The sequence below is a fragment of the Pseudorasbora parva genome, chromosome 3 (genome assembly GCF_024679245.1).
Source record: "Pseudorasbora parva isolate DD20220531a chromosome 3, ASM2467924v1, whole genome shotgun sequence".
Lineage (NCBI taxonomy): Eukaryota > Metazoa > Chordata > Actinopteri > Cypriniformes > Gobionidae > Pseudorasbora > Pseudorasbora parva.
In genome coordinates this window covers 31,823,456-31,884,403 of record NC_090174.1, presented here as the reverse complement: position 1 = coordinate 31,884,403, position 60,948 = coordinate 31,823,456, and the positions used below count along the sequence as shown (strand labels likewise).

The following is a 60,948-nucleotide window of genomic DNA, read 5'->3' as shown; positions in this document are numbered from 1 at the left end:
ATTAGATTAGTATTCGTGAAATGTGCCAGTTTCACTAGGCTATTTGAGCACCTCACACTCCCAAACAATCCATTCACATCTTTCAACTGACTATTGTGTTAAGATCTTTATCAAGCAAACTGACTTAAAAATAAAATAAAAAAAATAAACGCAGGCAGAGACAGTCATCCGCGCCATCCCATCAGAGAAGAGCATCTACAGGACGCGTCACGCTCACACCAATCATGACAATAGGAAAAAATCAGACAAAACAAAGTTAGGTTGTCAGACAGTCGGATTGGGTAATAACAAACCTCCCACTAATTCTCCGGCGAGTCACGAGAGTTCGAACTTTATCAGTGTGACGGGGGACTTCCAGAGCACGAGGGACCGCTCTGTCGTTAAAAAAATAACAGACGCTGCTCACGACACCAAAACCGTTCGGCCGCTAGGAGGATTTCAGGATTATTTTGTGTTAGTACTTTTTACTATGATAACACGGTGTCCTCTTCAAGCAGATAGACAGAGGAAGCCAATCAGCTAGCGAGCTGGCTAACTAAACTACCCAAAGGGGAAGTGGCAGCAGTCATCGTTTAAGAGTTTCGCTAGCGTAGCTTCCGCCCAACACACCCACTTTCTGCCTATATGTTGTTCACGTTGGTTTCAAATAACCTGGACTTCAACCAACTTCAGCTTTCGGCTGAAAACAAAAGCATGCTTTGGCTAAACAGAGCGTATCGCCGTTGTTAGCCAGCTAGCGAGGCGAATGGTCTCTTCAGCTCCCGCACAGGCTCGCTAGCCAGTCGAAACTGGAGTCGGCCTGAAAATACAGCAGCGTGGACGTTATCACTCGTGCAGTTGTTACTCATTAACGACGAAACGCTTGCACTGACGGGTTTCTTCTATGCAGTTTCTTCATCGGGCTTTGGGGGAAATAAGGAAGCATTCAGCTACGCCTTTCTGCGTCCCTCGGGCACTGAAGTGCCTGGCGCATCTCGGGAGAGCAGATCTCTCAGCATGCTGGACAAAAGAGCGGAGATGAGCAGATTGGCGTTTTAATCGTCTTTGGTTTGTTTGGAACTGTCCGTTTGGGGAAGACGGGAACACAAGAGGCAAGAATGAAGAAGTTTTCGCGTATGCCGAAGTCAGAGAGCGGAGGTCTCGGGGGTGGGTCTGGATCTGGTACTGGAAGCAGCAACTACATCGGGAAGGTGTTTGCTGTCGGTCGATACCAAGTGACGGTGGAGGAGCTGATCGCTGAAGGTAATGGATGCATTCGTTTAGGCCAATAAAAATGAAATGGCAAAACCTACTGTTGGAATGTATAAGAGCCCTCCCAAACCCCACATACATCTGTTTTATAGAGCAATAGGCAGTTCAGAAAGGATGAACTGGCTGTTTAACTGCAGGTTGCAGCTCGCCATATCAACGCTTTAGAACAGCAATGTAGCTCCTTGTCATGAAAAGGGGAACTTGCTTGGTGCTTGTCCTTCCCATAAATTGACCGTGTGATGATGATTCCATATAATCTAATGTCATTTCTTGGCTGTGCCACTGTTACTGATCACATGGTTTTGGATCAGGAGGTCTGGGCTGACCCAAATCTCGACCTAATGTTTGTTACTGCAAACCAAACAAAAAAGAAGAAATAGCTGGTGTCTTTCATCACGTCCTTGTTAAACTTTAAGCACAAGAGTTTAGTGAAAGCACAGTCACAAACGTTCAATTGTTTTATTGCCAAAACATTACTACACTTAGCCATGGCACAAAAAGATATTGAGCATGAGATAGTAAAACTAATTTGATCACGGCTGTCATTTTACTCTCCCTCTACAGAGCACGGCTGTTTAGAGTTAATTTTTTCTCACCTCAGAGATTTAAGTAGTTTGGTGTCTTGATAATCTCTTTATGGACAGTTATAAACATTGTATGAAGGCTCTCTTGTCTTCTTGCACATTACTGAATGGCATGTTCATCTGTTAAGTTCAGTATATCTTAGTGGTTAGTCTGTTTTAGTGTTTTGCTAAGCGTCATCTAAAATACTTAATCATTCTCACAGTTCTGTCATATAATCTGGCTGTAAAACAAGTGATATGGTGTTAGTTTCCCATGTAGATGTTGTCAGTTCTGTGAGCTGGCAGCCTTGAACGCGCTGACTGGACACAATTATATAATTTGCCATTAGTGCAAAAGTTCACCCTTACAAACAACTCTTAGTTAGTTTTGAACAGCTGTTGAGCTTGAAGTGATTTTATTCTTACTTTCACATTGGATTGTTTTATTTAATGTGGTATCATGTTATCAAATGGTTTTATCACTTTTTTTAATACACATTTATAGCTGCTGTCCGTAACTTTTTTTTTTATGTTTTCAAGATTTATAAAAAATATAATAAGTGTACAACATGAATCTATTTTCCAAACCGTGTTTTTGTCTTACCCCGAATCATGATGGTAATAAGTGTTTATATTGGGACTATTTCAGACCAGTCTGATAGGAACCGCGGAGGAGGAGCACAGTCTCTGCGTGATTTGCCATAGACATAAACAGAGAGAAGTAGCTCCGGCTGCAATGTTCTTACGTAAAAACGATTGTTCCGTTGATTAAAGTGTTAATTCAGTGATTAGCATTAAAGGAGTACGGTACTTCAGCGCTTGGAAGATGAATCTGTATTTAAACTGGGTCATTAATGTAGCAGAAATGTGAAATTATTTTTTTAATTAGTGCTTTCTAGACTGAGAAAATACAGGAAATGTATTTTGTCTCATGGGGATGAAAGACAACAATTCCCAGAATGTTTTGCTGCCCTACGAGGCCACTCCCAAAGCCACCGCTACTAAATCACTGGATCACTTTCCCACCTCGTTCATTTTCATGAAATCAGTTCAGTTAGAGAACAGACACTAAAATTAAAAACTGAACGTGTTTGTTTAATATAATGTGATTTAACCCTTAAATGCATGACTGTTTCGCCAAACATTCTTACATATTCGGGTCGTTAGCGACCCGGATCTATATTTAACATGGGCAGACCTGTACCTGTCGCAATAATATATAAAACTCCTGATGTTAGAGTAACACTTACAGAAGAATATAAAACCTATTTCGTTACCTTTTGGAGCTTGGAAGGATTCAGTTTGAGCAGATGTTTAATACCATCATCATCAGTCCTCGTCAGAGTTCGTTTACCAGTATATTCAGCATCTGCCTCATATTCGCGATCTCGAGCATATTCTCCAAACTCATTTTCAACGTCTTCAAAATCAATATTTTGATCACTGACAGCTTCTTGACCACATCCATCATCAAGAGACAGTGACACTACTATTTGATTGTGTTTAGTACTTGCTCTCTGCAGTAAATCACTAAGCCATTTCAAGTTTTGCAGATTATAATTATTATTCTCAAAGAGCCTGTCCATGTGATTGTAAACTAATGAGATTTTTTTTATGAGGCTTGAACAGTGCTGTTGTGCTGTAAAACAGCTGATTCTTCACCTGTTGGGACAGAATACAATTATTTTGTGTCTGAAAATTGTCAGAATAAATTGTTTTTCATGTATTAAAGGTGCCCTAGAATGAGTTGAAACAATGTTAAATTGTTAAATATATGGGGCTTGTTTAGGGGCAAAAATTGTCCAGATACAGTTTTACAGGTCCATTACAACCCTATAAATTGTCCCTAGGATGTAATGCTCTGTTTTTGCCTTATTTGGAAGAGTCATGAATATTAATGTTGAGCCCTGCTCTGATTGGCGTATTTCAGCAGCTCACTGCAGTCAGCTTTTCAGTTGTTCAGTGAAGCGGCTCGTCAGTCCTGACCGTCCTGACAGAACACCGACTGACTGAACGCCACTTTAAGCAGAACATCTCAAATGGAGATTGATAAAATGCAGCCTACTTGTTTATTGGTGTTTTCAGATCATCCACACAAGAGCGATATGGTTGCCAGATTGCACATGTCTAGGTAAAACACCGGATAGTATGCATGTTCTTTTCACAGAAAAGCTCTGATTGGGGATTTAAATGACTGAAATCTGGCAACCACAAGCACAAACGCTCTTCTTTCCCCTAGACACAACCAAAACCAGTGGTTTTTGTTCAAGTTTTTAGACTTGTCTTTTTTCGTCAATGATTTTGCATGTTTATATAATGTTAGTCACAATGTAGGCTACGCAGTGACTGTGATGTACGCTGAAATACAAGCATGCAAAAACATCATACTTCAGTTCTCAAAAATGTAAATGTATTTTTACAAAATATATAGAAGCCTTTTCAAATGACTATCATTTTAACTTATATGGTTTATACACGACACAAGAAGTTAAAAAACAAAAACAAAACCTCTGCTGCGAAACGGTTTTCTACTATCTATAATTTCACTGTGTGGGGTATTGGAAAATTGCCGCCCTGTTAACTTTTGTTAAAGGGTAACTAAACCATAAACCAACTTTTTTTAGTTAAAAAAGTTTAGATCTGCAAGACTGGGGCTTAATTAATGCTGTTTATTGATTAGAGGAAATGTTTTGACATTTTGGTATTAAGTGTTTTAATTCTATAAAATATGGTGTAAAAACCAAGCCTGCAGTCTCCCTCTCATTTACTGAAGCTTTCGCGCCTCGATCGCCCCCCGGTGACCGGTCCCAGTATAGCCGCCCCTCTGCGTTTTCTAATGGACGCGAGGCAAACTAAATAATAAAATTACACTTCAAAATTGTTCCCCCAAAGTTAGTTTATGTCACTGAAGGCAGTTATCATCACAATGATTTCATTTTAGGTGTTCGATTTAAAAATAAGTTTACTTTGAGTTAGTTATTTGATGCTATAAAAACGGGGGGTGTGACGTCATGATTGACAGCTGAGACTGACGGCTTCTCTGAGTGAAGTTGTCACTGAGGCACTAACGGACTTTTTTCGAAATTTTTGGGAGCAGATTGGAGCTTTAGCTTTAATTTCTACATTTCCATAACTGTTTATTTCACGCCAACATAATTAATTGTTCTGCATCTGCGAGAGTGTGGGCGGGCTTTTGATATCTCAGCTGTACTTCCTGCTCTACTTCCTGCGCTCTACTACGCAGACTCAGTCCCAAGATGTCCGCGCGGTGCAAGGCCGCCTGAAAGCTTCAAATCTGCCAAGCGGAAACGGATGATGTCGAGTCGTCCATATTTTTTTACGGTCTATGGTAAAAACGTCTTAGTGCTGCCCTCTTAAGGTTGAACAGTGGCTACTGCAGTCGAATTTTCCTATTGGACTTTGTGGTGCTTCGTGAGGTAGGATGGTACTTCCAACGGCTCACTACCACGTCCTTGGCATGAGCTCACCACGCCCTAAGAAATATTTTCCCTTGATCACATGATGAGAACGGCTTCAGTCCAGTATGAGCGCTCATGTTACATGAAGTAGAAACATTATGAATGAAACTTTCTCGTCAGTTGCTTTCAACATCTAAATGAAGAACATACAGATAAATAATGCAGTTGTAAGTACATGTTTAGCTTTTCTTTTGATATTTTTGCCGCCCGTCATGTCTACAGATAATTTTCATACTTCAGACGCTTTCAGACAACCCCTGACACGCAAACGGTTGCCGTGGTAACAAACAACAAATCCGTAACGTGCTAGACTGCTGCCGTATGTAGTCTAACTTTTATTTGAGGAAATCTGGGGTAATAGGCTATTAGGTTTGAACTTATTGGTCCTGCGCTTTTTTAGTGACATTCAGTATAAGGGTATAGCTGTTCAATGTTCATAGATTAGTTAGTGGTCTCATTCTCTCTTACGCTGCTGCTTCGCTAGCATGAATGAATGAAGGAGCATCGTCGGCATCGGGAGTTAAAGCAGTTTGAGCCAGCGGCTCGATTGATAAGGCTCTGTGTCAACAGACATTTCACCCTCCTCCAGTGGTGAAGAAAAGTCCTACTTTAGATGACCGCTCTGTTGCAAAGCTACTGTCCTCACTCCAGTCACTATCCATCTTTGCGAGTCTGACAGCTGTTGTCACAGTTGTCACTTTGGGTCTCAGGTGCACGCCCCGCCCTCGTCTCGTCCCCTCTGTCTCCTCTGGGCTCTGCCCACTTTTGCAGCATTTTTCAAATATTGCTAGTGGGCGGTGTTAGGCTGTGAACAGGGGTTTAGTTGCCCTTTAAACACGTCGAAAGGGGTCTCAACCAGGGTGTAATTCAATGTAGAACCACCACTGCTGGAACATGACATTTGTGTCCATGAGAGCTGCCATTTTCGCTATCCTCACGTGACGCTTGTTTACCTGCAGATCCCGATGATTCTGCTGCAGTTCCGCCTATAATGAACATGTTTGGACTGCAAATGTTGGGGGCATGCATGATCTCCGTGATTGCGCCACAGTTGGTGTTATGTTGAAAATCACTTATTTTTCTGTGCTGTTTTTCATGCACTAGATTTACGTAAGAAGTATGAGGCAATAGTGTTTGAGACTCACAGTATGTGATATCCATGTACTGAACTCTTATTATTTCAATATGGGAAGATTAATGCAATTTTTAATTCTACGGCACCTTTAAATGCAAAATACATCAATAAGCTTTGTGTGGTCTCTTAATGGACGGCCACCTGCTGAACTTTCTGTCAACAAACCCTGTAAGGACTGCTTTTTTTGTTAACAAACCACTCGTGACTTCAGTATTTTTTCCCGTTTCACTTCTTCAATATGTGTCTGGCTGAATCTGCTTTGGTCTTTGAACTTTGAACCTGTCATTTGACACCAAACCGGTAGAGAGCGGTTCCTAATGTAAGGTGCTGTAACATTTTACTGCACTTTTCGATAAGAGCGTTACTGGACTAACCTTGAATGAGTCGTGTACAGAGCTCACTGAGCATGTGCTGGCTATGTGTGAAGGAGAGGTCACCCAGTTACCTCAGCTTTGGTCTCTTTGACACAATTATGTTGATGGAATGGCCTCTATTGTGGTTAGTTATTGGAAAGATGTCCTCCCAGCATCGAATGTGTGTTTTGTCACATGGGAATCTTTCAGTATCAATACAGGTCTAAACAGTCACTGTCAGTTTTACTTTTCTGGCCTTGTTTCCCTTGTCACGTGCACAAGTGAAATAATCATAACTATGAACTTTCTCATTGGTTTTATAGATTTGCCAAACTGGTATCTTTTGATCTTTTTGCCATGCTGCTTGAGCGAAGCCCTTTGAGTTTCATTCTTTGCACAAGACATCATAGCTAAACAGTGTTAAAGGGGGGGTGAAACACTCAGTTTCAGTCAATCTCATGTCAATCTTGAGTACCTATAGAGTAGTATTGCATCCTTCATATCTCCGAAAAGTCTTTAGTTTTATCATATTTATAAAAGAAATATGGGCTGTACCGAGTCTTTCCGGAAAAAACCGAGCGCCTGGAGGCGTATCGTGTGGGCGGAGCTAAAGAATGACGAATGTGCACAAAGCGGTGATGTCCTCAAGCGTGGAGAAACCCATCTATCTCAGCTAATACAGATAATGATCCACAATCAAATCTGAGGCTGAAATAAATTGAACAGGAGAAACGGCAACATCAGGATGTCCGTCTCTGTGGTATGTACTGTATTTAGGGGCCTCTGTGTGTCTTTACGCGCAGTTTATGAGGACATGATTCGGTTTATGGACTATTGTATGTGACTAGACCTTAGAGGTAGCAAGCAAAACGGTTTTGCACGTCAGAGTCAGAATAGTGTAACGTTATACAGAACAACAATGGAGTAACCGTTAGCGCATTTGAATGACGAAGCACGCGATCGTATCGTTTACTGATGTTTACTCATGCGACGGTAGCCAATAGCAGAGACATTTGAAGTTGATTTACTCACCGGCTGCTTCCAAAGCAGGACCGCTCTGTCAAAAACACACTTCTTTGGTATGATTTGGTGAAGTCCTGTGACAGCAGTGACCGTGGAAATCCACTTTGCGACGCGACTGAAGCGATGCCTTGAAGCTTCCCGTCATTTCTGCGTTCAAATCGGTTCAAATGCAGCGCTGCCTTCCCGGAATGCTGTGCTGAAGCGTTGAAGTCGCTCGACGTCAACCATAGGAATAAAGTGGAGCGCGGCGCGTCATAAGTGTTCACGGACGACTGGATCTGCACCTGAGAGACTGTTTACGGCGTGCATTTCCTCTCTCTCCCTCTAGTCACGCGCGTGCGCACCCTACCGGGAGAAGAGCCCATACGGCCCATACAAGGACCTTCCGATCTATTTAACGTCAAGTAGACCCATACTCGAAAAAAACTCGCCGAAACTTGTGAGAAACCGGAAGGAGTATTTTTAACACAGAAATACTCCATCAAACGTCCAACATTAGTTTTTGAAACTTTGACTATGTTTAGGATGGGAATCCAAGTCTTTAACAGTGTAAAAAGCTCAGTATGCATGAAACAGCATTTCACCCCCCCTTTAAGTTTGACAGCAAATTTGTATAAGTTTTAGTCAGTGTTTTGACTAAAATGCTGTGTTATTTTAGTCACCTGCATTGTTTTAGTTTTAGACTAGTTAGGGTGTACTAACACTAGGCACGGTTGCCTTGTACCGTGCCGAGCGTGATTGTCCCCCCTCCCCACTGCCATACTGGCCTGCACGCACATTGCACCTTGTCAGAGCCCGCTTGCATCATTCACGATGCAACTTTTTGTTTTGAAGACCGGAAGAAAAGCGCTTTCGCTAATAGTCTACGTAATCGATTTATAATTTATGTTGCGCCGCGATTTTTCACTTGACTGCACTGCACGTACCAGATGATTATTTACAGAGGCATCTGAATTTGATAAAGGAATTCACAACTTTACTCGCAAACTACAATTCATGTTCATCAATAAGGTTCGAACCAGGACCGTTATAAACGTAAATATACTTGATTAAATTGATTTAATCGAAAAGTGTATCCAAATAGTTATAGTTTGGTGTTTGTTGTCATAATGATGACTGTAGTGCACAGTGGATCCATGCTCTGACGCGGTTAATGATCTCACTGCATGCAAAGCATGCCCGAGCCCAACCGATCCGCGCTCTGGCACACCTCTTCCAAACGAGCCAGGGCTGGCCAAAGGAACCGCACCTGGGAACGAAGCGGAGCACACACACTTGTCAAACGAACCGGGGCTCAAATGCGCTCAGGCACGGTTAAGAGCACCTAGTGTGAGTACACCCTTAAGCCCTATTCGGATGGGATTAGATTAACATGGGGACGTCGGGGTAAAGTCATTTTACCTCAGGACGTCTGTAATATTAATGGTCAATTCGCACGGGATAAGACATCTCAGTAAAACTAGCAGAAGTGGGAGGAGTAACTCCCTTTACACACCACGGTATCCTCCGTGTCGTCATGTGCGTATGACGTTGCTGTTATCACGTGAGCAAACACACATGAGCGCCAGTCTGAACTCCGTCTACAATATAATGTTTGTTTAATTAAACCGTTTGATCCAGTCTAACGATTCTGAGTGGATTGTGTTGGTAATAGACACTTTCCTAGAGCTAAAATAAGTGTTGGGCCTCTAATAAGTGCTTTTGATCTTCTTTTTGTTTTAAATGATATGCGGAAAATACTGGAGGTTTGCCACAGAGTTGTCCCTCCACCTACAACGCAACCGAATGTTTCAAGCACCGCCATGCTCGCAAAATACGTTTTTTAAAAAAACTTTTAAAAAGGAAATGATGGAATTTTACCTCACATTTTTACAGCAGGTCTATTCGAATGGGATTAGTATTACCCCAAGTCATTTTTCCGGACCTTTTTACAGAAGGTAAAAGTCTTGGTAATCTTTACTGACATTGTCCGTAATGATTACCGAGATGGCACATTCGGACGGGACTAAAATCACAGAGAACCTCTGGTAATAAATACTTTACCCCCATGTCCCCATGTTAATCTAATCCAGTCCGAATAGGGCTTAAGTCGACTAATAATCATTCAACATTTTTGTTCAAATTAAGATTTAATTAGTTAAGTTAAATTGTAATGTATTAAGCATTTAAGTAAAGCCTAGTTCAGACTGCACGATTTTCAAACTCGTCGGGTCACTGCTTTTTTCACACTGCATGACTATCTGGGGTATCATCAAGGGGGTAATCTAGCACTCGGAAAGCGTTCCACCCATAGGGGCGGCCATTGCTAACCAAGCCATTACCTGCTGTTAGCATCCCATTGACTCCCATTAATTTTTTAGTCACTTTGACAGTGAATAACTTTACATCTGAGGTGTTTAACGACCATCTCCATTTGAGATGTTCTGCTTAGTGTCCTTCAGCTTACATTTTAGACTTGCCTTTTTTCGTCAACGATATTGCATGTTTATATAACGTTAGTCACAATGTAGGCTACACAGTGACTGTGATGTAGCCTAATCTGAAATACAAATAGGCAAAAACATAGGAAACACCATACTTCAGTTCTATAAATATATAACTTATATTTTTAAAAAATGAATAGCCTTGTCAAGTGACTGTCGTTTTAACTTATATGGTGGAAAAGGTGAAGTTTGCTAGAAGGATCGAGTGAACGATCTAAGCAAAGTATCTACAGTTTTATTACCCTTTGTAATTAGACACACTATTTAGTTTTGTATGGTCTTATTGTTACTGTACTAGCATCTTGCGTTATCTAGACAATGCTGTCTCTCTAAGAAACTTTCAATTTAATCAGTTCATGGTAATATAGAAAAATCATTTAAGTTTCAAAGCTGAAAACTTTAGAGCTGAAAGAGCAGACACTTTAATTAATTGTAGCGTCCGTTGTCCAACTGAACTAAATGGCCAAGTATACTGTCACATTAGTACATTAGTAACACCAACTTCTGCAGCAGGCCTAGTCTATTGCAACAGTCTTTATAGTGAAAAAAATATTTACTTCTAGAAAATGCCTTTAAATTAACTTAATTCAGCACTTGATTGTAAAATCACCTCTTTGCATGCCTCATCCCTGTTCTGTTCTGTTTGTCTTTACTGGTTGCTTACTGTTTATTTCAACTGCTGAATATGTTATGTTATGGTTTATCTTTGGTGTGTCATCTCCTCTTTGTAATATCTATGTCATCTTCATATGACAAAATTTAGCACAGTCCTCCAGTGGCAGCATGTGAATTAAAACAGCCATGCAAAGAAAACTGCCGAGGTGTATATTTGAAACCAGTAGCGGGGCCTCTTTATCTGATCGCCCTTTGCTTAATTTTATTAATCTAAAAATGATCAACTTCTGTGTGGTCTGGCTGCATTTACCTAAGCTGATTCTGGCAGTGGCTCTTGTGAGAGATTACAAAGATATGATAGTCAGGTTTTCCTCACGCTTCTGTGAGGACCCATTTCTGTCTTTTAATATTTCAGCTGTACCTCACACACATTTCTTACACTGCTCTGAGAAAATAGGTCACTCAAGCTTTGTGAGCCAGAGTGGGGTTGGCATCACACACGGTGTGTTGGCTCAAAAGAGTTCCTTAAGCAATTCTCTGTCAAAACACTAGTACTCTAAGATTATCTAACTGTGATTTGGCTCTAATCCCTTTGTCTAAATCAGTATGTTGCTGGTTGCATGTGGTGAATGGTCTTTGGCAACTGTTTTGTCTGGCATCTGACCAGATCCACTTGTTGTCCCCAAACAATGCAGAATGCAGATTGTTAGGACCGGACGGCAGAGTGAGACTTATATTAATGTCTTTTACATGTGATATATATTGATTTGGAGTTGAAGCAAACAAGTGTCGTATCATGAATGAAACTGCTAATAGCATGCACTTCAAATGTTATTAATCATCATGCAATTATTCCTTTTTTTCTGGTATGTTCTATGGCAATATTTCCACATATGAAGTGGTTTTAAAAATATTGGATGCTTGTGTTGTGCGTTACTTTTATGTGTGTACTTGTTAATTAATGTCATTATTGTGAAGGTCTGCTGTGACATGCTGGAGGAAAAGGAAGAAAGATTGACTGACTGATTACATTTTTTATATATTTTCACTTTAATTTATAGAAAAAAACATTTACTTTACTTTTTAATGACAAAGTAAATTTAGAATTTCATACCTGCTGCGTTTTAAAAATAAATAGTTGAGTTCGGACTTGAGCTCAAGTCTGTGAGAAAGAAAAAGAAGACCATATATAATGTCCCAAAGAAGTCAAGTCAACCCCATGTTGCCAACTTGCCATCAAAGAGGTTGTTGCAAAGTGTGGAATCTCTAAGCTTCTCTCCAAAAGCAGACTTGTCTCTATTTTTAGAGGGTCAGCCTGTACCAGAGATAAATTTGTGAGCATCATTGTGGTGTAACTTGGAGGACTTAAGGGGAAATGATTAGGCAGTGTTCTTTTAACAGATATTTGTAGGTGTAGTAGACATGAAAGGGTTGGGGGATTTTTTTTCTTGCATGATCACGGTGATTAGGTAGGAATGGGAATATCAGTCACCTGTTCATTGATTGAGATAGGGAGAGGGGGTGAGCAGGTACGTTGTATTCTTTGTTGACCACAACACACCATCAAGAAATCAGTCTGTGAAATAAAGAAAAGCCATAAAAAGTCACTTTGCCTCACTGATATTTTATTTAAGTGTCACAAATGCATATAGTAACTGCCTTAGTCTTTCAGCGGCGTTGATCAAGGACAAAGTAGCTGCTATAGTAGGGATGCACTGAAATGTAGAATTCAGGATACACTTGGCTAAAAACTAAAAATTATTATAATTAATCATTCAATCAAACATATTTATGAATCAACATCCAAAAAGCTAGAATTGACAAACATTTAAATAGAGGTAATGATGCAGTTTTTATATTAACTTAACAGAATTGCTTCTACTCAATTTTGTTGGTGAAATTTAAACATTTAAATGACAAACTGTAATAATTTGTTTTTATTACAGGTTTTTTTAAAAATATAATAAATGAAGACATCGCTAACAGGTTAAGTAAAAAAAAAAAAATAGCCTTGCACCGATAGATCGGTCAGGGATCGAAATTGGCTGATTTTCTGCATTATAGGCCTGATTGATGATTGGCCGATCAGTCATACGTGTCTCTGATTTTGAGCCGAACCGTTTACAATGCGGCTGTGAGTGCGAGCACACCGTTAACATCCCTAGATATTTGTGTGCATGTGGGCCATTGATGTTTATGAACGCTTCCTTTGATAAAATAACCTGTAAAATGTCTGGGAGTTGTGAAAAGGGGAAAAAATTTGACAGACATGTAAAGTTCATTTGTGAGAATTTATGTACTTCAAAAGCTTGAACAAATATAATATTTTTTATTAGCTCTGAGCAAACATTTAGAATCTGCTTTGTTTCAGTGGCTGTTTGATTATAAATGATGGCTCATCTAGTTGAAAAAAACAAAAAAAACAAAAATTTTTTTTAAAGCATTTCAGACCAGTGCATGAATATAAATATCTATATCACATTTTAAAGTTTTATTGCCCAGCTCTAATTTGGACTCATCAGTATTTTTTCAGAGCTCTAGGAATGACCCAGAACAGTCCTCTGTTCAAATGTCCTCTGTTTGCCCTCTTATACACAGCAGAATCAACATTTGTGAACGTCAGCACATCAGGCTGCTGGTGGGGGGATTCCATTTCTGGCTCCATTACTAAAAAGGAGAAGGTGTAAACTTGGGCTAGATCTGCTGGAACATCCCTGTGGACAATGCCATTTGCTAGGGTACTTTTCATTCCTCCAGATTTGTGAATCTTCTAAATTATTCTGAGAGGATGGCATGTAGAGATAAAATGCTGTCATGCTGTTCGATAAAACAGATATCTACACAATATAATAGTCAACATTAGGGCTGCAACAAATGATTATTTTAATAATCGATTAAAGCTACACTGTAACTTTTTTAGTTTATTCCTAGCTAAAATCAATTAGTTCTTTCAAAAATACATGTGCTCATTAATGTATATTTACTTCTTTCAAGTAATAAAGTATTCTCGTAATTTTATAATATGCCATTGAAAATACATACGGGTGAGGGTTCGGATGGCATCGCCATGTTGCTCCTCCATCTTGAAAGTACATTTGCCAAAGTGTGACATACCCGTAAATTCAAGCTTCGCTTTTCGCGTTTTAACACTCTATGGCACTGTGTCGAATGTGAAGAGGGGGATTGCTTGAGGCTGCTATATGATGATGGAGGATCACTCTTATTCTCGAGGATATTTGCCAGAGTCGCCAAGGAAGCGGAAAAGAGAATTAAGACGGCAACGCAACAGGCAAATCAACAAGACAAAAGTAAATATTGGAGTGGCCTTTCCAAGATTTTAAAAAGGACGCCGACGTTGCCTGCTTTCTTCTCGACAGGTAATATTAATTCAGCCTATTTGTGTATATTGGAAGTTTTATTGTTGCTTGGCTAACGTTAATTATATCATGGTGTGCTGTGCATAACACTAGAACGACGTCTAGGATAGTTTCTCTCGCGTCAATGATGAAAAAGTATTGTTTACCTTGTAACATAAATCCATGTTCTATGACGGATAACATGAGATTAATATTTTAATTGCATTATAATTTGTTTGCCTTACGCTAGTGATGTCGTACAATATACAGAATAACGATAGCACTGATAAAAGTTACTTTACTAAGATTAGCTTGCATTCGTCTGGGAACCTGATAGCTGATGTTAGCAATGAAATGGTAAAAAAATAATGAAAACGTAAAACTATTATTCATTTTACATAGATTAATTTGATCATAGACCATTTGGCAAATTAAATAACTGCAAATTATAATAGTTTTCAAAAGTAACCTCATCACTTGAAGCAACACTCACCGAAGAGGTCGAACTGGAAGCCGCTAAATCGGCCACCGTAGGAGTTGAAACAAAATCGAAATTGAGAGGAACAGAAACTATTATTCACTGGATGGTCATATACCTTTTCACCACTAGATGGGGGAAAATATCACACAGTGTAGCTTTAATCTAACAATTATTAGAGCGATTAATCGACTAATTACCGATTGTTTCCATCACCATTGACAACTAATCTGTAAGTTTTGAACGATTATTCAGTTAGTTAAGACATTGAGGTATACGTATTCTAATTATAATATAAAAAAGAAAATCACTTTAGCTTTTTGAAATCGAACTTTGAACCAACTTTCTGTCCAACTCAAATCACACACAAATGCTTTCTATGCATTGTTTAAATATTATTTTCTCTTCCAGCTGAAATTTTTTTTAAATAAAAAATTCAGCTGCAATTCCTCTGACAAAAAAAGTAATCAATAATAGGTGCTGCTTCTCTTAGAACTGAAACAGAAAAACGGGACATTTACTTCAGGACACAAAGAATGCTAAAATATGAATCTGCAAACAATTACTACAAGTATAAAAATTACAATCTTTTTTTTACATGACAATTGAGCTGACAGATTCTCATTCACCTTTTAATTAACAGTATGAAACAGTAACTGACTTGATCCTATCTCCTTTTGTAAGTCGTCATGCATATGGAACTAAATACAGGCAAGTGATAAGACTATAATACCTAATAGTTTTACAATAAGTCCTAAGCTCGACCAAGCTTTATTCTATCCAAAATAAGTCACGTTACTGTAATAATTATTTATACTTTAATCATTAATATTATTAGTATTATTGCCTTCTGTAATAAAGATATTTTCCGCTAATTAGTTAGCTTCACCTGTAAAACTCTCCTCTCACCAGCTCCTCTTGTGCTGGGATGTTTTATCTTTAAGTGCTCCAACATGCATGTGGCGCTCCTGTTAAAATACAGTTGCCCCTTGCATGTATTGCACACGACAACATTTTTGGTTCAAAGTTTTGTGAAACTTTCCCACAATTTGCTTTTCTTCTTCTACTACAATAGCATTTGTAAGGGCTTCATTATCGTCAAATCACGATATTGCAGGCCCTTACATTAGGTCATGTGAGATCAAACGACTACTCAACAACAAAGAAATTTGTCAACAATTTTTTTTTATTGTCGACAATGTCGGCTAATCGTTTCAGCCCTAGTCAACATTTCAAAGATACACTCACTCATACTAACTTTCAAACCAGCCCATGGGAAGTTTAGCTTTTTATTTTTATCCTGTTGGGTTTCATCCTGTTCATCATCCTGTTGAGCATCCTGTTCTTTTCTTCATTTCCATTCTGGTAAGTTTCATCCTGTTTATTTTCTTGCCAACTATATAATTAAAGTCCCTGAGCTTCACCAGAGCATATATCTCAAAGTCTGGTATACCTTTTGATAGAAATGCTCAAATATACCGCTGTTGTATTTTTTAAAAAGCTACAGAGCTCAAACAGAGCTGCCTTATACAAATATTCAAAGTGTTTTCACCTGGCATTGCCATCAGATATTGACTCTTATGAATATAGGGGACCTGCAGGCTCTTTTGATCAACCCTTCTTGTATAGACTTTGCCCTGGGTCTGGTTAAAATCTTGCTGTGACCAAGGCCAGGGTATATTCCTAAGGTCGCTTTGACCCCATTTTGCTTCCGGCAGGAGGTCTTGCATGACTTGAAATTAACCTTGTTTACTTTGTAGCACTGGTGCTTCCAAATTCAAAAAGTTAGGAGCATCAGCAAAAATTTAGGAGCATCACAACTAAAATGTTTATATATTATATTGACACTGCACGTATGAAGTGTATTGAGCATTTGACGAATGAAACGCGCAAGTTGAAAAATCTGAACTTTGCCGGATATTCACGGCACGTTAACCTATTAAGGAGCTTGCTCTGGTAGTGACAACAATGAGGAGAAAATCATATATGGAGGCCTGGAGCTGTACCATACATCTTCTTGCTTTATAGAAACTGGAATGAAAAGGATCTTGCTTGGAAGAAAGTGAGTAAGGAGGTCGGACAATCTTGTAAGTTGTAAAAAACGCTCTTTACTCAATTTGTGCTATACAATACCTGAATTCACCCTATTGAGACTACAAGCTAGTTAAAACCTGCAAATTGAGCTTATTAGCCATGTTTTAAAAAGATACCATGTCAGCCATTTTTCAATGAGACGAGCCGCCTGGCAGAAGCCCCTCCCCGTGATGCGAATTCGCGTCTAGTGTGTGGTGAATGTCGCGCATATGAAGCAAGTAAACTCAAAGGGGCCAACTACGCACGAATAACGCAATTTATTCACTTCATTCGCGTCTGGTGTGAGTGCACCATTACAGTCTGTAACATTAAAAATCAGAAATCGTTCTCGCATTTTGGTGATTCTTCGTTTTTTTTGGTTTGTTTGTTATTGACATTTTAATCAGGCTACTTGTCCAGTCGGCCAAGTAAAATTCTCTTTCCCTTGTCATTTCAAAAATCCTCCTCTCTTCAGCTCTTTACATGTTGCCCGCTTGTTAGCTCCCTGTCACGTGACAGTGGAGCACAGTGAAAGGGAGTGATTGACAGTGTTAGGGGTTAGAGTTAAAGGGGGGGTGAAACACTCAGTTTCAGTCAATCTCATGTCAATCTTGAGTACCTATAGAGTAGTATTGCATCCTTCATATCTCCGAAAAGTCTTTAGTTTTATTATATTTATAAAAGAAAATAGGCTGTTTTCCCGAGTCTTTCCGGAAAAAAACGAGCGGCTGGAGGCGTATCGAGTGGGCGGGGCTAAAGAATGACAATCACGAACAAAGCGGTGACGTCCTCAAGCGTGGAGAAACCCATGGCTATCGATCTCAGCTAATACAGATAATGATCCAGAATCAAATCTGAGGCAGAAATAAATTGAACAGAAGAAACAGCAACATCAGGACGTCCGTCTCTGTGGTATGTACTGTATTTAGGGGCCTGTCAACATTTGTGTGTCTCTACTAGCAGTTTAGGAGGACATGATTTGGTTTATGGACTATTGTATGCGACTAGACCTTAGCAGTAGCAAGCAAAACGGTTTTGGACGTCAGACTAGTGTAACATTATATATAGAACAGCAATGGAGTAACCATTAGCGCATTTGAATGACGAAGCACGCGATCGTGTCGTTTACTCATGTTTACTCATGCGACGAGTCAACAGCACAGACATTTGAAGCAGTTTTACTCACCGGCTGCTTCCAAAGCAGGACCGAACCTTTATCGCTGGGACCGCTCCGTCAAAAACACACTTCTTTGGTATGATTTGGTGTAGTCCTGTGACAGCAGTGGTGTGTAAATCCACTTTGCGATGAGACTGAAGCGATGTTGTGAAGCTTCCCGTCATTTCTGCGTTCAAATCGGTTCAAATGCAGCGCTGCCTTCCCGGAATGCTGTGCTGAAGCGTTGAAGTCGCTCGACGTCACCCATAGGAATAAAGTGGAGCGCGGCGTGCGACTTAAGTGTTCACAGACGACTAGATATGCAGCTGAGACTGTTTACAGGCGTGCATTTCCTCTCTCGCTCTAGTGACGCGCGCACGCACCCTACCGGGAGAAGAGCCCGTACGGCCCATACAAGGACCTTCCATTCTATTAATGTCAAGTAGACCCATACTCGAAAAAAACTATCCGAAACTTGTGAGAAACCGGAAGGAGTATTTTTGACACAGAAATACTCCATCAAACGTCCAACATTAGTTTTTGAAACTTTGTCTATGTTTAGGATGGGAATCCAAGTCTTTAACAGTGTAAAAAGCTCAGTATGCACGAAACAGCATTTCACCCCCCCTTTAATGACCCAAGACCAGTAGTGAAAAATGTTCGCGTCACATACTGATAACGTGCTTTCTCTCAGTAAGGTACAGACATTAGTACATACAATATTCATCTTGATCCTTTAGTGTTTCAGTAAAAGAAAATATAAAATATAATAAATGAAATTAAAGACAAATCCATATTTCATATCTGGAAGCTGGGCTAAGTGAGAAAACACTGTTTCTGGACTCCTGGCATGTTGGGGGTATGTAATACCTCCAAAATCCAAATTCATGACACCTTGTTGCTATCAGGTGTTTAGTGACACATCACACATCTCTAGGCCAGACCCTCAGTCACTCCTGAGAGACCAAATACACACTTTAGAAAACAAGAAACAGTCAGTGTCATGTCAGGTCTTGTCTGTAGTCCCTACCGGCCGTTTTGCTGTAGTTCTTAGAATTTTTTTTTAAAAAAAAAAGCAAATATCTCCCTTTGCTTTAAACTTAGAACATCATAACTTTGTAGATGTTGTTTATGCTCAAACAGCAACATTACACACTAGCTAAAGTTAGAAAAATAAATTGTTTTACTTTTAAGAACTTAAGAGCCCACATCATATGCCACCATCAGCAGACCTCAATGCCACTGAAACTTCCAACATTTTGTATTTCTTACAACACTTTCCTTGCCATGAGCCCTCGTGTGAGGAATCCGAGGCCGCCTTTATTCAGGCAGGAGACAGCTGCATTGTATGTTTTATATGTATGGTGTCCCTTAGGTTAACAGAGTGATGTGTCTCTTGCTACCGTTCTAGATCACAGGAAGAAATTAGTGACAAGTATGTCAGAATAGCACCTGACCAATATCAGTAATAATCCAATGGTTTTATGACCTGACTACACTTCTAATTTCTCATTTAAAAAACTGCTTGCTTACACAACATGTCTTGTCTTGTGATTCAAGACATTTTCAATCAGTGCCTGTGAGGTTTTTTTTTTGTTTTTTTGTTTTTTTACTTCATTGTCCTGCTTGCACAAAAGACAGCTGTGTATGGGTCTGTAGTTCACCCAAAATTGTGATTGTGCTCAACCTCATGTCTTTCCGAAACGTTATGACATGCAAAACAAAAGAAGATATTTTAGATCATGGAAAAACTATTTTAGTACATGTAAAAATCAGTGGTGTCCAAAACAACATTGGAGCCACGAGTTTTATACCAAAAAAAAAATGTGTGTGTTGTGTGTTGTGTGTTGTGTGTTGTGTGTGTTGTGACACAGGTCACACAGGTTTTGATCAACATGGGGGTGAGTAAATCTTGTCATTTTGGGGGTGAAGACACCAATTGTGTGTGACTGTGTCCACATTTCTGCATTTCTGCTCCTCTGGAAGCACTTGGGCTTAAAGATGTGAAGCATGTTAGTTTGAGACTGAACTGTTCTTTGTCTGTATTAGTCATCAGCTGCATGCAACTGCTTTCCTTCCTCAATGATGGTGAACCATGACACACTTTTTGAGCTGCGTCTGAGATATCTATTCTGTGAAGTTTGTTCATTCTTTGTACTTCCACATGGTTAGTGGAACTGTTGCGGGATCTCATGCTGCATATGCAACTCATTGTGAACATGCATGGAATGGTTAAAGCTCTTTCTTTACATTTGTGTAGCCTCCTGAGGTGACCTTGGCTATTTTTTTTAAATTGAAGAATTAGAGATTTCACACAAAGCTGTGTAGCGGAATTTAAGGTGGATGTAAAGGGGATATTTGGTAGAGAGGGCCAGACCGTTGTCTTTTTAGAAGCATTCTGGCTAAGTATTTTTGTATCTGTAGTTCTGGATGTAGAGCACAGAATGGATTAGATACCCATCATGTTTTGCCAAGAAGGCTCTGCCATGCCTCTCCTTTTTGCTGCACACACTGTCATGAACCTGCACATATACTGTGCACTAAAGTGTGAACTTAACCATCTAGTGTATGGGGTTTAGGTTTTGTAATCTGGAATTGGAGATGGAGAGCCTATCCCCTTTGGCTATGTAAGGAAAGCTGCAAGTGTTTGATAGCATGAAGTGTTCAACGTTTCTCACTTCCTTTTTTCGAATAAATACCGGGAATTTAAAATGCCATTTTTCTTGTTGGATTTTTTTTGTGTGAACGACACTACTCACTATTTATACAAGAAAATGACTTGGAGTGCATATTAAGTATGCAAATTGGGACACACCTCTGAATGTGGGTCAACAATTGTGCTAGGTAATAGGGCTATAAAGCATTGCCCAGTCCCTCCATTGAGCACTGCAGAATGCTTTCTGAAAGTTAAATAGTTTTCTTTAAGTGCCACTAAAAGGGAATTACTACAACTTGGTTTCGAAGGTCATGGGGAAGCCTGGGTGGTTTTAAATTTGTTATATGTATATATATATATGTATATGTATATATATATGTATATATATATATATATAACATTAACATTATTATGAACAACTCAGTGATTCACTCATTAAGACGGTCACCTGCTGCCACCTACTAGAGGTTTAGCTTCATGTTTGCACATACTTTCCAACATTTCTTTTTGTCACTTGTAATGAAGCTTGCTTATTAGTGAAAATATTAATATCATGGAATGGTAATTATTGACTTTAGCCTGGATTGATGGCTCTCAATATTGCAATATATATTGTTGGGGGAAAAAATATTGCAATGTAATTTTTTTTTCCAATATCGTGCAGCCCTGCTAAAGACGTCGTTACAATGCCCATCTCACTACAGTGTCTCTACAATAAATTTATGAAGTGACGAGAATTAGTTTATGTACGCAAAAAAACTAAGGTCTAAGTCATGGGCCAATTTCAAAACAAAGATTTGAATGGTTATAAATCAGTTTATCGATTCAGCATTCGGATCGCCAATGTCACGTGATTTCAGCAGATTGGCTGTTTGACACGCGATCCGAATCATGAATTCGGATCATGAATGCTGTGTTTTGAAATTCGCCATCACTATATAAGTCGTTCTTTAGTTTTTTTTGCGCACATAAGCTATTCTCGTTGCTTCATAAAGTGATTGTAGAGCCACTGTAGTGAGATGGGCTTTGTAATGACGTCTTTAGTGCCTTTTAGGGGTCTTGAAAGAGAAAATGACATTGGTGTCAATAAAGGCCTTTCTGAGCCATCAGATTTCAACAAAAATGTCTTCGTGTATAATAAAATAAACGGAGGTCTTACGGGCGTCGAACGACATAAGGGTAAGTAATTTATGACAGAATTTTTATATTTGGGAGAACTAACCCTTTAGATAAAGACAGTGGTCTGTAATTGCTTCTTTTATTTAAAAGCAATAGTCAAACTGAAACCCATACTCTGTCAGCGACCTGAAAAAAGTAGTCCATGCATATATATATATATATATTTTTCTGTCTAGACTACTGTAGTGCACTTTATGTTAGGAGGACGTGTCAAACACACATTGCACTCTTGTAGCTTGTACAAAATGCTGCCGCAAGGTTGATGAATGGTGGAAAAATTACCATGTTACTCCCTTATTAGCATCTTTAGGTTGGCTACTAATACATTTTAGCATACTGCTACATTATAAAACTTTGAAATATATATCTAAAGCACTGCATGTAATGGCGGCAGAATATTTAGTGGAGCTTATTAAGCCCTAAGAGTCTAAGATCAGCAAAAAAAGTTTCTTTTAACTTGACCTTGTGCACGTCAAAAATGAAAGGTGATCGTGCTTTCTCTGTCGCTGGTCCTAGATTGTGGAATAACCTGCGGTTGGATGTTAGATCTTCCATAAATCAAAATATTTTTAAGGACCACTTATCGTATCTGTACTCTCTGCCATTTAGTACATCAGTACATGGATGTTTGTGTTTTGTCTTGTATAGTTGATTTCTTGTTTTACTGCAATGTACAGCACTTTGGATCTACAGTGGTAGTCTGTAAGGTGCTATATAAATAAATAAATGAGCGACAAAGCGACACAATCTCATTCATTTCAATGAGTGGGCGATTTCCAGCGACACGAGCAATAGTGACCTCTGAGGCCAGCATTTGCCCTTTTACTGCAGATTGGAGGCGAGTATGAGGGTGATTGTAAGTAGGGCTGGGCACCAAACGACGATACTTTTATGGTATCGAACAAAAAACTCGAAAAAAATGATTAAGTGGCTGTGTTTGTGGGAGCCTATAGCGTACTTGCATGTAAGGACCTAAGGCACCAGTGATTGGCTGTCCACCACCATGTGACGGGGGGGATTTCTGAAAATACTCGCAGTCACACAACAACACAAGTGTAGTTGTTAACCAAAGGCGGAGTTGTACTCACACTAGGCATTCTGAACCGTGACCGAGTGTGTTTGAGCCCCAAAATCCGGTTCGTTTGAAGAGTGTGAGCGCTCCGTTTCGTGCCCTGGCACGGTTCGATTTGCCGGCCCTGGCCCGCTTGGAAGAGGTGAGCCAGAACGTGGTTCGGTTGGGCTCGAGCGCCCTTCGCATGCAGTGTGATCACTTTCCATGCCAGAACACGGAACAGCTGTACGTGTTATTATATAGCTGTATTATTACAGCTGTAATAATCTTCTGATATGTGCAGTGCAGTCCAGTGAAAATTGCTGCGCGGCATAAATGATATTAGGCAGTCTAGTGAAAGCGCTTTTCTTCTGTTCTTCTTCAAAACAAAAAGTTGCATCATGAATGACTCAAGTGTGCGGCAGTGTGTAAGAAAGTGTTTAAGCGGACTATTGAAGGTCGGCATATGTCACTAGAGAGGTCTGTATCTTCACTAGGCGTTATGACAAAAAAAAAAAAAAACAAAAAAAAAAAATACATATATATATGCTTGATGATAAATATTTCACAATAAGATATTCAAGATTCATTTACAAAATAAACGAATTACATTTTTATGTCAACTTGAAGTATTTTGTAGGCTTTAAACTTCTTTCTGTGTTGAGATCTCCTCTTCAAAGCTGTTTTTCTTTACTTTTCCAGTTCAGGGCGACTAAACAAGCATGAGTTTGTTAGGCAACAAGTGCGGCATTGTGGGTCCTCCTTTGTGTCAGGGCACTCTCTTTCTGCAGACCGCTCCGTGACTCAGCATGCTGTTAATGAGAAAATGCTCACCAGTCATACGTTGCCAGGATTCATTCACCCTGGAACTGATGGGAGAAGTGTTGCGGAGGCACGGTGCCCCTCTCTGCTGCATGCTGCTTCAGAGCCCCTCACCACTGTGTAGGCGGTCAATACTCACATTCATTGAGTTCCACTGAAGCAAGGTGGCTACTGGCTAGATATTAAAAACAATGGCCACATTTTGATGTAGTGCATTTCTACATTTTAAATTCACTCACACTTTTAATTCAAGCTGCTGTTGTTGTTCCATATTGAATCAGTTTTTTTTAACCTTCATTGTTGTTTACAGTTTAGTGCAGGTTCTATGTTTTAGTATCTCTGTGACCTTTACTGGAACTTGCCTGTATTTTCCCTATACAAAGATACACGTTTTGTCTTCAGAAGAGTTGGAATTTAGCACATAAGTTGTAAAAAGTGCTTTTATTGAAGTTGTACAGTGCTTTTTTCACTTAATTTGAGGCTTTTCAGTCCAGTTATGGGAAAAAGCACAGTCATCTTTTTTTTTGTTCCACAGAAAAAAGCCAGTCATACGAGTGTGGAACAATACGAGGTTAAATAAACTTGTCAGAATTTCAATTTCAGGTGAACCAACCGTATAAGGTTGTCTTTCTCCTAAGGCTAACTTTGTTCACAAGCGACTGCCAACAGTGAGCCCATCCCTAACTTGGCTGAAGTCTGCCTCTCTCCATTTATACTTTTTCTCCGGAAAATACATTTTATGTATTGAGCAACTAGGCAATATCAGAGGGCTCACACTGGGAGAAAATCTCCTTGTCTCATACCTGCATTAAACATGAACCAGAATCACAGAAGGTCACAATGATTCCTAAACTCATCTTGGGTTGATTATAAAGTTCAGCATTTTCTGTCCTTCAGTCCACCCATTCAGCAGGGAGCACAAGTATTACAGTTTTAGCTTAGTGAGAGAGAGAAAAAAAAAGTAAAGCAGAATGAAAGAACTCTATTACAAAATATGTCTTCCATTTTCTTCAAAAATGAGACTTGGGCTATTGTAATGGGTTTTAAATTGCTCAGTTCTGACTCTTATTTTTGGTGCACAGTGCTTCCCACAACTGTCTCTGTTGTCAAATGGCAGTGTAGTTGCTGCCAGCGATATCAGCCATTTTGCTTATTTTTAGCATTGTCCCTTTCAAAGGCATTTCAGCATTTTATTGTTTCATTTTAATTTTTTTATTTTTATAAAAATGTATAAACAACAGCTTACTCATTGCAAACGGTTTAAAAAACTTAAGTTTTGTTATACAATTAATTATATAATTAAAATTCTACTTCTCTGAGGAAAGTTGACACTGATGCACCAACAGACTTGTTTTGGGATTTTTGGGAGGAGATTGGAGCTTTAGCTTTAATTTGTACATTTCCATAACTGTTTATTTCACATAGACATGTTTTTCTGTAGTAAACTGTTCTAACAGATACTGCGGGATTGGGGTTTTGATATCGCCGCTTTACTTCCTGCTCTCTAATGTGCAGACTCAGGGTTGAATTATACCTAATACAGTAGCCTTGGATCGCAAATCATATTATTTACATCAAAGATGCTTGTCGTCACATTTTTAGATCACAATACCTCAATATAACATTTAACTGCTTAATGTTTATCACAGGTCAAACTGCTCATTCAGATAGTTGACCAGATAGTTTGCTGACCAGATAAACATCTGAACTAACCTTGTGTGTGTGTTTGTGTATTCAGGAGGTTTCTCCATGGTGTTTTTGGCCCGCACGCACAGCGGTGTAAGATGTGCCCTGAAAAGGATGTATGTGAACAATATCCACGATCTGAACATCTTTAAGCGGGAGATCACAATCATGGTGAGTCAAGCAGAGATGTGTTTTTGGAAGAAGTACATCAGTACATCACATACATAAAATCTTTCTTATGTCCCCATAGAAAGAGTTGTCGGGCCACAAGAACATTGTGCGGTATCTGGACTCAACCACTAGTGCAGTGGGAGACAGTGTATGGGAGGTTCTGATTCTGATGGAGTATTGCAAGGGTAATACAGCTTTAATGCATACTAAACTATGGTCATTATACAATCTAAAGTTATCTCTGTGTCCTTGTGTGATTTTAATTTTCCTGAAATACAAGCTCATACTTGCATCACATATATCCACCTGACTGTTGTTCGACTTTAATATTAATATTAAAGTAAAATACCTTTACAACTGTAAATACAAAGAAATACAAAAATACATGTTTAAATTTGTTTACCTTTTCTGATTTTTACATTTAATTTTGGAGGTAGCTGTTTTAGAGAACTGTTAACAGAACTGAACGTCCTGCAATTTCCTGTATTTCTGAATATGACTAGTTCTTGGTTCCCAATTTTAGTAATGAATTGCTTTGATGCCTTGAAATGTATATGTAAGATGTTCTTATTTAGATGATTATTACTGGTTTCTGCAAGCAACTGAAGTTAGACATAAATACGTTATTGCTATTGTTAACAAAAACAAACTATTAAAAACTGTTTTTGTTGTTGATTGAAATAAAATATAATTTGCATGTTTGATGAGAAACTTAAACTAAGAATTTTTTTTTTTTTAAATGTTTAAATTGTAGTGGCAAAATGTCTCAAACTAAAATAAAATAAATTAAAACTAGAAATAGAAAAAATGACAAAAGTACATACAAAAATACTCAAACTTACACTAAAAATAAAATGATAAAAAATAAAAGCAAATTCAAGATATTAATAAACACTCTAATAATATATAATTAATACAAAAATAACACTGAACAAATCTGGATTAAAGGGATTATGTAAAACCTTGTTGATGTTCCTAATCTGATCCTACTTTGTTGACCTAATTAATGTGTGCCATCTAGCTGGTCAGGTGGTGAAGCAGATGAACCAACGGCTGCACGTAGGATTCACTGAAGAGGAGGTGCTCAACATATTCTGTGATGCCTGTGAAGCTGTTGCCAGACTCCACCAGTGTAAAACTCCAATCATCCACAGAGACCTGAAGGTACAGCACAGTCACTGATTTAGCAAGTCAACTACAGGATACTTCTTTGTTCCAGTTCCAGATGTATATAAACAGGGCTTGACATTTAACACTCACCAATTGTGGGTGGATTTCAGCAGTGGCGCGTAACACAGTCACTTCTGTTCACTTTCAATATAATATATTAGTGGTGTAATGATGCACTCGTCATGATTCGATACAAAACGTGATACTGAATCTGTTCAGAACATTTGGATTTGTTACATGTTGACAGAATTTACATTTTTGAGTGAAATATACCCTATAAATACATCTATAAAGCTGAGCCTTGGATAAATCTAACTCTGTCGCAAATCATATAGTTTACATAAACCTCTTATTTCTATCTCGATGTAGCAAAGCATTGTTAGACCCCTATAATATATATACATTTTTTACTTCTGCACTTCTGCATTAAAAAGGCAGAAGAAAAAATAATAAAGTGCAATGTAGTGTTGTTTAAAATAACATGTAGTTTTTCAATACATATTCAAAAATATACATTTTTTTATCCATATCAATACTGAAATATCTGAAATGCTTCCAATACTCATTTTCCACAAAACAGCTGCGCTTTCTCACTTTCTCATCTCTCCCTCAGCGAGTTATGTAGTTGACACACAAACCCGCCTCCACTCACTCATTTGTTTCACTTGCTCTCACAAAATAATGTCAAAATTTGAGTATTCACATAAACAGTTATGTTTTAAGTGAATGTAAACCGTTGAGAAAGAAAACGAATGTGTAACAGTATAATGGATCCACGTGTCAGATTTTAAGGTGACAGCATCAAGATGTTTGGTCTGGAAACTCACCATAGACAGGGCTCAATCTGAGGGGCGGGATAAACGGTTGTCTTTCAAACTCCCTCTGCACGCGATAGGATAGCGCTACACCAACCAGAGCAACGAAGGTGAAACAGAGCTCGCTGACTGATTAAACATTCACCGTATCCGGTCGGCTAAACTCCGGCTAAACATCTTCCCTTTTTAAGAATGACTTCAGTGCCGTTCTTTGTTCTTTTCTCAGAGAAAAGCTTAACTCCAAGTCTTCCAGAATCGCAGTCAACGCTGATTCGAAAGACCGCCGCCGTTTACTAGAAGCACGCAAACGCAACTCGGCCGTCGTCATTATGACCCCGCCCGCCGACCCTATACACGATGTGATTGGCCCGTCCAGATTGTGAGGAATACAGCTCAGAAGGGTATTGAGAGTTCCTAGACGACACTTGCGGGCAGATTAAATTTGCTGCCGCTAGGGTGCGTCTAGATTTCTAGGCTAGCCTATTTTATAGTACCTCTTGCCAAATTATGAGATGATAATAAAAAAAAGGCAGTTTTTTCCCCATGGTATCATTGTCAAAATTGTGGCCAGTGAAAATGCTGAATGTCTAGTAAATTTAAAAAACCATTAGTCAAAGTGGCTGGTAAGCAAAAAAAAAAAAAAATGATATAATTGGGTATAATTTGTATGGAGTTGATTCGCAGCCATTTAAATTAGTCTAAAGCTGTAGACACAAGCACTGACATGTCTTTGCTATCATCTACATGTGTGTGATTTCATAAATCTTGGAAAGAAATATAAGGCACTCTGACTGATTACTGATTCTCTTTTGTCTGACTGTGTTTGACTAGCTGAAAGGGTAATTTTAGGACACTCCTTCTTAGTTTAGGAAACCATGTCCTCACCTTACCAGTTCAGCACAGTGATACCAGACATGATCTTTCAAACCAATTACGCTCACAAACATTATTAGTGTCAAGCATTAGTAAAGCCCAGGCAAAGACGGGCATGCTATGCTGTGTCTGTAAAAAACAGCAGTGCTTGAAAGAAACAAGGCTGCCCTTTTGGCAGAAAAGTGTGGGAACAGGCCAATGATGCCATTCAAACGAACCCTTTTTCCCACCAGTCAAAACCAATCACAGTCTAAAATAATTGGGAAATTATTGAACACTGAAGCGGAAAAAAATTCATTTGTTTACTCGTTTATCATAGAGGGGCTTCTTCATGCAGGGATGTTGTTTTTCATTTAACAATGGGTTGAGGACCACTGGTGGTCAAGCTCCAAAAAGGACATTTAAAATACTATAAGAATAGTCCATTCCAGTCTTCATTCAAGACATGATTGTGTGAGAAATTTTGGATTTTTTTTTTGTTAATATAATTCTATTTTTTAGTATAACAGTGTTGAAATACAAATAAGGCAGGATCTCATGATTGTCCACTTCATTCCAGTAAACATTTGTTATATTACTGAATATGTATTTAACATGTTCTCAATGAAGTAGTTGCAACTGGTTTACTTCCTCGTTTTATGTATTTTAAATACTAACCCATTTAATCTCACAGGTTACATTTGTGACCAATTTAGTTTGAAGTGTCTGACAGGAATTGAGATAATTTGCACAGCACTGTCAATCATAAAAAGTGCAGACTGTCATGATTTAATGTAAACATTTGGATGGTGTTAGTAGCCACATGATTAGAGCTGTTTAGTAAGTAAATAAGTAAGTACATTTTATTAATAAAGTACATTTAAATTCAGCTTACACTGACCAAAGTGCTGTACAAAACATTTATAAAAATAAATTAAAATTAAAATAATAAGAACAAAATAAAAATTTAAATTAGAAAACAGTTACTAATCCAAAAACGAATAAGTAGTTTATTTAAAGAAGAATCTTTAAAAATGATGTCTGTGTCACAGCTGGCAGAAAGTTATTGACATCTGTTGAATTTTGGCATGCAGAATGTGCTGAGAATGTTATTGTGCTTGAAAAACATCAGTACCAATATTAACATGATTAAAATGTCATTCCTCTCCTGCCTTTGTCTCTTGACTGTTGGAATTTACAGTAGTTGGATCTATTAACAAAGATCACTAACAAATTTGTATTTACAGCTAGAAAACCTCCTCTTGAATGACCAGGGAAACTACGTCTTGTGTGATTTTGGAAGTGCCACACACAAAGTTCTGCTTCCACATAAAGATGGTATCGCTGCTGTGGAGGATGAGATCAAGAAGTAAGACTTTTGACAATACAGTGGGGAGTTCTGAATTACAGGGGGATTTACAAATAGTACTTTAACTTTTTTGTATAATATTTTTGCATATTATTTTTATTAATAATAAATTATAATATATATATATATATATATATATATATATATATATATATATATATATATATATATATATATATATATATATAATAAACAATTTTATTTATTTATTTTTACTTGCGCTGATTGTGTAATTTGGGAAAACATCAAGCACGAGGACTTGAGGAGGATTATTATTATTACACAGCTCTTTGGACAACTTGATTCTCATTGGACTCATTCTGCGGTCAAATATGCGGTCAAATATAACCCTCGTCTGTATATTTCATTTACTTCTAAGCCAGTATTATGTCTTTAGTATTCATTATTGCCGGTGACATGTGTTGCATAATTATTAATTACTAAGCTAGTATTACTGTTGAAATTACATTACTTCATAGTTCATCAAATGACAAATTAAATTGAACCGACAGACTACTGTGCTAGCCTTTTTAGTAGGACACCAAAATAAACAAGATTTGTGCATTTTGTTTGTTCTATTGTCGTGTATGATTTATTGTGCATCTAACAGTACATAATATGGTAAATGTGGTATCCTAATTATAACAAAAAAACATTGCAACATTTTTCGCAAATTTCTGGAAATTACCACCACAACAAAATTATGTCATTTTGATCGCAAAAATCTAAAAATATATATATCGCAAAATCCTGGAGGGACTGATTGTAGTGGACAAAATAACAGAAAATGTCTGTTGCCTCCGAGCAGTGGTTGAAGCTTGTATGTTCAGTGAATTTATGTTGTGTCCATGTAATATAAAGAAATGTTTAAAATGTGTTAAGCTTGCTGGATGATGTAATTTCTTGTTACTAGTTCTGGTGCCAGGGAGTTGATGCGTTTAATCCTTCCATTGTGTTCATTCTTCTCTGCTTAGGTACACGACTCTGTCATACCGCGCCCCAGAGATGATTAACTTATACCAAGGGAAAGCCATCACCACAAAGGCTGATATCTGGGTAGGCACTGAACTCACACATACACACTGTATAATCTCTCCCTCTCCCTCTCCCTCACCTCCACCCACTCATTCTCTTTCAGTCCCTCTTTCATTCCCTCCAATGTCAATCTCCAATACATAAACAAGCTGGAGAGCTGGTTTGGTCAGACTGACACAGCAGACTCAGATGAGAAACCGGTTTCCTCCATAAAAGAGGGCTCTCAGGGGTGTGCTTTACAGCTATCATTGAAATTGTTTTAAAGTGGATCCTTTTGTTGATGTTTTCTTTTGCATCATGAAACATTGAGGCATGTATCAAGGTGCACTGGTGTAGAAATTAGTAGATTTTAAGTTATTCTGTAACAGATGCAATCAGACACATTTCAGACATGTTTACAAGAGCTGGGGAGCTGTTATGTGCATGTGGGCCTGATGGAAAGCAGTAAAGAAAAGAGTTTCCTGATTTCTGGCAGTGTTGTAAAGACAGGAATGAGGGCCTCATGAAGGCAAACTTCCTCTTTAACTTGACATGCTGTAAAAGTCTAGCCTCATTTCACAGCTCTTCCTTCCAATCAAATGCTGGACTGAATAGAAAAGAAATGGTCTGCCCTCAGTTCCTATGAACATCCTTCAGTGGAAAGTTCACATTTGTGATAAATTTCACCAGTGCAGATTGTAGCAGTTCACGGTCGTCGTGTCAGAACTTGCTCTGTTAGGAAGAGGAAATGTATGACAATACTTCCTGCCCATTTGCTCCGTCTGAAAATAGAAGAAAATTCTCAGAATTCATCTCATATGCCACAGAGCAGCTGTCATCCATTAAAAGTGTTGTCACGGTGCAGTATTTACTTGTTAGAGCAGTGAAACCTGATGTATTGAATGTCTTTGTGTGGAATTGCAGTTTCTTGTTTTCTCCTTTTCCCAGGCGCTTGGATGCTTGTTGTACAAGCTGTGTTTCTTCACACTTCCATTTGGGGAGAGTCAAGTTGCCATATGTGACGGGACCTTTGCTGTTCCGGACGGTTCAAAATTCTCTTCTAAGTTGCACTGTTTAATAAGTAAGCAGCTTTCTAATATACCCAAGAGATTTGAAATGATTTTTCTGTAAGATGGTTTAATGTGGGTGTGTGCTGTGGAGGAGTTTTAAAATTAAGCTAAACAATAGCTCCACCATCTGGTAGTATGGAAGTACTGCACACTTGTGTCCCAGCTCCTCTTAAAGAGATGACTCACCCAAAAATAACATTTGTCATTATTAGGTCTTTTCAAACTTGTATGATTTTCTTGAAACATAAAAGAATATATTTTGAGAAATGCTCTTATTACTTGGCATAGGATTGGGTTGGTTAGAATCTGGGGAGTCTATGGTGGTTGTTTATATATTTCCACATAAAGGGGTAGTTCATCCAAAAATGACCTAAAAATGCTGTCATCATTTTCCAGCCTTCATGAAAGTATTATAATGAGTTCATATTACTTTTACAGTGTTTTCCATTTGATTATGACTGACTGAGTTTTTCTTTTTTTGGGTGGTCTGTTCTTGAACGTGCATTTAGATTGAACCATATAAGGACTCAACTTATCTGATGACTGATAGTGGCCATTTTCTGTCTTTCCACAGGATACATGTTAGAGCCTGATCAAGAAAAGAGACCTGACATCTATCAAGTTTCTTACTTTGCCTTTCGGTTAGCTGGAAAGGAGTGTCCAGTGCCAAATCTTTTTGTAAGTTACTGACACATAAGTATGGAAGCTTGGTTCCGCTATAGAATAAAAACGGTAATTGGGACTTCTTTTCTCTCACAATTGTGAGTTTATACCTCACAATTCTGACTTTATAACAGGCAATTGCTAGATTGCAGTTGTGAGAAAGTCAGTCTTTTTTACCCCCTCAGCAATTGCGAGAAAAGAAGTCAGAATTTCGAGTTTATGTCCCTCAATTCTGACTTTATATATCACACTTCTGATTTTATAACTTGCAATTTCGTATTTACATCTCTTAATTCTGAGACAAAAGTCAGTCCAAATCATTAAATTTTTCTGCATATATCTGACTGTAATCTGATTCTATTTAGCTGCAAAAAATTACATGAAACTATTTTAAAAATCCAAAAGTAAAATTGTATGTGTTGAAATCATGTTAAAATCACATCTTACTGCTCTGGTGAGATTTCACAGGCTTTTCTGCCTGTCACTTTCTCATGTGATATAAAATGTAAACATGGCGTTGTTGTAGGAAACATGCTGAAAGTTGTTGCAGAAACAAGGTTGTGTTGCGAATTGCAGGTCGAGCAGAAAATTACAATGTTTAAAACTTTACAATAACGTTTTATTAGTTAACATTAGTTAATGTAATAACTAACAAGAACTAACCATGAGCAACACATTTGTTATTGTATCAGTTAATCTTTGTTAATGTTAGTAAATAAAAATCCAGCTGTTCATAGTTCGTTCATGTTAGTTCACAGTGCATTAACTAATGTTAAATAGATTTTAATTAAGTATTAGTAAACGTTAAAGTTAAAATTAGCAAATATTAATAAATGCTTTATAAGTGCAGTTCATTATTAGTTCATGTTAACTAATTTAGTTAACTAATGTTAACTAATGAAACTTATTGTAAAGTGTTACTATTACTGTTAGTCAGTCTGTTTTGAGAACGCTGGAGATGGTAGAATAAAGCTGCACATTCCAGTCTCCCACGTTTCTGCTGCTTTCTCATAAGACTTAAAACAAGAGACTGCATGTTGACACAAGACAACATTGTTGTTGTTGGCATACCTACACAACAACATTGACCAAGACCGATACACATTTTCTAAAAATAAAAATAACTTAAAAAATAAAAACAGCACCACAGGAATTCTGATCTGAACTATTGCGATACACAGTAAGGATAGTCAGTCGTTTAGATCAGATTCTAATTGGATACACAAATAATCAGATTTGGACACAGTGTGAATATAGCCATAGAGGCTAATCAAATTGACCAGTGATTCTTGTTTATCCCCTAGTTTGATTTAAAATTCGAATTATTTCATGATGTTTTTTTTTTTTTCTACCACACAGAGCTCTCCCCTTCCCACCTCATTGCCCGAGCCCCTTTCTGCTAGTGATATTGCTGCTAAGAAGAGCCTGACGAAAGCCAGGTAGCATATTAGAGCTTTGTGTGTTACATTCATGATTTAAATTCAACAAACCATTTGAGTAGCATGTTTTCCTTTCTTTTTTCATTAGAATAACAGATTCAGTTGGACCAACAGAAACATCAATCGCACCCAGGCAAAGACCCAAAGCTGCAAATAGTAATGTTTTGCCCTTGTCTAGCTCTGTAACTCCTGTGAAAATGACTGTATCATCAGGTACAGTTAGCAACGGCCAGAAAGGTGAACAATATAATCCATCGTTTTATAGATAATGTCTGTGTTTAGTTTTTATTTTTTATTTTTTTTCGGGAGAAATTCGCTTTGACAATTTACGGTACGTTTTCCTGTCTCAGCTCCTGGAAATGGGCAGCAATCGGCTGCGCAGATGCCAAGCCACAGTCAACAGAACAGAGTGTTACAGCAACTGCAGCCTGGAGACCTTCGACTACAACAGCTACATCACCAACAACAGCAGCAGCAGCAACAGCACAATATCCACCACCAACAGCAAGTCACTCAACAGCAGCTGCAGTACATGCAACAGGTAATGAGTGGCTCAGGAGGTCAAGACCAGTGTGCTGCAGGTTTTGGGCCTTACTGAAGGCTTCGTACATATGTTTAACCAAGAATATGGTGCAGTTTTAGTAATTCTGATAAACATTATCATGTTTTGATTTTGTTTTTAAGGAATGACTTCCTCATTTGAGAACATTTTAATTTGATTAGTATTGCATTCAGAAATTGCTTAAATCGGTCATCTATAATATACATTGTGAATCCACAATAATACATTTGCCAGTATTGTCTCTTGGCATTGCAGTACTAAAAACAGGTGGTGCCGTGTGTTTTTAATTTGACTATCAAAGCACAGCTGCTGGTTCTCGGTTAATCATGAATCTCTCCAAGTCACATTGTAACAAGTAGCAACGGCTCTTTTCTTCTGTATTGTGACACATTCAATAAATGGATGTCCATCGGTTGTTATTTGGATGAAACCATACAGTTTTTTGTTAGCCTGGATGCCAGCCGAACTCACAACATTTGAACTCGGGCAGTTCGGTCTGGACTTGATCCATAGAGGAGTAATTATGCCCGAGCAGAAACTGTTCGGACCAATCAAATTGTCAGGGCGGGCTTTAGATGATGATGGACAGATGATAAACAGTAACAATCTAATCCTAAACGGAGAACTTGTTCGTATATGCATTCACCTTCACTATTTCTCAAAAATGATTATGTTTGCTAAGTACTCTGTGTATCCTGGTTTGATTGAATTATGCCCCATAATTACAGCCCAAGCTTTTACGGCTTTTGATACCATCAACCATAGCTTTTAAGTAAAATGTCATCTTTAAATTTTTCTAATGAGGCAGTACGTTGGTTTGCATCCTATCTTCAAGATAGAGCACAATGTGTTAAAGTTGCCCAGGAAAAATCATCACTTTTGAACATCAAAATGGGCTTACCACAGGGCTCTATACTTGGTCCATTGCTGTTCAGTCTTTTTATAAATGACTTGCCATTAAATTGTTCAGGTGCCAGGCCAGTTTCCAGCTCTACGCAGATGATGCAGTTCTTTATGCACCTGCAACATCACCAGAGCTGGCTGCTGATGTACTGTCTACATGTATGGCTGAGGTCAGACAGTGGCTCAATCAAAATCATTTGGTGCTGAATTTAACAAAGACAGTCTCAATGTGTTTTTCTATAAAGAGACTTGATCTAAATGAAAGATTTAAAATAAATTCAATTTGTCTCAGAATTTAAATACCTTGGGTTGGTTTTAGATCCTCAACTTAAATTTACTAAACATATAAAGAAAATCTCTAAAATAATACAAAGCAATCTTAACTGTTTTAGATTAATCAGACACTATATACCAAATCAGGCAGCCCTGCTGTACATGCATGCCATGATTTTTTCACATACTTCATACTGCATGACAGTTTGGGCGCAAGCAGCTCTGTCTGCAACAAAACAAATTGGTTCACTATATAATCAAGTAATAAAAATCATGGATAAAAAGCTAATCCGCCATCATCATTGTCATGTCCTTGAAAAATATAATTTACTGAGCTTTGAAAGCTTTAGTTATTTGAGTTTTTTTAAATTAATTTTTAAATGTATTCATAATTTAGCACCTGAGCCACGGAGCAAATTTGTGAAGATACAGAACAGCAAAAGGGTTACTAGAAGTACTTCAAAATATAACTGCGTAATACCATACTGCAGGACAAGCTTTGCTCAGACAGCTTTTTCTTTCAAGAGCTATAAGCTATGGAATTCGTTACCACTGGACATTAAGATAATATCTGACTTCAAAAAGTTCACATCTAGGCTTAAGTTATGGCTGAAGACAAACCAAAACTGTAAAGATTTTTAAATATCGTCTCTCTCTCTCTCTCTCTCTCTCTCTCTCTCTCTCTCTCTCTCTCTCTCTCTCTCTCTCTCTCTCTCTCTCTCTCTCTCTCTCTCTCTCTCTCTCTCTCTCTCTCTCTCTCTCTCTCTCTCTCTCTCTCTCTCTCTCGCTCTCTGTTTTATGCTTGTATTTATATGTATGACATATGTATATAGTTTTGAAATTATTTGGAAAAGCCCAACCAGGGACAGGAGTTGAGAATTAGCACTAGCTATAAACTCTATATGCTGCGCATCATTTGCAGAACTTGTATTGTGGCTATGTCTGTATGCATTGTCCCTGCTAAATAAACAAATAAATAAATAGAGCAGTATCAGACTAATATTCTGACTAGATTTTTTTTATTTATTTATAATTTATAATTTCAAGCTGATTTTAATGGGTCAGATGGCAATTGGCCAACTCTGAAACTACAAGCAATCTTAAAAAAATAAGTGGTTTGCGTTATCTGGTGGACTTTTGAGATCTTCAGATCTTTTGTGAAGACTAAAGGTCGAACTTCCGCATTTTTGCATTCCTGCATACAGATGGTCGGATGGCTCCAAAATCAAGTGCATTATGGGTGTTACTGGCTAAAGAGGATGCCATAGCCCTTTTTCTCTAGTGATGTTGCACGGATTAAAAATTTAGACAGCCAAGTTTCATTAAAGGGGTGATGAATTGAGAAATCAACTTTCCTAGAGCTTTTGATATATAAAAGGTCATGATAATATTAGAATGTCCTGTAAGTTTCAGAGCTGAAAACTTCCTTTTTAGTCAAAGAAAAGCTTTTATAGACACCAGGCCCAGAAAACGATCGTGAGCTTCATTCTTACATCATCGCGCACTGAAACACACCTCTACAGAACATGTAATGCAGTTGCCGGTTTCAAAATAATCTCTCCCTCATGTGAACTGAACTGAGAGGGGCTAGTTATGACAAGAGCTGAAGCTCATTAAATATGCAGATCTTATCCAATCCTAGCCATGGGCTTTTACTTCCAAGTCTCCAGTGCGTCACGCCCATCAAAACCCAGCGTTTTGAAGAGAACCTCAAAACCAGTGTAGAAAATAGACTATTACTTATGATGTTTTTGAATGTAAAAAACACACAAACGTCATTAGTTGACCTCAGACAACAGTATAAAAAAGAAAAAAAGCCTGTTCATGACATCTTTAAAATTCCATCTTGCCAGCGGTGAATTGTACCTTTTAAAGTCTGCGTGAACTGGAAGTTGCAACTGACTTTACTTCAGTGTTGACATATTTCCTATTGAAATGTAATACTGGATTTGTTTAATGCACCTCTTCTCCATCTCTAGCTCATAGCAGACTGACAGTTGAAGGGGAGTGGTTAAGAATATTCTACCCCAAGCTGTCAAACTGCAAATTTTCATATGAAATTAAACAATGCATTCTTATCCGCTGCAAAATGCTTTTTTGTGCTTAATAAAAAACAAAATAAAAATTAAAAGCCTGCAAATTGAATCACTCCCTGTCAGTCTAGTGCTCATTCCAATTGCAAAGGAATTGGCCGTGTTGTGATCACTCCGTGTTAAATGTCCTGTGGTCTCGAGTTCAAGCTGTTCTGAATTTTTCATGTATGATGCTGTAGGTTTATACCATGTGATGGTATAAGCCCTATGGCAGCGCTGTGTTACAGAACATATTGAGAAGCATAAATTAAACTCCCACGCTCATCACGACTGTCCACTGACATCTTGGCCTCTCTCTTTCGCAGTATCATCAGGCTATGCAACAGAGTCTTCAGATGCAGCAGCAGCAGCATATGCTCCAGCAGCAGATGATGATGCAGCAGCAGCCCATATATCAATCCCAGCAGCAACAGCAGGCTCACTACACTGCCCTGGTGAGACGCCTCATACACCCAAAACATTAGTGGCAGGGCCATTTGTTCACTTCTTAAAGAGGAATTTTGCCAAATTTTAAATGGATGCAGTTCTAATAGATGAGAGATTTATTTACAAATGAATGTTGTGAAGGAATGTAAAATGCATTGAGGGGGATGGTGCTGCTTTTGAAAAAGTAAATGTATCCACTATGCTTATGTCAGTAGGTTATGTTGCATATTGTATTTAATAATTTTTTCTAGAAGTCTGAAATTAGACTGTCTTTGCCTTAAATACTCATTTGGCCCCACTCACTTACTGAAGCAGTGCCAAACTGTTTCTCCATCCAAGTGAATGTTGCCTTATCCTAACAGTCAATCATTTCTTTGAGTTGTATTTATGCTAAAAGAGGAAATGTTGCTAACTGACTTTCACTAAATACATAATGTTAAGGCGGAGCAATTTTTAGCTCATTTTCCACCGAATGGTTACCATCTGTTTAATTTCAGATGCAATCTGCTCCATGCAAAACCATCAGGGGATTGAATGTGGTGGTGAAATCGACCGATTCTCTGTGTTAAATTGTAACATATGAGGCAATTACACTGTAGGGAAATTCAAGGGCCTCTGTGGCGCTCTTTCTGTCTGTGTTTCTCTTTCTATCTCCTTGTGTCCTCATGGTCATTTTGTATAAAGAAAGCACAATTTTATATTAATTGGAAAGTTAAGTGAGGGATGATGAACAGCCATTTTTCTAGTCATCACAAAATTTCCAGCATGATCACAGGTCTTAAATTAGTCTAAAGAGTTTTGTTTTTGCGATAATGCACATTATATCAAGTTTATTACACTACTTGCCACGTGAAATTGATTTGTGATACCGTGTATAGATGTTTGTGATGTTTGTGTACGGGTGTGATACTGGTGCTTCTTTCATGTCTCTTGTATATGTTCTGAGCACTAGCACGCGACAGCAGGCCTATGAAAACAGGGACACGGATTACTAGTTTAACTGCGTTGTTTTGTCTTCTTCCAGATGCACCAGTACCAGCAGGCCTTCGTTCAGCAGCAGCAGTGTGCTCCAGTCCAGGTGCCCTATATCTCCCCTCTGGAGTTCCAGGCCCCGCTGACCTCCTATAACCCTGCCGGACCGTCTCCAGTAGAGACCCCTTTCACTAACATCAGGCAAGCACATTGGACATTCTTACTGATATAGATTCAGTTTAACTGTCACACTACTGAATGAATCTTAGTTTGCCATTTTGGTGCTAAACACTAAATACATAATGTTAAGGCGGAGCAATTTTTAGCTAATTTTCCACCGAATGGTTAGTCAATGAATTGTTTGAATAGCTCTGTTAAACACACATGACGTTCGTTAACAACAGAGGACAACAATAAAAAAAATAGTTTAAGTTTGCATATACATACTGTGTGTGTGTGTGTGTGTGTGTGTGTGTGTGTGTGTGTGTGTGTGCGTGCATGCATGCATGCATGTTTGTGTATATATGCATACATATATACATCTACACACACACACACACACACACACACACACACACACACACACACACACACACACACACACACACATATATCCACATACATGTACATGTACACACACACACTACAGGTCAAAAGTTCTCTTCTGCTCACCAAGGCTGCATTTTTGTTATTTGAAATGCAAAAAAAAATTTTATATTGTGAAATATTATTAAAATATAAAATAACTGTTTTCTATTTGAATATATTTTAAAATGTCATTTATTCCTGTGACGCAAAACTAAATTTTGAGCATCATTACTCCAGTCTTTAGTGTCACATCAACCTTCAGAAATCATTCTAATATAATGATTTCCTACTCAAAAACATTTATGATTATTATCAATGTTGAAACAGTTGAGCAAAAAAAAAAATTGGATTCTTTGATGAATAGAAAGTTCAAAAGAACAGTATTGATCTGAAATAAAAAGCTCTTGTAACATTGTCCTACCATTTAAATGAATTTTTGAGTGTACGAGTGTTATTTTATTATGGAAAGAAAGAAATTAATATTTCGCAGGGATGCATACGCAATTTATTTAGCAGGGATTCATTCAATTGATCAAGTGACAGTATAGACATTTATAATGTTGCAAAAGCTTTATATTTGAGATAAATGCTGTTCTTTTGAACTTTTTTGAACTTTACAGGGAGAAGAGATAAAGAATGTGCAGGATTTTAAGTACTTAGGGTCAACAGTCCAGAGCAATGGGGAGTGTGGAAAAGAGGTGAAGAAGCGTGTGCAGGCAGGTTGGAATAGGTGGAGAAAAGTGCCAGGTCTGTTGTGTACCAGCAAGAATGAAAGGAAAGGTGTACAGGACAGTAGTGAGACCAGCGATGTTGTATGGTTTGGAGACGTTTGCACTGAGGAAAAGACAGGAGGAAGATCTAGAGGTAGCAGAGCTGAAGATGTTGAGGTTCTTTTTGGGAGTGTTGAGGATGGATAGGATCAGGAATGAGTACATCAGAGGGACAGCACATGTGAGATGTTTTGGAGACAAAGTTAGAGGACATGTTCAGAGGAGGGAGAGTGAATATATCAGTAAAAGGATGCTGAGGTTGGAGCTGCCAGGCAGGAGGTCAAGAGGAAGACCAAAGAGGAGGTGTATGGATGTAGTAAAGGAGGATATGAAGGCAGTCGGTCTGAGAAAAGAGGATACACAGGATTGGACTAGATGGAAGCAGATGATTCGCTGTGGCGACCCCTAAAGGGGACAGCCGAAAGGAAAAGAAGCTGTTCTTTTAAACTTTATATTCATCAAAGAATCCCCCAAAACAATTTTTTACACAACTGTTCAACATAGATAATAGTCATAAATGTTTCTTGAGCATTAAATCATCATATTAGAATGATAAACCAGTGCCCTTTAGAGTACAACTATTTAAATGTCTGTCATTTCTCTTTTTTCTGTTGTAGTAGAAACCCAGTGTCCACTGTGGAGGTCTTAAGCCCTTCTCCTCAGACTGTCAATAACCCTCCTGATATGTCTGGATGGAACCCATTTGGAGAAGACAATTTCTCCAAACTCACAGAAGAGGAGCTTCTTGATCGAGAGTTTGACCTTCTGAGAGCAAGCAAGTGTCTCTGTGTGTTTTTTATTTTTTGTTTTTAAGATCCTGACCATTGTAAATGTCTCAGTGGCTCTCAATGCACTTCTCTCCATCGCTCTTTTTTTGAGTCCTTTTTAGAAATGCATCCATTCATCTATCCTCTTCTAGTATTCCACACCCTCTCCAGCAGAGGGCATACGCACCCTGCTTTTATTGCTACATTAACACTTTCTATGTGTCGTCTTCCCCATAGAAAAGCCAGTAGAGCGATCTGTCAGCATGGAGGCCTGCAGCATAGACAGACAGCAGCCGGTACTGCAGCCCTCACTCCCTGAGGATCCGTTTGGCTCTGTGCCCTTCCTGGCCAACGCAGGCAAGTTCTAGCAGCCGGCTGTCAAAGGACCCTCACCAAAGTTCCCTGTTTACCGTCCTCCTCTCTCCTCATATCTGTGCTCCCCTATTCCTGCTCTTCCCGAAACCTCTTTCTGTCTCTCTACTCGCTGGATGTGGCACCTCTACACCACATATCGCGGTCCCATTTGGAGCCGGGAGACAAACAGAATCAATATTACCATTTATTCCTTTAACCCCTTTAAATATATACATTTAGACAGTTACAATCTTGTCATTTTAACAAACCATAAATGTCTTAGAAAACTGTTTTTGATTTCATTTCTCACTGTTCATATGATAAGAATTAAATAAGACACTATATATCTGGTACATGCATAGATTTAGATATTATATAGAAATAAGACAGTAAAACAGTAAAATGCAAGCATAGAAATAGAGCGAATTTGCAGATTATAAAATAATACATCTGGAACTATAGGAGATAAGAAATCTAGACTCACATGATATGTTGGTTTAAGTGTTTATTTTCTTCTAGGGATTTATTTATACTTCACAAAACCACAGCTTTATAGTATCTCCATGCTTTTTGTCATGCCGTGTATTTTTTTTTTTTTAATTATTATTCTTTTCTTTCATTATTTGTAATTTTTTTAGCTTTTGTTTGTCTGTGCACTTGCAACATTATATTTGTAAATGTATGCTATGCTCTTTCTTTTCACATGTCCATCTTTTAAAAAATATTTTAATAGGTTAAGTTTTAATAGTTTGGGCTAACTCTTATAGTATAACTCTATATATCGTGGTGTAGTGTTAATGGGGATGTATGTGCAAGTCCAATCTCATTGTCAGTGTGGATTGTACTCTGCTTTGTCAGTTTAGATTTTTTTTCTCTCAGGAACCATATTTTTATGTTAATATGTTTATAATGAACAGAGCAGAAAAAGTGGTTTTCCTTTAGCTAGGAGAAGAAAATGTAAGAGTTTAAGGGAATTTTCTTTCTTTTTTTCTAATATTTTGGCATTTAGGCTTCAGGTTGGCATGATAGAATAGATTTTCAGATTCTTGAGCAACCTAATTTTCAACTTACTAGATATATATTTTTTCTTTACTTCAGATCAGTTATTATGTGCTTGATAGCAAGTTGTTGATAGCAACAGCGAGTGCCAAAACTTCTCAGGTACAATTTCTATGGACCTCAGACCATAGAAAATTTCAGCGATCCTCATATTCATTTTGTTTACTTGTAAACATGCCAATTTTTCATGGATTTGAACGCAAGTCTCTCTCTTCCAGTGTTAGAGTTGGCTTTAAATTCCTCATTGAGACTTGTTTTTCCTTTCTGTAATTTACTGTGAAGATACTTTAAGTTGCCAATTTAGGGAACATTGGCAGGTTAACTTGAGGGAGGTTAGCCGAATAATCAGAAACTGTTGCATCTACAGAAGCAACTAAGAGTTGGCAGCCCTTTTTTTCATTCTTTTGCATAATGTGATGTCTTCTTATTATGTAGCCTATGCTAGAACTCTTCTGGTCACAGATTATGTTTTTCTTAGAAAACGCTATGTCTAATAATGTATGATGAGCCTTTTTACATGTTAGCACTGGTAACCACACCGCAGACATATCACATGCCATTTGTTGCTGTCTCGCTCATATTGGCAGCATTGAGCCTTAATTAATGGAAAATGTCACATGCATTTAGAGGTACTGTGTCTGTGCATTTAGTAATAGTTTACATAAGGGCTCACCATAATGTTTACCAAACCTTTGTTTTCCCAACGGTAAGTTGACCATAAAGTTTAGCGAATCCTTGTTCTGGATTCCTAATTTTATGTACTCATTCATCTCATCACCCACTCAAGTTACTTTGCTTTATCAGAACACATTTGGTAACATTATTTTTTTTGTTTGCTTTTTTTTTAAGTTTAATGTGCTTGTTACCATTTTGTATTAGATAAAGACAGCCATTTTCAGAGACATCTTGATGGAGTGGGATATTGGTGGACAGTTATATTTGTGAACACACAACTTGTATTAAAAGTCTATTGAGCCATATTGTAATTAAGCAAGTGTAAGCAGAACATCTGTTGAGAATGACTGACTAAATCCACTTGCATATTGGAGTTGTAGGTTACTTTTGTTTTAATATTTCTTAATAGTTTTGTTGACGCCAATACATATAGTTTCTCATATAACAGCTTTTAATATTCATGCCTTATGTTGCCCCAGAGATCATGGTACCGGTGTCCGAGCTGTGTAACACACTGTTTGTTTTGTTGCATATGTTCCTGTAGATGACAAAAGTTCATAGCCCCACCATTCCTCGGTGACATCGCATCTGTACATACTTGCAAATATACAGCATCAGTTGCAAAGCTGTTAATGTTCAGTCTGCAGTTGACAAACTGATGTAAATACTATCATATCATGTATCATAATGTATGTTTCTTTATACAATGCTAATTATAAATAAAGCTTATTTAAAAGCAATGTTACATTTGTTGATGTTTGTTATAGAACCTCATATCAGGAGCATTTGACTAATGCTTTGAGAATAAAAAGTTCTGACGTCTTCCACCTTTATACCACGAGAGCAAGATGTTCTTCCTATTATATAATACCATGGCTGTCTTTGTCTAACAATTTATTCTAAACTGAATGACATTGATCTATTTCATTTTTTATTTTGAAAAAGCAAAATGTTAAAAATTTGATATACAAGGGATAAAGACTGCTACTTAAGTGACCTTGTCACTGACCTCTCTTTTTTGGGGGGTCAACTGTGTCACATGCCAAACCCAGGTATTAATTTAATTTAAATTACATTTTAACATTTAACTTTAATGCTAACAATAAATGTACATATTATATACAATTAAATATAAATTTTGTTTAGAATATGTCAAATGGACAGCGAAAGGTTGGTGGTCTGAATAATGAATGAATCTTGCAAGACTACATAACCCCCCTTTAACAGTGAAAAGCTTGCATGCAATGTAGCCTTTCTGGAAAGAAGGTTAAATGGGACCCTATTGGAGTATCTCGTTTTAAATTTGATTTTGTAAACACCCTTAAGTATAATATATGCCAAGCATATGATTCCATATGAGGACCTCAATAAACTTAAACCTTATTTAGCAGGTAATTGGTCTTCAGAGGGGGACGCTTATTAAAATGGCTTTTAAACAATGGAATAAACAATCTCTCTTTATGAACTCGAGGTTAGAGACAACAAACTATTGAAGCATAGCCGACTGTCCGTAAATCGTTTGCATTGTGAAGAAAGAAAGACAATCAGCTTAGCATCTGCTGAGCTGGGTGAAGGGAGGTCTGGGTAATCCACTGGATGGATATGTGGCTTTCAGAGCAATGTGACATTTCCATTATGTTCCTTATTCAAGCAAAGCAGGGAGAGGTCTGGACATCCACATGCTTCGACATTACTTGCTCTGGCCTTTTTACTAGAGCCGTCATCAGCATGTAATCGGATGGGCCTGGAAAAGAACACTCAATATTCTTCTTCTGGTTACGATCTTCTTATATGATTAAGGATGTTCCATTATGCCATGCTGTGGATTGTTGTATTCCAGGAGGTAGGCGTGATTAGATGTGTTGTAATCCGGACAGGCTAAACAGTCTGCTCGTATATTTTTTTTCCCCCTCTAAGCTTCAGATTTCTTCGAAAAAAGCACCACAGCTTCGTTTCTCCAGTGCTGTAATTTCTCTTCTCTATACACCAGCCACTGTTAACTATAATAATTGTAGAAGTTGTTGTTATTTAATTAGTTATTTAACTTGGTTATATTTATATATTTTTGGACTTTATCATATACATAGAACTGGGTTTGGCTAATCCTGTGTCTAGCTCTGCCAGTTTGGATGGATTTGATGATAACAGATCCACAGCTCTGCCTGCTCAGCAGGGGGAGGATGGCAGTGCCTAAGCATGTCGAGAATTTCACTCTTTTTTAAATTAGACAAATATCTCAATAATTATACATGTTGACAAATATTGTGATATGATGTAGCAAGATACACTAGCTTAAACTAATTACTTGAGGAACAAATAATAAATAGTGTATTTCAGTTTTAATGTCTGTGATCTATGATCCGTTTCAGTAAAATAAAAATCACAAAATCTTGTTTGAGGGTACATTTTTAGAATGAAATGTAATAGTTTTTCAACACTTTCATATTTGCCTTGTCCGAAAATTTGCAATTGTAAAATTACTTCATATAGGATATAAAACATCATTACACTAACAAATTGAGAATAAAATTATAATTATAGCTTTAAGTGCATTGTACAATGATGCTTTTTTTGACCAGGGTTATTATACTTTAGAATTTTTTGTTTGTCTTTCAATTGCTTTTTATCATCATTTTATAGTTCTATCATTGTCAATTTATAGTCTTCTAGTTTCTCTTAATGTACTTGTTTTTATATTTTGGAACTGTCAAGTGTAATGCACTGATTTAGTGTTATTACTATATAGTGCATATTGTGTTAAAATTTGTTGCAAGTCATGAAAAGGTATTTGATTTAATTTTTCAATTTTTTTTAATGAATAATTTTCTCTTAGTTTCAGTTTTTTAACCAAACACTTTTGTACTCACCATTTAATTTACTGTTATATTTAAACCTTCTGCCGTAGCTTTTATGTGACAAATTGTCTGCATTTTCTATGGGAGAACTGCAGGCACTGGTCCCACTAAGAGCATCTTAAAATTGACATGCTGTGTAGATCAGACATTCACTGTCAACTTTGTGTGTTCATTTAGCAGGAGCTGGTGGGCTGACAGCGGAGCATCCAGTTGAGAAGCCCATTGTTGCTGTGGCTGTTCCAGACATGCAAGACACAACCCTGCCATCTGTCAAGGAGCACAAAATTACAAAAAAAAGTAGCTCCACTAGTTCGCTGCCTCAGAAAGCAGGCGAGGAATCAGACAGTGATTTTGAGTCAGATCCTCCCTCTCCTAAAAGTAGTGAAGAAGAGGAGGCCGAAGAGGAGGAAGGTCTCAACAGTGAACATGAAGACACCGAACCTGAGAACCTGGGTCAGAGGCCGTTACTCATGGACTCCGAGGAAGAAATTGAGGAAGAGGAAGACAAACACAGCTCAGACTCGGATTGTGAATCTAGGAAAGCAAAACATAGGCTGTCGGAGGAGAAGGCTGCGGTTTTCGCTCCGGGAAATGTGAAAGCTGAATCTGGAGCCAGTGTGATCATTCCTCCCAATTCGCCAAGTGTCGCCATGCCTGCCACGAGCATTATGGATGTATTTGGTGCTGTTCCTTTTGTTGGCAGTGGTCAGCCCAGAATGTCACCAGAGAACACAGATATTTTTGCCAAAGCCCCTTTTAGACAGGCGAGCCAGGAGAACTCTGTGGAAGAGCCTGACGTATTCACCAAAGCTCCTTTCAACAGAAACCTATCCAGGTCCAGCAGGAGTGGTGATGGACCCAGCGGCCAGACGCCACCCATTTCCCCCGACATCGTGGATGTATTCGGGTTCTCACCTTTCCACCCCGGCCACGTAATACCACCCTCCGAGAACCAGGAGGACGTTTTTGGCCCGACACCTTTCGATGAATCAGCTAGTCCCCAACAGAGGCAGAAGCAGCGCAGCCTTCAAAAACTCTCCTCACGGCAAAGGCGAACCAAACAAGAGGCCAGTGGCAGCAATGGGAAGCGACACCATAGCACACCCACTGCAGGCAGGAAGAGCAACAAGCCCAGTTTCCGTACCCCCGAACGGGTGCGACGGCACAAGAAGGTAGGCAGACGGGACTCGCAGAGCAGCAACGAGTTCCTCAGCACATCCGACTCCAAAGAGAACATCAGTATTTCCCTGGGCGAGGTGATGGAAAAAGGAGCTGCGCTGCCACCAGAGGAGGTCTTGTTGGATCCGTTTGGAGCCAAGCCTTTCCATCCGCAAGATGGCACTCGACACAGTCAGCACCAGAGCTTGGGAGACAACAAAAGTGAGATCAACTCAACCAATAGCAGGCAGAGGACCAGCTCCCTGCACAGCGTGTTTGACGGAAATAAGATCGATGACTTTGGAGCTGTACCTTTCACAGAAATGGTGGTCCAAAGTGGAGCTCCGCAAACCCCACAAATTGATCTCGACCCTTTTGGAGCAGCACCTTTCCCCTCAAAGCAGTGAATGTCTTGTCTTCCGGCACACACACACACACTCACACTGCTACATTATACAAAGTACTTGCAGCCTTTTGAAATGTCTTCAACGGGCAGCAGCTTTGTGATGTGATCTGTGCAGTCCATTGGGACGCAGGCCTTTAAATTAGATAACATTCAACTTTTGTAGTTTTTGAAGTATTTTAATACCTAACTGCACAGCTGTAACACTTCTTTTACTTTTAGTGACTTAAACCTGTGGTTTATGGATGCTTTTGAAGCATATTCTTTAGCCTTTAAGCGCTAGAAAGCCTTCTATGCTGCATTACAATAAGCGCTGTGCTCAGTAAAAGTAAATAAAAAATGTCAGAGATGTGTGTATAATCCTTAATTTGAATAGGATTTAGAGGAAAAATGCCAATTTAGTACAGTGTTTTGATTAAGTTTGTACTCCATCGTTGACCACTGAGTTGGTAAAACTCCTGTCTACCAACATGAACACCATGAAGCCTTATCTGGGTATTCCCTGCCCTGTTTAACAGTACCTCAAATACACAATGGCTGTAGCCTGTTTTGTGAATGGAATGATCTGAGTGTAGGCATTCTCCATTTTAAAGTCATTCACATAAGACCATTTTATGCCTATTTTTTACATTAAGTGCATTCAATATTTTAAATTCTTATATTGTGACAGTGTCCTTCCTACATATATTAAAAGGGACTTATTTTCCTTTTAGTAAATTGACCACACCAGTGAAGTTGCCGTTTATTGGACAATATTGTTCTAACTGTCGTTGTTTGTATTATGATTTTGTAGAAATAATTCCCCAAGCATAACCTTACATCTTTGGCGTAATCAATAATCAGATGTTCCACTACGTCTGTATGTACTTACCGTTTATCTACAATCGTGAATTAGAGCTCTCGTAGAAAGGGAAAAGAACGTGCTAAAGTAAGTTGTGTATTTATATACCAGTCATTTGTTTGACGAAATTTTTAAAAATAAATTTTAGTCGCTAAAGGTATGGCGCGTGAAGGGTATATAATGTAAATGATGAAAAGGGCCATTTAGATACATTTGTCGCCACTGAAAATCTGCAGTTGAATCATTCAAGACCAAAAAAAAAAAACGTTTTTTTGTAACATTGCAAGATTTCTTTCTTTTTTTCTTACATAATACTACACTCTAATAATGCAATAAAGGCTTCTTTTGGAGATCTTGAGTCCATGTTTTTTTCCTCACTCAGACGTCATGAAAATAATTGTCATTACAACTTATGTTGAAAAGGACAAAGTGAACGTTTATTCAGCTCAACGCATATCCCAACATATTACCAACGTGGTAAGAAAAAAATAAGTTAAACCAGTGTTACATTATACAGCGTCATGTATCAACAGCTAACAAACCATCCTACCATTAATAACTTAAGACTCATTGTTCTATGAAAAAAATGATACTATTGCATGGCTGTACAGTTTGCTGTTGTAAGGCAGAAAATGTACTGAAAACATGTAGCTGTATTCACATTAGTCCTAACTTTATGATTCAATAGTTGTACTGAGATTACAAACTGCTGAAATGAAATACAGTGTAAAACAATTTCATGAGAATTTTTAAATTGCCATTATTAGTAAAGATAAACGAAACAATATAAGCTAACACTATTACAAACAATCCTGATGCGTGTATTGACAACATGGCACTGCTGTGCGGCAACTTGCAAAATACGATTTTCACAATTTTAAGACGTGCTAATCTCTTTGGTTTATTCAATGTTGTAAACAAGACTATATAACAGTCTCATTTAGACTTTATTACAGGTTTTTTTTAGTACATAGTATACATTTATTTAAAAATTCAGTCGCACAAACCCAAAACAAATCAAAATGTGGTACTGTTAAGCTTGTGAATCGTTGAATATTAGGTTCAAATACTAACAGTAAAACACAAATACAGTTGAACAGATATAGAACTGAATGTTTTATCCCACATAATCTGCATTTTACCCAAGAATACTTTAGACATGTATAAACCCCTGCATGCTGATGCTTTAAAATGTTGCTTAACCTTGATCTTCAAAATTGCTTTTAAAAGCCTAACATTGCTTACCTTATCAAGTGCCAATAATGTTTATTTAGACTGACACATCTAGGCACTTATACAAAAATGTATAAAAATACACCTCACAATAACATTTCAAAACAGAATGCGTTCCAGCTTAAAGATCATTTAAAATACAACAGTCTTCAGTGGTGTTCCTCTGATCCCACATTCCTTTAGGAGCGAAGATGGTAGTCTGGGCAAGGGTGAGAGTGACGGTAGTTGGTTATGAAAAGTGCAGACTGATGCCACCAGTAGAACATGAGCACCACCAGAATGTGCCAGACCTGATGGCTGGAGCCCAAGTAGTTCAGCTGACCTAGAGATTACAAAGCATTAAATCATTAATTAACTTGTCTGAGGTAAATTAAGCAAGTGTGGCCTTTGGTTTAGTCCATCACTCTAAACAAATTCTTACTTTGGATATAGTATCAATTTTGAAAAGTGACATGCAGCCCTGCTTTTATGTCAGAATGCCACAATGGGCTCTCCAAATGTGAAGGCTGAAATAATAAGAAATATTACATTTTACATTACCTGGAAAATAACGCTCTGGAACTTTTGACATGTAGAAGATGATAGCAGCTACAGCAAGTACATACATTGTCAGCACTCTGGGAATAAATTCCTAAAAAAAAAAAACATTTTGGTGTGTATGGATGTACTTAAAAATATGCATACTAGCATATAAATACTCAAAGTGGAAGCACTTTAGAATAAGGTTGTTGAAGGGATAGTTTACCCAAAAAATAAAAATTAGCACATGATTTGCTCACCCTCAAGTCATCCTGGGTGTATATAGGCTTGTTCGAGATCTATTGGCGCTGCGCAGACTGATCAGCATATGACATCAAAGTACCACGAGAACGATTGTAGAGCAAACTACTCCTTATGCTTTTGAATCTCTCTCGCGGTACTTTGATGTCATACACTGATCGGTCTGCGCAGCGCCAATGGATCTCGAACAAGCCTGAAGATATTCTTCTTTCAGACAAATACATTCGGAGTTATATTTATTTATTTTTTAAAAAGAAAAGAAAAAAAGGTTTCCACCAAGATTGCAGGATTTCTTTTTTTCTTACATAATACTACACTCTACCATTGCAATAAAAGCTTCTATTGGAGATCATGAGTCCATGTGTTTTCGTTACTAAGACAATGTCATTAAAAGAATTGTCATTACAACTTATGTTGAAAAGGACAAAGTGAAAGTTTATTCAGCTCTAAATACATATTCTAAAATATCACCAACATGGTAAAAAAAATAAGTTAAACCAGTGTTACATTATACAGCGTCATGAATCAACAGCTAACAAAAATGACTAACAGCACGTCACCCTACCATTAAGCACTGAAGACATTGTTCAATGAAAAAAAAAACAAATTGCATGTCTGTACAGTTTGCTCTTGTAAGGCAGAACATACTGAAAACATTTAGCTGTATTCACATTACAGTCCTTTCTGAAGCGAATCAATGCGTTTATGGAAGAAAAATATCTATACCTTTATTAAAGCTTTACAAACACGGATGCGCAGAGTATAGAGCACTCAGCACAATAAAAATAGTTTTTTGTGAAGAAAATATGGATATTTTTCTTACACAAATCCATCGTTTTAGTAACCCCCCAGAACCATGTGGAGCACATTTATGATGGATAGATGCACTTTTTTGGGCTTCAAAACAGAAATAGCCATTCACTGCCATTATAAAGATCGGAAAAAATATGTTTTTTAATATAACGATTGTATTCGTCTAAAAAGAAGAATGTCATATACACTAGGATGACTTGAGGGTGAGTAAATCATGAGCTAATGTTCATTTTTTGGTGAACTATCCCTTAACTAACCATGAGAAATACACTTCTTACTGTATTTGTTAATCTTTGTTAACATTAGTTAAAAATCCAGCTGTATATTGTTCACATTAGTTCACAATGCATAAACTAAGATTACCAAATACAACTTTTGATTTTAATAATGCATTAGTAAATGTTGAAATTAGCATTAAAGATCAAAACATGCTGTAGAAGTGCACTTCACTATTAGTTTCATGATAACTAATGTAGTAACTAGTGAAACCTTATTGTAAAGTAGACTCTTACCTGGACTATGTCTGAGCTGAAACCCCCACTGAGCCAGATCCAATGAAAGGTGGGGATTAGGCCGTATCCCGCTACAGCACAGAATATAACAGAGCGAAGCTTCTGCCACTTCTTGGTCAAGTAATGAGGGTGTATCTGGGCGAAGAACACTGCCAACATCATGGCCAGAACGGTTACCAGGTACACCTGCCGCCAGTACTACAGACAGTTACACAAACCAGACAAAACAACATGAACCACAAACACATGGAAGTCATCTTAATGTGCACAACACAGACAAAAAAAAATAATCACTTGTGCTGTACGGGAAAAAAAATTGCACAAAAAAAAAAAAAAAGCAATGGAGAAATCAGTCTCTCTTTCTCTTGGGGCGCTTGGCTGATTGAGTAGTCATCCAAAAAGCAAAGCTAAACACTTGGCAGGGGGAGAGTGGAGATGGCTCACCCACGTGTGAATGTCATATGGTGGGGAACAGGAGTGACGGAGTGGGTCCACGAACACGGCCATCTGCTTTGGGCTGGAGCAGATTTCTGCCGCATTCTGGGGCACAATAAGCCAGCACTTCCAATATGTGGGGAGAACCATGTGGAGCAGCGTGGCCAAAAGCGCTGGTGCTCAGCAAACAGCAAGTGGGAGGAGAGGGGACGAGAGCAATCAGCTTGCTCAGGATTTCCAAGATTCAAGCTTTCAGAAAACTGCACCAAAATCTTGAAACAAAGAAGATTTCACGCCAAGCGGCACCTCGTCGTTTTTATACAAGCAGTACAAAGTCGCTCAACAGGGGGTCCATTGTGCAAAATAACAGGAAGGGAGGAATAAACTATCATACAACATAATCAAAGATAATCTACCATAGTGTTACAGTAATCTCATGGGAAAAGTCAACATGCGACAGCTCCTGGTGTCTGCACTTCCAACTTTCCTATTAAATCGTTCATACTTTTCCTCATTTTTAAAGGAATAGTTCACCACAAAAAGAGTCATTTAGCCTACTTACACTCATGTTGTTCCAAACCTATCTTACTTCGGTGGAACACAAAAGACGATATTTTTAAAAATGTTTTTAGTTGGATAATGAAAGTCAGTGGGGTGGTCCAATGTTGTTTGCATTCCAGTCTTCTTTAAAATATCTTCTTTAGAAGAAAAGAGTAGACATGCATGTTAAGAACAACATGAGGGTGAGTCAATTACGACAAGCATCCTTTTTTGGGTGCATGACTCTTTTCAGACACTTTTTATAAAAGCATCTGATAAAGGAATTAATGTTAATGTGCACTCCAATAGAATAATGACCCTTTTTCTTTACTAAACAAATACCAGTCTCTCTATGCAGTATTCACAGCAAACACACACACACACACACACACACACATTGTGTTTTGCCATAGGCGTAATGGATTTTACACTGTACAAACTGTACATTCCGTCCCCCTACATTCCCCTGCCCCTAAATCTACCCATCACAGGAAACATTCTGAATTTTTGTGAATTAGTATGTTTATGAAACATTGTGGGGGCCGTTTACATTGTGGGGACCGCTGGCTGATCCCCACAATGCAGGTGATCTCAGGTTTATATTACACTGTGGGGACATTTGGTCCCCACAATGTAATATAAACAAGTACACAGTATACACACACACACACACACGCCAGACTGTTTTCCCCAGGAATAGGTGAACTCTTGCTCTGTATCTGTTGCACAGGTAACATATGCCCACAACAAAAGCAGGCCAACCATCTGCTGCTAGAGACCACTGAGGGACGATGCACCTCAAACCACCTAATTAATCTACCCCTGTCCACATTGACCATGACTGCCTATTGCACACTGTGGAGACTCTTTGTGTCTTTCTTATGAAACCCTATGTGTCCTACTTGGATCAGACTCCATCAATAAACACTTATTACTTTATATATAAAGTTATGGGAAGCCTGCCTCCAGTACCGTCTCCACCTACCCAAGCCAGAATGGTTTATCTCAGTTCAGTACACTTCAATGATCCCAAAGGGACAATTGTCTTGACTAACGGCACTCCCACACAGTGACCATTCATCTTCATTTCACAATACATCCACAATGCTAGTTACTTTTTCATCAGGAAGCTAGCCTATTAGACAATGAAACCTCATAAAGTCCTAAAAATAATACATCCTAAGAAAGGCACACAGGTAACCTATATTTTAATGGAGAGCAATTATGTGAATGAGTATTTGACTGGAGCAGCACGTACATTATTGCAGTAGAATGCGTAGAAAACTCCTGGAACGTAACAGCCAATGATTCCGATGGAGATTCCCGCATAGTCCAGTGCCATCCATCGGCGGCAGTTTTTCTCGGATCGGTGGCAGCAGAACAGGTGATAGCCCACAGAACACAGCATGCACACCTGAGCAGAAGATATAAAGTGTTCAGATACAGACGATTGTGTAGGCCATATATGCAGATCGACATTACAGTACACAAGCTCAAACTCACATGATGAACCTATACAGCCAAACAAAGATGCTATAATTACGTCTTCATGAGAGAATAAGCAAGGGTGTTGTAGAGGCACTTTGCCTAATCCTGATGCCTTAGAGAAAGGCTGCCAAGGATAGAAGCTGCCATTTCTGTCTATTAACGATGGCACGAGAGCAGCCGACAACAGATCTAGAATTAGACGGGCCTGAGTTTAGGTGATAAAATCATAAGTTTTAACTCTAAACCCAGGCAACGGTGAATGTGGAAAGCCTGCTAGCAAAGGCATTAAACAGTCCAAGGATCATAGGAAGACTTTTTGATTGAGAGTGCTGATCTAAGATCAGTTTTTATTGAAAATGATGGATCTGATCCAAACAAGCAACCATGGTTAGACATGATTGGTTAGTCGTGCCAAAAAAAAAAAACACTTTATCCACTGCTAACTACTGTCTTAACTATTCAAGTTCAAACAGAGAATATTAAGGGTGCGTTCACATTTATAGTTTGGTTCGCTTGTTTTGTTTGTTCCGGACAAAAAAAAACAAAAAACATTTTGTCCTGGTTTTATTAGCATTCAGAATGGCATTATTATGACCGAACATAAAGGCATAGGGGTACTTTCACAACCTGCTTGGTCGGTTTTTATGACACATTGCCTATTTTGAGACGGAACTTATCAAACATTCAAAACAATGCTATGTGCTGTGATAAATGCACTTGTTGTGTGTGTATACCCTGCATATGATGGTATTTTGAGCAGCTGAAAACTCGTGAAGAGCTTATAAAATGTGTAAAGGAGTCAAAACAGTGGCAGGGATCATCATCATCACACACACAAATCTGCTGTGAGGAGATGTGGTTATGAAACCTTTATTGAACTGTGATGGCCAACATTGTGACTACCGATATGCGTAAGCATTCTGTCCTTTTTAGGGTCTCAACTTCCTGTTTTTTGGTTTGTTTACATGTCTTTGGTCCGTGTTGCGTTCATACATCATTCGAACCGCACCAGAGTTCATTTAGAAGCGGCTCGAGACCCATCTTTTCAGCGGTCTCGTTCTGCTTGTTTGGTGCGCACCAAGGTTCAGATGGCAGTGTTCACATGTTCAAATGAACCGCACTAACAAAGCAATTGCACTAGCGTTAGTTTTAATCGAACCAAACATGTCAAGTGTGAACACACCTTTAATGCACCTCTGAACTGCTTAGATTTTTACTTATTTTGAGTGCAAGCAGCACAGACATACCTGGAAGCAGAAGAGGCCTATAGAGTAGATAACATAATCTTCTCTGGAAGCTCCTAACGTCGGCAACACCACCAACAAGTCATACACTCCCAGCATGAAGAACAGGAAGAACCCCAACAGATGACTCCAGATGTTTACAGTCTCATTGGACAGAATGAAAATGCTACAAAACAGGTGAGATTATATCAGGCGTCTTTATCACCATTTCTTCCAATAGCTCTGGATTTTTCTCTAAACAGGCTTAGCAATGCCTCTATATTATATAATAAAAGAATATTGCTATTGAAAAAAATATACTCTGCATTACACACTTACTAATGTGGTTACATATAAACTTACCTTTTAATGCACAGTCTAGAGGTCAGATAGGCTCTGTAGCCATCAGTGATATAAGGATTTTCCCGTAGGAATCCCGGCACCTGCTCGTAAGTGTAAAGGCGGATTCCTCTGGGCACCAGAACAGGCCAGTACTGGTAACTGCCCAATTCAATGTACTGGGTATTCTTCAGCACCTTTGCTGATGGCATGATGATAATGTCACCCAATCTCACACTCAGAGTCCTACAGACACACAAAATGTATTGGATGTAAGTTTTCACAAATATCTGACAGTGGTGACAAGTTGACACAGCTGTAAAATTATATAAAATACCATAGTTTTAATTGACCTCTTCTAGTAGCATGTTTCATTATTTATTTTATTAAGTATTGAGCATATGATCTGAGGGCAGAACGTTTTAGGGATATTAAATGATAATGCAATGCCATAATATCAGTATAAGCTGTTATTGCTAAAACTATTCAGTTTTCATTAATTGAAATAAATATACAAGATGAAAAAAAATGAAATAAGCTGAAGTAGCCTACTAAAATTAACACAAGAAAATGAAATAAAGCAATACAATAAAATTGAAGAAAAAATAAATAATATTAATGACAACAGCAAATAACTAAATCACTAAAACTAACAAAAATATTAGAACATACTAAAAATATAAAAACTGAGCAATCAAAAATATATACATGTTATACAAAAGGTTTTAAATAAATAACACTGCATACTACTGGTAAAATAAAATGTAGCAATACAAAAAGAAATAACATTGCAGTCATTTATTTTTATTAATTTAAAAATAGATGTGTTAAAAAGCAATGGCAATAATTTTAGTTTTGTCCTATGGGAGTGCTTGTTCATCTATGTTAGCCCACTTTGAAAAAACAAAGCATCGGGCTGTGTAAAATACAAATGTAACACCTTATTTAGAACGAAACCTGTAGTGAAATAGCATGAAACAAAGCTTTAAATTGAGCTACAGAAACAGACGTGGCTGTCTCTGTCCAACAAGTAAACAAAGCTTATAGCAAAATACTCTCACAAACAGCGTATAAACCTGCTAAGCTATCAAACTATTCATTTAAACAAAATCAATACCTTATCTAGCCAAATAACTTGCATTACCTTTATCGCTAAATTAGTTATAAAACTCACAGTACTGTCTAAAATTGGTAAACAGCTAAATGCTAATCACATCTAACTTACTGTATCTCTTCGGTTTATTTCAGAAACGTAGCCTATTCAAATTCGTTTAATCCTTAACTTACCATTGATCAGATAAATATCTGCATCGATGAATCCGCGCTTGTGTCTATAAGGCTCATGAGTAATATTAATTTCCCATGTTCAGACTCACGTTAGCCCGGTGAGAGCAGCAGGAATTTGTACTGTTTGTTATTAGCTGCTAACAGGCTAATAGAGAGCTTTTTTCATGTCACATGTAACCTCAGGCATTAATCCGTCTTCTATTCAGTGATTTTTTTTATTTAATTTTTTTTTAAATAAATTCTCTCTCATTCAATATAATACGATTTTATAACAATTTACATTTTAATAGAAATGAACTTTTTTGTTGTTGACTTAACACAATCCAAGAAAAGGGGCTGTCACACAATGTTCTTTGTTCTCTGTTTATGAGTTGAATTCGAAATGATTCCTTCCTGCTGCTGAATGTTTAATCACTGGAACTCTGGAAGTGTTTATCCACTGAAAGTACCAGCAGGGCACAATAGCACCCCTTTTTCATTCATTTCGTCGACCGAATTGAGACCGAGACCTGTAGGTGGCAGACTGCTGTCAACACGTTTTAAGGAAGACTTTCTCTCTTCATAAACATCTCAGGTGTAATCTTGTGTGATACTCCTCTGGGGCTAGAATCACACTTAATCTTCCCTCAGCTATTACACCCAAGATAATTACCTTCTCAAGTGGGAGTGTGTTCTTCATTAGCACTCCTAATTCACCTTTCAGCACTTCATTCTTAAACAGGCTGTCAACAGCATGCCAAGGCAATTTGCCTGACTGCAGCAAATCCACCATGTCAGCAAGAGTTCCATCACGTTTGTGGTAGGCTACTATACTTTCATCTAAATTATTAAATGTAACGTCCATGGTTTGGGTTGTTCTTCGGTCCATTTGTATGGAAGCCCATTTCTGCCAGATGAAAATCATGCGTTCGTTGGTAGGCTAAACCTTTATTATATAAAAAGCCAAAATTATTATATAAAAATCTAAAAAACAAAAAAAAAATTAATTGTGTTGTTATCATTAGACTTATGTAGGCTATTATCATAATTATGATTTTTTTTTAAATCATAATTTACAATTTAATCTCATATAACTTGGTTTTAGTAAGTCATAATTCATGCTTTTTATGTCATAATTTCGCATGATTTTTATGTGTCAGAAATAGGCTTCCTTACATTTGATATTTTTTTATTTGAACCTTTTTGGGGGGAACTGAGAGGACGTTTAATTAGAAGTGTCTTATTTGATCTTAAAAACAGGTCTCACAGTCTTGACCTTACTGACTGGATTTATAATGAACTTAACCAGTCACAGAGTAGACGCCGTACAACTCTACATACAGCTGGACCTTTTTCAAACTCTTTACACTCAATCATTTTTCCATTACATCTCGCCCTCTCAACCTCATGTTTCTTGTAGCAAGCCAACCGCCACACACGGTTCTCTACTGGTGCCCATGATATGGCCCCCAACCAAGAGCAGGCATCAAGTCCAATAACAAGGACACAGTCATTGTTAGAAGAGGTTGGCCAAGTGTCTCGCTGAGAAACTATCCAGCGAGTAAAAGACATTGCCACCCTGACAGCGGCCTCGCTAAGGCCCGTCAGTGCTCCCCTGCTCTGGTCGCTTTTATTTATAATCTCCGCCACGAGACATCTGCTGCCGCCGTGCCTCTGTCCTTGCCGTCCACACAGAGGGTGCACATCAACGTTTCCACTGCAACCTGCACCGAAGTCCAGCTCGCAGGCGGGAGACACCACACTTTGCTCCAATAGGATGTGTGTCGTGTCCGATCCCACTCCCTGGAGACTGATTAACACGATACGGGGAACGGAGGGAGGCTTCGGGAGCACTCAGACTGATACATACATGATCAGAGTGCCTTTGTTTGTTTGGTGTCTGTAGTCTGGTCACAAGACTATTTTGGGGAGCTGACACTTTGAGAGAGCTCCGGAGCCATCTGACGAGACCTAGTTTGCCGCCAGTTCCTGAACAGTGGGAAGTCAAGCAGGCCACTGCACCGGCCTTGATGCAAAACGGAACAGGCAGTTTTGTGTTTTTTTAGCAAAAAGAAGACCACATGCAGTTTCAAATGCCACTTGCCATGCTTTTCCTCAAAGGAATAACTAAACCAATTCATTGTTTGTTTGTTTTTTTACCTATCCAGAGATTACATATAGCCTACTATTTACTCATATGTGTGCGCATGCATGTAATAGAAGAGAAATAGGCTACTGCCATAATTTCATTAAATAAAATCAAAGAGCCCCTTATTTAGATCTATAGATTTCACAAGAACATAAATCTTATGTAACTGGGTTACAGATTCGTTTAAGGTGTCTGTGTTACACTGTAATTATACATTAATTTAAAATACTGAGTAATAATAATTGGTTACACACTGTGAAAAAATTCAGGTCTCCAACTGAACATTTTCTAGTGACTAAACAAATTTTTTAGTTGGCCAAACTGAATTTCTGTGAATTAAATTGCATCAGAAAATCAATTTGGCTAACTGAAAAATTTAGAACATTTTAAATCGGAGACATAATATTTTTTTTACAGTGCACATTATTTTAAGGTGTCAGTATGTGCAATTATACATTTAATAACTGAGTAAAAATAAATAATAATTTACTATAGGGGTTAAGGATTGGTTTAGGGTTAGTTGCATGTAATTATGCATAATTTGCATAGTTATTTCTACAGTAACCACATGTAACTAACAAAAACACTTTAAAATAAAGTGTTAATACTTAGGAATAGGGGTTCTTAAGGGGTTGCATATTGCATGTGCAGTAATTGTGCATAATTTAGTTATCACTAAGTACTCAGTCATATGAAATAACAAATCTGACTTTACCAAGAACAGCATGTTACCTCATGAAATAGTTGAACTGTTTACTAACAGTCTTTTATTGCGTTCATAAATTTTTTTTTCTGCTTCACAGGATTTCAATTGGGGCAATGATCAGAGATTTCAGCTTAGTGAAAGTTCCATCTGCATAACAATATTGGGAGGAATTGAGCTTTAATATAAAGGCATCCTCTTTTTTCACTTACAATTATCTCTTCAATAAGATGTACATCTGGCCCCAAGACTATAATTCCCCAGAGGCCAGAAGAAAGGGAAAACAATTTCCAAAATAAGCAAGAGATTAGGTTGGACAATGCAATTGTTCTTCTTCATTTAGCATTTGCTGAAACGAGATTAATATCTTGTAATATTAATGACTGTTTGCCGTGTGTCACTTTTTCTGTCAGAATATACTCTAAATCCTCATTTATGGGGAAAATCTTAAGCCTGGCTATGGGACTCAAGCAGACATGCTAAGCTTTTTGGCACTGGGGTCTTATTATTTTTTATTTCTTTTAACCCCTCTAACAATGCCAAATGTGTACTTTTCATAAAAATGATTATTATTGCATATTGCCTTTACAAAGCCTTAGAATTTGTTCACTATAAAGTTCTGTAGTGTTTTTTTTATTTTATTTTATTTTTTACATTTGTTATCAGAAATGTATTTTGATATGGACCATGAAAGGCCTGCTGAAAGAACAAAACAAAATAAATACAAATAAATATCAAATTATAGAACAATATGATTATCAATAATTTCCCCCCACAAATAATGCTTGACAAATTATCTTTGTCTAATGTACATTTTTAAAAGAATAAAATTTGGTATTGTAGGCC

General features: G+C 38.0%; 2 protein-coding genes across 4 annotated transcripts; one reads left to right on the top strand and one right to left on the bottom strand.

The window, feature by feature from the left end:
- Nucleotides 1–293: 293 nt before the first annotated feature.
- bmp2k (BMP2 inducible kinase) lies at nucleotides 294–48,971 on the top strand. 3 transcript variants are annotated; one of them, XM_067438428.1, is made up of 16 exons: nucleotides 294–1,242; nucleotides 25,412–25,530; nucleotides 25,610–25,715; nucleotides 26,552–26,694; nucleotides 29,615–29,736; nucleotides 30,711–30,792; nucleotides 31,699–31,831; nucleotides 32,395–32,498; nucleotides 33,843–33,922; nucleotides 34,011–34,159; nucleotides 34,273–34,463; nucleotides 38,059–38,187; nucleotides 39,204–39,352; nucleotides 41,130–41,284; nucleotides 41,514–41,633; nucleotides 46,397–48,971. In XM_067438428.1, the coding sequence occupies exons 1-16, from the start codon at nucleotides 1,098–1,100 to the stop codon at nucleotides 47,782–47,784; spliced, it is 3,315 nt and encodes a 1,104-aa protein (XP_067294529.1). In that variant the 5' UTR covers nucleotides 294–1,097; the 3' UTR covers nucleotides 47,785–48,971. The 3 variants fall into 3 exon arrangements, with proteins under 3 accessions (XP_067294529.1, XP_067294528.1, XP_067294527.1); XM_067438427.1 differs by having other exon boundaries at nucleotides 295–1,242; nucleotides 41,127–41,284; nucleotides 46,400–48,971; XM_067438426.1 differs by having other exon boundaries at nucleotides 295–1,242; nucleotides 41,127–41,284.
- Nucleotides 48,972–49,935: 964 nt separating this feature from the next.
- paqr3a (progestin and adipoQ receptor family member IIIa) lies at nucleotides 49,936–57,735 on the bottom strand. The gene is made up of 7 exons (XM_067438429.1): nucleotides 57,272–57,735; nucleotides 56,009–56,230; nucleotides 55,670–55,832; nucleotides 54,193–54,348; nucleotides 51,960–52,157; nucleotides 50,395–50,485; nucleotides 49,936–50,176 (listed from the first exon to the last, which is right to left on the bottom strand). Exons 2-7 carry the CDS (start codon nucleotides 56,194–56,196, stop codon nucleotides 50,034–50,036), a joined length of 939 nt encoding a protein of 312 aa, XP_067294530.1. The 5' UTR covers nucleotides 56,197–56,230; nucleotides 57,272–57,735; the 3' UTR covers nucleotides 49,936–50,033.
- Between the last annotated feature and the right edge of the window lie 3,213 nt (nucleotides 57,736–60,948).

Coding starts and splice junctions, on each gene's coding strand:
- bmp2k (XM_067438426.1), top strand. CDS start 1,098: ATGAAGAAGTTTTCGCGTATGCCGAAGTCAGAGAGCGGAGGTCTCGGG. Junction 32,499..33,842: donor GTCCAGTGCCAAATCTTTTT/GTAAGTTACTGA, acceptor TCTACCACACAG/AGCTCTCCCCTTCCCACCTC. Junction 39,353..41,126: donor ACCCCTTTCACTAACATCAG/GCAAGCACATTG, acceptor TTTCTGTTGTAG/TAGAAACCCAGTGTCCACTG.
- paqr3a (XM_067438429.1), bottom strand. CDS start 56,196: ATGCCATCAGCAAAGGTGCTGAAGAATACCCAGTACATTGAATTGGGC. Junction 55,833..56,008: donor TCTAGACTGTGCATTAAAAG/GTAAGTTTATAT, acceptor CCTGTTTTGTAG/CATTTTCATTCTGTCCAATG. Junction 50,177..50,394: donor TCCAGAGCGTTATTTTCCAG/GTAATGTAAAAT, acceptor TGTAATCTCTAG/GTCAGCTGAACTACTTGGGC.